This window comes from Oncorhynchus kisutch, linkage group LG6, assembly GCF_002021735.2.
Source record: "Oncorhynchus kisutch isolate 150728-3 linkage group LG6, Okis_V2, whole genome shotgun sequence".
NCBI lineage: Eukaryota > Metazoa > Chordata > Actinopteri > Salmoniformes > Salmonidae > Oncorhynchus > Oncorhynchus kisutch.
The window spans coordinates 39,740,002-39,812,090 of NC_034179.2; the positions used below are offsets into that span (position 1 = coordinate 39,740,002).

At 43.3% G+C, this 72,089-nt stretch overlaps 3 protein-coding genes and 1 long non-coding RNA gene across 4 annotated transcripts; 3 read left to right on the forward strand and 1 right to left on the reverse strand.

The window, feature by feature from the left end:
- Positions 1–12,758: 12,758 nt before the first annotated feature.
- Positions 12,759–14,202, forward strand: LOC116374399 (uncharacterized). The gene is made up of 3 exons (XR_004210314.1): positions 12,759–12,980; positions 13,731–13,990; positions 14,125–14,202. It is a non-coding gene; the product is annotated as an uncharacterized LOC116374399 (long non-coding RNA).
- A 7,758-nt stretch (positions 14,203–21,960) lies between these two features.
- Positions 21,961–25,051, forward strand: LOC116374317 (uncharacterized). Its single transcript, XM_031825944.1, has 9 exons — positions 21,961–22,448; positions 23,075–23,136; positions 23,214–23,288; positions 23,421–23,459; positions 23,571–23,645; positions 23,954–24,058; positions 24,147–24,278; positions 24,461–24,748; positions 24,905–25,051. Exons 2-9 carry the CDS (start codon positions 23,083–23,085, stop codon positions 25,049–25,051), a joined length of 915 nt encoding a protein of 304 aa, XP_031681804.1. The 5' UTR covers positions 21,961–22,448; positions 23,075–23,082.
- A 1,670-nt stretch (positions 25,052–26,721) lies between these two features.
- mks1 (MKS transition zone complex subunit 1) lies at positions 26,722–33,517 on the forward strand. Its single transcript, XM_020484582.2, has 18 exons — positions 26,722–27,072; positions 27,282–27,403; positions 27,536–27,591; positions 27,695–27,850; positions 28,022–28,119; positions 28,284–28,412; positions 28,531–28,635; positions 28,765–28,873; positions 29,116–29,172; positions 29,369–29,411; positions 29,516–29,578; positions 29,777–29,847; positions 29,937–30,006; positions 31,657–31,764; positions 31,871–32,004; positions 32,104–32,186; positions 32,409–32,506; positions 32,638–33,517. Exons 1-18 carry the CDS (start codon positions 26,996–26,998, stop codon positions 32,739–32,741), a joined length of 1,683 nt encoding a protein of 560 aa, XP_020340171.2. The 5' UTR covers positions 26,722–26,995; the 3' UTR covers positions 32,742–33,517.
- Positions 33,518–60,431: 26,914 nt separating this feature from the next.
- Positions 60,432–63,336, reverse strand: LOC109892841 (frizzled-9-like). Its single transcript, XM_020485649.2, has one exon. The coding sequence runs from the start codon at positions 62,728–62,730 to the stop codon at positions 60,976–60,978; it is 1,755 nt and encodes a 584-aa protein (XP_020341238.1). The 5' UTR covers positions 62,731–63,336; the 3' UTR covers positions 60,432–60,975.
- Between the last annotated feature and the right edge of the window lie 8,753 nt (positions 63,337–72,089).

The window sequence follows — 72,089 nt, forward strand, 5'->3', positions numbered from 1 at the left end:
TACATAAGCGATAAACAACCAGTCTTTGTTGCTGTCAGTTGCTTCATCGAACTGTAAGGCAAAACGTTTGTCTTTGAGTTTATCTACCAGCTGTTCTTTAAGATCGTTAGCAATGTCATTTATACGTCTGGCGACAGTGTCATTGGACAGAGGGATAGTTTTTATTTTTGCAGCACTTGCGTCATCCAGCATGACAGAGACCATGTCTAATGCTGCAGGCAGTATCAGCTCCTCTGCTATGGAGTGTTTTTTTTTGCACTGTGCAATTTGGTATGCCACCTTATATGATGCTAACAGTGCTCACTGGTTTACTGAAGTAGCATTCACAAAGCGGGACGATTGTTGGCAATATTCGGCACGTTTTCGCTGAAAAAACTCAAGCGGCTTGATTGGGGTGTAATGTCTTTAAGTGACGCCTTCATTTATTTGGCTTCATGCTGTCCGCTGCCAACATTTTTATACACAGTAAACATACCGGTCTTTCCTCGTCTCCCACTGTAGTCACAGTGAAGCCAAGCGCTACATACGCTTCGTCTTAGCTTTCGGGAGACTTACGTTTGTCTCATTATCTCCGTCTCTCTCCGCCTTTCTTTTCATCCCTGTTAAATATTTTTCCATAGTGTCTCTTAAGGGTTTGTTATCTGCACTTCATATCTCCTGCTCTGTACTGTGTGCTCTTGTTCGGTGCAAAAAAACCATACTCCCTGCGGCAAAAAAAAGCATGTTCCCCGGGATCACACGCGCCCCCCCTGGCATTGCTCCGAGCCCCCCCAGGGGGGCGCGCCCCACTACTCGAGAAGGACTGCCGTAGGCAAACAAATATATTGTTGTAAATTCAGGCGGTCGCCCCAAAACAGGTTTTGGACCTGGGTCCATCAACTGTCAAGCCAACACCTTAAGTGCTACTCCAATATGTCCAAATCTCTCGATGTGTTCACTCGGTGTTGGATTAAAGTTGCTCCAGAATGTGAGTCAGCTGAGATCTCCTTCCTTGGGGAGAGCATGCCGCCACACTTCTTTATAGCAAGTCTCTCACGTGTACACACATCTTTGATGGCTTCACAGGCACTATCCCACTTCTGATACCAGTGTAACAAACTTGGGGGTAGCTCCAACTGGGACTCGAACCCCAGTCCAGCGACTAGCAAGCCAACACCTTTATTCATTACACCAAGAGATCAGAAGGTGGTAAGTGTTGGGTTAAGCTTGCTACAATATATACGTATATAGGGTAATGTGTGATCTGGGTGAGGCAGCATTGCCACTTAGTGCTCCCAACACAGCAAAACACAATCTTTACCTTCTTAACCTTAACTAACCTAAAGTCAAATACATTTAGACAAACCACCATGTGAGCAGCAAGTTTAGGGTTAATGGAGTGAGGTGGGTGATGGGTAGGACCACCAGTATGAACTATATGTCTATACATGGATGGATGCTCTTCATCAACACCATCTTTTCTGTGAAACTAGATATCAGCAATCAATCAACAAGACTAATGAAATGGGTCAAATGAAGACATTAGAACTGCTAAAGGTAATATATTATATTCTGAAACCAATTTCTTACTGGTATATTTTGAACATGAACTGTCAATCCTGAGAGCGACGCTCTCTCTCCTCCCCTTCTCCCCAACTCTCTTTCTTTGCATGTGCTGGCGAAGTTTCCCCTAGATACAGATCTAGGATCAGCTTCCCCTCCCCAAACCTAACAAGGACCATTAGCGGGGGGAATTCAAATCTGATCCAAAGCCAGGGTCTATTTGGGGAACTTGTATTAGCTCTGTTGTAGCATTTTGTTAGCTAGCTAGCGAGCCATTTTTCCTGGCTATACTGGTTAATTAGCCAGCTAGCTGCTAAAGGTTGCTGGAGTAGACATTAATACATTTCGGAATGGATTATTATTGCATTGCTTATCTTTGCTATGATGTCTTAGATGTTCTCATATGGAAGAATGTTGTGTTGTGCATAATGTTAAATAACTCCATAGGAGTAATGTTAAACTAGCTACTGGTAGCTACCTACATTGTAATACAAATGTTGTCCTAGCTCGGTTGCTTTCCTGTGACATCTGAGTTATTTGCGCAAGTCACAATGTGAGACATTTTGTTTAGAGGTGGGTGATTGTATTTTGAAATGGCAGCTGTCGTGGAATTATCAGAATATGTTGGTAACATTTGTATGATGTTTAATATTCATCAAATGTGTGTAAGTTACTTCCCATCAGAATGGTATTTTTGTGTAATTCTGATGTGAGGTTGCAGTTATCTGTTCTATGTCAAAACTAAGTTGCCTGGGCCGATGAAAGGGGAGAGGTCAAAGTGTCATCATGTGTAAACATATCTTTTACTCCTTACCTTTCCCAGTGGGGAAAGGAGGGGTTGCAGTGTCTGGAATCATTCTATGCTCCCTCTTTGTTGACCTGTAGGGTCAGTCTCCTATCTGTGAGTTTGTCCAGGAGGTTGTATTTTGAGTTGGTTGTATATAAATGACAATTTGATATATGCCTGTTGATATCGAGGATTTGGTTTATGGTTCTGAGGTTTGGGAAAGGAGACAAAAGCTGAACGATGAATTATGTCTGTGCGGTCTGACTATGGGTGTCTTTGCTATTAAAGGAACTCAGTTGCATTGTAAGGGGACTCTCAGAGAATTCACTGGGGAGACACTGAATTTATCTGAGAGTCACAGGATTGTGATAGAGCTCATATAATTAAAGATGGAGTTTTATAACTAACTCTGACGTGTGTGTGTGTGTGGTTTGCTCCCATGATTTGGTAAATAGAGGAAATTTCCACGACACAGCTAGGGAAAGGCATTTGGAATATTTCACTATTCAAACATATGGATATCTGGATGGTCCAATGACATTTTTTTTTTTGTGAAAACATGTTTTATTTGCTGCAGGACTGGCAGAGGCAGTGCGGTGCTAGAAGGGAAGATTTGATTTGGAGAGACAGTTGTTGCTGTCATACTATACATTTATTAATGAATTATTTTAAAATTGTAATCTAAAAGCAGGAATCTCTCGTGCCAAGGTATGTAGCCAACCGTCAACCACCTCCTCATTTCCTGCATTTTAAAGTTGCAATCGGCAGTTGCAAAATCCATTTTTGAACCTGCAATTGAAAGATATATACCCATTGATTCTTGAAGAATATAACTTATAAATGCCTCATGAGCTTAGTTCAACAGTTGTACCCCATCAGAACTCAGCATATAAGCTTGTTTTACTTCAATGTGGGTTAACAAAGTACATGTAAACAAACACTCTATAGCCTCAAAACATGGTTAAACATGGATCAATCCACTAATGGGAGGGAAATGTAGCCTCAAAATGAGCTGTTATTGGCAGAGAGATTTCAAACTCTTTCTAATTGGTCTATTAACTTAGACCACCTGGTGATGTCACCAAGCAAGCCAAAACTCCACCAATACCTGCTGATTTAGAATGTCTTATGTAGATTGTATTTTCAATCAGCAACTATCAGGAAGTTACACTGATAACATTTTTTCATAGTTTCATCAGCTGTTGTACAAATATGATACAAAACACCAGCTGAGTGACACCGGCTGCATCTGTGAGTATGAACCTGACAGCAAAAGCTTGAGTGACAGGTGTTCAGAACTCACACAGCCTGGTAATTCTGTGACGGTAGACACCGGCTGCTTTCGTAAGCAAGGGAACATCCGCAGTCTACCGTCAAACTTACCAGGCTGAGTGAGTTCTGAACAAAAATGTAATGTTGTTGCTTGTTAATATGTGGATTTGTTGTTACTCTTATGTATGTTCCATCCTTTTGTGTTTTTCAGGCAAGCCTGGGAAAGACCTAAGAAAACGTACTAAAGAGTCAAGACAGACACCAGAAAGAGGCCCAAGAAGACTTGGACGCAGGAACAGAGGACAGCGAGGGATGTTCAGAATCACTCAGTCCGGTAAGTTGGTGAGGGTACACTTCGAGACTGCTTACCTGACACGGAGGAAGTCTTTTCTTTTTATCTCCTCTCCCTTACCTTCCCTATGCCCCCCTCCCCTATTGTGTTGGACCGTCATGTGTTTTAATCTTTTCTTTGTTTGCGATTAGGTTTGGAGAATGACTTCTCAACCCAAGACTAAGAGCAGCTGTGAGAAACCTCAGTTTGGAAGCATTTGGGAAAATGTAAAGTGCTAAAGAAGGTTCCCGGCAAAGAGGATTGACTGTTATAGGTCAGAGCCAGCTCTCACAAACAGAACATGGAAAGACATGAAAACCTGGTGCACAACAAAATGCAAACAGAAAAGGCTCTCCGTAGCCGGTAAAAGGCTAGCATGCCACGAAGATGAAGTTCACACAGGTGAATGGGAGAGTTGTAAAAGACAAAAAGCTTTTTAGACATAGCTCCAAAATGCAGGTGCTAGTTGAGCTCGTGAGCTAGTTCTGCTCTTTTTTTTTTTTTTTGTGGTGGAAAACTTGTCGAGCATAATACGTCAACCCTGTTACCAATAGATAAAGGGGCTAGACATTTTTTTGCAATTTCATTTTTTGTCTGAAATTCAAAAGCTTCCATTCCCCTTGTCACAAGGAATTTATGCATGATTTAATATGAAACCCTGCCTCCCGAGTGGTGCAGTGGTCTTAGGCACTAGCTTAGTTGCTAGTTGCTAGCTGTGCCGCTATAGGTCCTGGTTCGAGTCCAGGCTCTGTCGCAGCCGGCTGCGACCCGGAGACCCATCGGTTGGCGCACAATTGTCCCAGCATCGTCCTGGTTAGGGGAGGGTTTGTCTGGCAGGGATGTCCTTGTCCCATTGCGCTCTAGCAACTCCTGTGGCGGGCCGGGCGCATGCATGCTGACACGGTCGCCAGGTGTACGGTGTTTCCTCCGACACATTGGTGTGGCTGGCTTCCGGGTTAAGAGGGCATTGTGTCAGGAAGCAGTGCAGCTTGTCAGGGTTGTGTTTCGTGGAGAACGCATGACTCTCTACCTTCGCCTCTCCCGAGTCCGTAGGGAGTTGCAGCAATGAGACAAGACTGTAACTACCAATTGGATACCACAAAAATTGGGGAGCTAAAGGGATTACAAGAAAAATATTAACAAAAAAATATAATATGAAACCCTGTTATGGTCAGCCTTTACTTAATAGGCACTTATTGTAGTCGTTTTTTAAATTTAATCTCTTGAGATGGGAAACCGTTTTCTATTTTCATTTTTATTCATTTGAATATGGTCTTTATAACAGAAGATACAATTAGGTGAACTTTTAGTTATGAATATAAACTGGCAATATTCTAGTGGCCAATCTTCGTTGCAATAGGCCCATGAAATAATATCAGCTTTTATGATGCTGGTAAAGATAGTCCCTTTACAGACTGCCCTTAACTGCGCAGTGTAGCCTATAGGTTATACACTGAGTGTACAAAATAATAAGGACACCTTCCTAATATCTAGTTAGCCCCCCACCCCATTTTGTCCTCAGAACAGCCTCAATTTATCGGGGTATGGATTCTACAAGGTGTTGAATGCGTTCCACAGGGATGCAGGCCCATGTTGAAGCCAATGCTTACCATAGTTGCCAAGTTGGCTGGATGTCCTTTGGTTGGTGGAACGGAACATGAGCGTGAAAAACCCATCAGTGTTGCAGTTCTTGACACAAACCGGTGTGCCTGGCACCTACTACCATACTCCGTTCAAAGACACTTAAATCTTTTGTCTTGCCTGTTCACCCTCTGAATGGCACACCTACACTATCCATGTCTCAATTGTCTCCAGGCTTAAAAATCATTCTTTAACCTGTCCTGTCCCCTTCATCTACAAGTGACATCAATAAGGGATCACAGACTTCTTTTCCTCTTTCTTTTCCTCCTTACTTTCTCCAACATTTTCCATCTGTTGTATCTTACTGGCCTTCTCTTGCTTCACTACTTTTTTTGCTTTGCCCTTTGTCTTTTTGACCTTCCCTTCCTGAATTCTTTGGACAAGGAGATAAAGTAATGTAAGTTTATGGGTTCTCTTCTCTTGATCTGCAAAATCTAGAGCTATGCGATACTGTAGAAGGACATATACCCTTCTTGTATTTCCTCCCACCTGTGGGGCCACTACTGCCATTTCCTGGAGCCGCTTCCTGCCGGTCTGGCTCAGGTTGGTGATGGGGGCCAGGTGAGGCATGTGGCGGTATTGGAAGTTCTCTGTAGCGGACGGCGTGATAATGACAGAGCTGAGAGGAGTCCGAGGCCTTGGGACATTCTCTGGGGAGGGAGGGGCCACAGCAGAGGGCAGGGCCTGTAGGGCTTCAGCAAGGGTCAAGGGTGCTGAGGTCACAAGAGCAGAGAGGCTAGTCTTGCCAGACACAGGACCAGAGACCTTCCCTGGGCTTTGTAGGACCAGAAAGTAAAGTAAAATATCAGGAAAAGGCTATGTTAAAAACAATCTGTAGATATACTTTATAACTACTCTATACACATTGCAGATACATGACTACACTCAATAAGTTGGAGTAACTTACAAAGCTCTGGACATTGTTCTTTTTTTATGACTTGAGGAGCCTGTTCTCGACTATACTGGTCTGCATTTCTGCCATGCTGTCTATAATTTCAGCCATCTCTCCAGTACATTTCTTGAATGCCACTTTCAACCTCCACGTCATTCAGCCAACTGTCCAGGTCTACTGCCTTAAGATCACCTTCACTGCAGTTTCTCTTCATCACTTGGATCAGTGCCCTCACCTGCTCGCCCATCCTCTTGACCTCCCTAGCCACGTCTTCATCCCTCAGTCTCTCCTTCCTCCTCCCCATTCACTTCGCAATTCATCCTCTACAGCATCCCTCATTCTTCTTCTGCCTCTTGGTTGATGTGCTGACTGTCATTGTGCGTCTTCAGACCTTCCTCCAGGTTGAGTTCTATTGAGGTCAGGTTCTCTTTGATCCTCCTCAGACTCTCCTCGTTGGTGTTGGTCCACTGTGTCTTCTTGTCCAGCTGCTGCCTGCAGGGCCGGACAGTGGGGACCACCTCCATCTGGTGTGACACCTTCTTCAGGGCACTCACAGAGGCAGGGGGGAGGATGTTGGGCTTGGCCACAATAATCTCAACAGATATAGGGTCAAACCACTGAGATGTGACACGCACTCACACAAATTTAAAAGATGCCTACCAGTCGATGGTCCTTCAGTGGTCCTTGTGGTTCCTTTGGAGGCTCTGGACTGTCCTCAGTAGAGGCGTCATTGCCATCATCAAGCTGTGTGTCAGAGAGCTAGCTGGTCATAGTCCATTCTCCACATTCAGTGAAAGAGTTACTCAAAAATGTGCGTGTGTAAGTGGGGAAGAGGAGATAGACAGGTCATCATCCTCGTCCATTTCCCTCACTTCAAACTTGTCACTTTTCCATCCTCAACTTTCAGCGGTGGTGTCCTCTTTTCATGATCCTCATCATCACACTGTGTATCAGAGTCAACATGTCAGAGACCATTCTCCTAACAGTGATGTCACTCAACAGACATGTACGGTAGGGTACAACTCTTCTACCTCCGATTCACAGTCAGTGAAGGAGTAGATGGAAAAGTCATCAGAAATGGAGGATGAGATCACGTCATTATATTTTCTCTCTATCAGCCGAGTCACCCTTCCAGACTGAGGAGACAGAGAAAGGCATGTACTCATGGCAGCTATAGAATACACTGGCATTGACCCTCAAGGAAATGTAGAATATGTAGGCAATCCAACATGGTTGTACAAGTAGTGAGTAATACATGGGTAACTGAAAACTGGCATAACATTAGGGGTGGAGCTAAAGACCTTCCATAGTATAGGATTCTCGAATGGATGATTGTCAATTCAACCAAGCCAACCAAAATGGCCATATGAATCAAGGCAGTTAACCTACAAAAATAATGGCAAATGCAGCTGAGGTGAAGTGCAGGGTGAGGATGGTTTGAAACAGGCTCCTAGGGGCAGGGCTGAAGTTACATAATACATAATACATCGCAAGAGAAAGGCTTGTTTGGAGTCTAACTAGTGGTATTGTCTTCTCACTGGTTGTAGCTAGCTGAATAATGAAAGTGATGTACATATTTCCTACTGACTGAGTAATGGTTGTATCGATGGTTGGTTGGATGTTTTTTTTTTTACATAGATAGGCTAACAGGATATCAATAGAAAGAAACCATTCCTTGCCCCCCCCCAAATAATTTTGCACTTTGAGTAACAAGCACTAAGGGACCACAATGGAATTCGTTGATTTTATTGCGTTGTCCCTGACACGTTTTATTTTATTAAACAGTTGTTGTTGTTTTTACTAAACTGTCAAATATATCTATCTCACTTTCTATCTAACTCAAATGGGCCGTTGAGAACTCTGATCATCACATTTCAGGCACAAGCCAGCAGGTGGCAGTGTCTTTAAATGCAGCACTGCCTTAGTGCACTTCATGATCTGCGCATCAAATTACTTTGGTTGTGAACGTGATTAATAAAAATGCGGAAATCCATTACATTTGCTTTGGTTTAGCAATCTATCTACCCTGTCTTAGTTAAAGTGTTGTGCAATATTGGAGGACAGGTGTCGTAACGGACATTTTTGTATTGTGCTTGATTATCCACTGGTATTAGTTTGACATATGTACTGAGCATCAAAATTCTGTTTTGAAAGATGTGGAAGAATTTGGGGTGAGCTGTTGTAACTTCTCAAGTGATATGTTCTGTGTTGGACTATGATGTTATGCGTTTCATAGACTACTGGTATGTCTGCATCCTAACACAAGGCCATTGTGTTCCGGAACTATTGATTTATAGTAAACACTGTTGTGTGAATACAATATGATTGTATTATCACCTCCCACTATATAAGGGACATGTAACTATTTCATCCTTGCTGTGAAATTAGAGATGGCTCTCCTCTGCAGCTGCTTGTATTAAATATGTTTATTACATTGTTAAATATAGGATTATCACCACAGCAAGCAAAGTACTTTAAGGTCAGGGCCCTCCGCAAGTCCCACAAAATCATTTTAGACCCAAGCCACCACATGTACCCAGGCTTTGAACTACTCCCCACTGGGCACAGGTATAGGGCACCCCTCAGCAAGAAAAACAGAACTAGACAATCATTTGTGCCAGGTGTGATATCCCTCCTAAATAGCTCGGGCTGATGTTCCTATCGAATCAGTAAGGCCAGCAGGCTAGTCATTTTTTAAATGTTTTATTGGTATGTAACTGTTATGAAAGTTGTATTGTAAATGTTGTTTTGTATTTAAACGCCACTTTAAACGTGTACATGACACTGCAACAACATTTCCCCATGGGGACAATAAAGTCAGTAAGTAAACCCTGCCTTAATCTTGGAATAGAATTTTCCACAACTGTGGTTCAGAGGTTCAAGAGTTTTACTCCTGAGTTGAGGCTAACGAGTGGCATTGATCCTGTTATTATCATGTAATTTGTTTTGTTTATTGTCAATACATGTCTCAGGTTATCAAAGGATGCCTTCAGTCTTGGAACTACAGTTTTTGGCAATGGGCATGGTAAGTTAGCAAGGAGGGGCTGAGTGACACAAGCTCATCACATACCCCTTCCACCACAAGACAGTGACCCAGATACTCCTCAGCATCTGGCTTCTGGTGCTCCTCTGGTGAGATTGAGAAGAGTGTGGGCACTGTTTGGTTCCTCCTCATGTTTCAGCTGCTCTCGATCAGCACAGGGGTGTTGTACACAATTCTGGGGCTGGTAGTGTTTGGTGCATCTGCCCAGAATCAAGTGGAGGGGTTAGTTCCTGTGTCCCTCTCCCTTATGGGTATGGCCACAGTGCACTCACTTATGATTAAGAGCTTCCTTTTTGGGGTCAGTGTACCCATGTTAGCCCTGCCCTGGCTGTTTCTGCTCATAACATTTTTGGTCCCACACACTGTCTTACTCTGCAAGGTCATCATCACAGGGCAGGATCTGTATCCTTACTCCAAATAACTGATGCACTCTGCAGTCGCCAGTTTCCTCCCAACACATTGGTGCGGCTGGCTTCTGTGTGAAGAAGCAGTGTGGCTTGGCAGGGTTGTGTTTCGGAGGACGCATGGCTCTCGACCATTGGCTTTTCCATGTCCGTAGAGGAGTTGCAGCGATGGGACAAACTGTAACTACCAATTGGATGTCACAAAAAAATGTTTATAAGCACCAAAACATTTTTATAATAAATTGGTCGTTGTGCACAGTAAAGAGAAGCCATAAATTACTCCCTAGTCTAAGTATAGCAAATCAATAATTATTATTTATTTACAATTGCATGTCTTCAAGTTATAATGTTTATATACAAATAGCTATTTTGCATAAACAACTGGATCAAGTGGTAAGAGTCATGTAACAGGTCATGATGGAACACGTTATTCAATATCAGTAATGCAAGAGAAAAAGTTCAAAGGCACACAAATGAAAACATGAACCCTGCCATATCACTACAATAGTTTAGGGGTTTCTCTATTAAAAGAAACTGCTGAACATCACCCTTATATCATCCATTTCATACAGTTAATGTTCAGCAGAACCTCAAGTTGAAGTAAATATTTTGTATCGGACCACCAACCAACAGCATAGAAAGACACCTCGATAAAATACTTACTGAGTGGCATAGTAGTAGGTGCCAGGTGCATCGGGTTCATTGTGTCAAGAACTGCAACGCTACTGGGTTTTTAGCGCTCAACAGTTTCCCGTGTGTATCAAGAATGGTCCACCACCCAAAGGACATCCAGACACCTTGACTACTGTGGGAAGCATTGGAGACAACATGGGCCAGCATCTCTGTGGAACGCTTTCAACACCTTGTAGAGTCCATACCTGACGAATTGAGGCTGTTATTAATATTGGGGAGGTGTTCCTAATGTTTTGTATACTACACACCAGAGGTAGTGATTGTCAGAACACACATACAGTGGGGCAAAAAAGTATTTAGTCAGCCACCAATTGTGCAAGTTCTCCCACTTAAAAAGATGAGAGACCTGTAATTTTCATCATAGGTACCCTTCAACTATGACACAATATGAGAAAAAAAATCCAGAAAACCACAATGTAGGATTTTTTATTAATTTATTTGCAAATTATGGTGGAAAATAAGTATTTGGTCACCTACAAACAAGCAAGATTTCTGGCTCTCACAGACCTGTAACTTCTTCTTTAAGAGGCTCCTCTGTCCTCCACTTGTTACCTGTTTTAATGGCACCTGTTTGAACTTGTTATCAGTATAAAAGACACCTGTCCACAACCTCAAACAGTCACATTCCAAACTCCACTATGGCCAAGACCAAAGAGCTGTCAAAGGACACCAGAAACAAAATTGTAGACCTGCACCAGGCTGGGAAGACTGAATCTGCAATAGGTAAGCAGCTTGGTTTGAAGAAATCCACTGTGGGAGCAATTATTAGGAAATGGAAGACATACAAGACTGATAATCTCCCTCGATCTGGGGCTCCACGCAAGATCTCACCCCGTGGGGTCAAAATGATCACAAGAACGGTGAGCAAAAATCCCAGAACCACACGGGGGGACCTAGTGAATGACCTGCAGAGAGCTGGGACCAAAGTAACAAAGCCTACCATCAGCAAGGACATTGAAGATGAAACGTGGCTGGGTCTTTCAGCATGACAATGATCCCCAACACACCGACTGGGAAACAAACTAATTTCAAGGTCCTGGAGTGGCCTAGCCAGTCTCCAGATCTCAACCCCATATAAAATCTTTGGAGGGAGTTGATAGTCTGTGTTGCCCAGCAACAGCCCCAAAACATCACTGCTCTAGAGGAGATCTGCATGGAGGAATGGGCCAAAATACCAGCAACAGTGTGTGAAAACCTTGTGAAGACTTACAGAAAACGTTTGACCTCTGTCATTGCCAACAAAGGGTATATAACAAAGTATTGAGATAAACTTTTGTTAATGACCAAATACTTATTTTCCACCATAATTTGCAAATAAATTCATTAAAAATCCTACAATGTGATTTTCTGGATTTTTTTCTCATATTGTCTGTCATAGGTGAAGTGTATATTTGATGAAAATTACAGGCCTCTCTCATCTTTTTAAGTGGGAGAACTTGCACAATTGGTGGCTGACTAAATACTTTTTTGCCCCACTGTATCTGATCTAAAAACAATAACACAAACATTAGTTATGCATTCTGCAATGAGAAAAGCCGTGTTTAATTTGTTCTTTACTGTTTACCGCCAATCATTGTGAGCTGTGGGCAGGTCATCTCTGCTATTCCCATAGAGACACAACAGATAGATCAATCTGTTGATTCATATGGCCATTTTGGTTGGCTTGGTTGAATTGACAATCATCCATTCAAGATGCTAAAGAATCATATACTATGGAAGGTCCTTGAGAGTAAATGCCAGTGTATTCTATGGCTGCCATGAGTACATGCCTTTCTGTCTCCTCAGTCTGGAAGGGTGACTCGGCTGATAGAGAAAATATGATGAGGTGAACTCGTCCTCCTATTCTGATGACTTTTCCATCTACTCCTTCACTGACTGTGAATCTGAGATAAAAGAGTTGTACCCCACCGTACATGTCTTTCTTGAGTGACATCACTGTGAGGAGGATGGTCTCTGACAAGTTGACTGATATACAGTGTAATGATGAGGATCATGTAAGGAGGACACCACCGCTGAAAGTTAAGGATGAGGAGGATATAAAAGATGACAAAGCTTGAAGTGAGTTATATGGTAGAAGACGACGATCTGTCTCCACTCCTACGATGAGTCAGACTTCCTGGTTAGTTCTGCATATTGCATGGGGCATTGGAAATGATACAGACAATTATATTGATAGATCTCAAAATGTATCTGCAATATTAAAGCAGATCTCTCCCCCACACACACGTTTTTGAATAACTCTTGCTGAATGTGGAGAATGGACTATGACCAGCTAGCTCTCTGACACACAGCTTGATGATGGCAATGACGCCTCTACTGAGGACAGTCCAGAGCCTCCAAAGGAACCACAAGGACCAGTGAAGGACCATCGACTGGTAGGCATCTTTTAAATGTGTGTGTGTGTGTCACATCTCAATGGTTTGACCCTATGTCTGTAGAGATTATTGTGGCCAAGGCCAACCTCCTCCTCCCTGCCTCTGTGAGTTCACTGAATAAGGTGTCATGCCAGATTGAGGTGGTCCCCACTGTCCGGCCCTGCGGACAGCAGCTGGACAAGAAGACACAGTGGACCAACACCAACGAGGAGAGTCTGAGGAGGATCAAAGAGAACCTGACCTCAATAGAATTCAACCTGGAGGAAGGTCTGAAGATGCACAATGATGGTCAGGACATCAATCAAGAGGCAGAAGAAGAATGAGGGATGCTGTAGAGGATGGATTGCAAAGTGGATGGGGAGGAGGAAGGAGAGACTGAGGGACAAAGACATGGCTACGGAGGTCAAGAGGATGGGTGAGAAGGTGAGGGCACTGATCCAAGTGATGAAGAGAAATGCAGTGAAGGTGATCTTAAGGCAGTAGACCTGGGCAGTTGGCTGAATGACTTGGAGGTTGAAAGTGGCATTCAAGAAATGCACTGGAGAGATGGCTGAAATTATAGACAGCATGGCAGAAATACAGACCAGTATAGTCGAGAACAGGCTCCTCAAGTCTGAAGAAAATAACCATGTCCAGAGCTTTGTAAGTTACTCCTACTTATTGAGTGTAGTCATGTATCTACAATGTGTTTAATGTGTTTGTTTTTAACATAGCACTTTCTTGATATTTGACTTGTTTCTGGTCCTACAGAGCCCAGGGAAGGTCTCTGGTCCTGTGTCTGGCAAGACAGGCTGGCCTCTCTCCTCTTGTGACCTCAGCACCCCGGACCCTGGCTGAAGCCCTACGGGCCCTGCCCTCTGCTGTGGCCCCTCCCTCCCCAGATAATGTCCCGAGGCCTCTGACTCCTCTCAGCCCAGTCATTATCACTCCGTCCTCTACAGAGAACTTCCCATACCGCCGCAGCCCTCGGCTGGCCCCCATAACCAACCTGAGTGTAACCGCCCCCACAGGTGAGAGGAAATACAAGAAGGGTATATTTCCCGGAAGTCCTTCTCTAGTATAGTATAGCTCTAGGTATAGTAGCTCAAGAGAAGAGAGAACCCATAAACTTACATTACTTTATCTCCTTGTCCAAAATATTCAGGAAGGGAAGGTCAATAAGAAAAAGAAGTGCAAGGCCAAAAAAGAATTGAAGCAAAAGAAGGCCGGTAAGATGCAACGGATGGAAAATGTTGGAGGAAGTAAGGAGGAGGACAAGAAGAGTCTGAGGAAATAGAGGGAGAAGTGGAACATAACCAGGGAATACGAGACTAGAAAAGTATAGATATAGAATGAGGTAGTAGAGAAAGTGCAGCTATCTGAGGTGCCTTAATACTATTATTAACTGGTTACCAACGTAATTAGAGCAGTAAAAATAATGTTTTGTCATACCCATAGTATATTGTTGTAAACACACACACAAATGTAATTTCAGAGACAGGAACTATGATTAGCAAACACTTAAATTGGTCTCGTTCTTATATTTTGAGACATGCATCATTCTTAAAAAAAAAAAAAGATATTGGTCCCCATACTGCCTAGCCAGGTGGCTTGTGATAATGAGTTGGATTTACATAGTGCTTAGAAGCGCTTTCACATTCTTAGGCTTGGAAATATAGCCAGGAGAAGCAGGGTCAACACCTCTACTCATGCCATAAGTGCCATGACATATTTAGTAACCACAGAGAGATAAGACCTCTGTCTCCACAGTCTCATCCAAAGGACAGCACCAACCTTAGGGCAGTGTCACTGGTATTGGGGTCTTAGGTCTCATTTGGACAAAGGGAAGAGAAGAGGCCCTTTACTGGTCTCCTTGCAATATCTGGTCTCCCACACAGAGATGGAAACCTACACCTGTTTAGACCCTGGAGGATATGGCTTCAGATGAAAGACAGCAGAGAGATGCAGAACGTAAAAGCTTCAAACACATTGATATGCAAATTCAGGACCATTGTACTCTTAATTAAGTGGAGCATGCATCTGGTCTGAAGCATGTCAAAAGAGTAGAAATGAACTGGGACTGGAGGAATACATCACATGTAAACTAAATTATCATGTATCTAATTTAGATACACTCATCTGTACTTTTTTGTTTGAAATGTGACTTTCCAATAAAGCTTTTTAAATTCCAATTATTTGTGTCAGACAGATTTGTCTTAATGAATTACATCAGGGGTTCTTGAACTTTTTACAGCAAGGGAATATTATTGTACTGACATTATCTAAATGTTATCAGTGGGAGGTGTTTAATCTGCTGTTCTGGACTATATCCCACGGTAGGTGGTGGTAGAGCACCAATAAATAGTTGGATTTTTCACCAGAAACCCAAGAAGGCAGGCAGAGACTTTTGTTACCATGCAACGAGGAGATACTTGTGAAAAGTACTAGTTCCAGAATTGGCTGCTGTATACATAGCGTGGGTGTGTGTATGTTGCTGGTATCTGTACTGTGTTGGTATCTACTGTACTGATGGCGCAAAAGCCATGACATGGAGACCTAGTGGAGTGGTAATGCGCATTCAAGCAGTTGCTCCCGATGCCATTTCGGTACACTGCAGCATCCACCGAGAGGCTCTTGCTGCCAAAGGAATGCCTGACAGCTGAAAGACATTTTGGACACTACTGGGCAAATGGTTTACTTTGTTAAAGCAAGGCCCCTGATCTCTCGTGTATTATCTGCACTATGCAATGATATGGGCAGCGACCATGTAACGTTTGTACAACAAACAGAAGTGCGCTGGTTATCAAGGGGGAAAGTCTTGACACATTTTTGTAGGATTGAGAGATGAGCTTAAAGTTTTCTTTACTGACCATCATTTTCACTTGTCTGACCGCTTGCATGATGATGAGTTTCTCACACAAGTGGCCTATCTAGGTGATGTTTTTTCTCTCCTGAATGATCTGAATCTAAGATTACAGGGACACTCCGTAACAATTTTGAGGGTGCGGGACAAAATTGAGGCTATGATTAAGAAGTTGGCGCTCTTCTCTGTCAGCATTACAAGGACAACACACAGGTATTTCCATCATTGTATGATTTTTTTGCGTGCAAATGAACTCCAGCTTACGGACAATGTCAAATGTGATATAGCGAAGCACCTGAGTGAGTTGGGTGAGCAATTAAGCAGGTACTTTCCCGAAACGAATGACACAAACAACTGGATCCCTTTCATGCCCTGCCTCCAGTCCACTTACCTTTATCTGAACAAGAGAAATTGCAACAATCGCTTCTGTGAAAATTGAATTTAATCAGAAGCCATTGCCAGATTTCTGTTTTATAGGTTTATATGTATATGTAAAGTTTTATATGTAAGATAGCTAAATATAGAGCAAAATTATTGATAATTAATATATTCTTATTTGTGCCCTGGTCCTATAAGAGCTCATTGTCACTTTCCACGAGCCGAGTTGTGACAAACTCACACTCGTTCTTATGTTTAATAAATGTATCATATAGTGTGTGTGTGGCAGGCTTACAGTGATGGCAAAAAACAACATTTGAGAGTGCGCTGACCCTGATGCTAGAGGGGGTACGTAGCTGGAGGTTGAATATTTGAATGGGTACGGGACTATAAAAAGTTTGGGAACCACTGCCCTAGATGTTAACCTATTTCATTTGGGTGAGGGGTTATTATGGGGGAAAAAATGATTCTCTATTTTGGAATAAACCGATAGATTTTTGTTATAAAATAAAGAGTGCAGCCAGTCCTTTGTTGTTTCCCATCAGATTAGAAAAGTTGGAGATAATATACATTAAATGTTACACATTGTTTTTGTAGACCCACTCCAATTTGCATACTGCCCAAACAGATCCACAGGGGATGCAATCTCTATTGCACTCCACACTGCCCTTTCCCACCTGTACAACACGCTGATCCTCAACACTGGAGCCCCTCAGGGGTGTGTGCTCAGTCCCCTCCTGTACTCCCTGTTCACCCACGACTGCTTGGCCATGCACGACTCCAACACCATCATTAAGATTGCAGACTATACAACAGTGGTAGGCAAAATCACCGACAACGACGAGACAGCCTATAGGGAGGGTTCAGAGACCTGGACGTGTGGTGCCAGAATATCAACCTATCCCTCAACGTAACCAAGACTAAGGAGATGATTGTGGACTACAGGAAAAGGAGGATCAAGCACGCCCCCATTCTCATCAATGGGGCTGTAGTGGAGGTTCTACAGCTGCAACATCGAGAGCGTTTCATCACTGCCTGGTACGGCAACTGCTCGGCCTCCAACCGCAAGGCACTACAGAGGGTTGTGCGTACGGCCCAGTACATCACTGGGGTTAAGCTGCCTGCCATCCAGGATCTCTACACCAGGCGGTGTCAGAGGAAGGCCCTAAAAATTGTTAGAGACCCCAGCCACTCCAGTCATAGATGGTTCTCTCTACTACCACATGGCAAGCGGTACCTGAGTGCCAAGTCTTGGACCAAAAGGCTTCTCAACAGTTTTTTCCCCAAACCATAAGACTCCCGAATCAAATGGCTACCCCGACAATTTGCAATGTGTACCCCCCCCCCCCCCCCCACCGCTCTTTTATGCTGCTGCTACTCTCTGTTTATCATATATGGATAGTCACTTTAACCATACCTTCATGTACATACTATCTCAATTAGCCTGACTAACCGGTGCCCCCTCACATTGGCTACCCCGACTATCTGCATTGTGTCCCGCCACCCACCACCCACCAACCCCTCTTTTACGCTACTGCTACTCTCTGTTTATCATATATGCATAGTCACTTTAACCATACCTTCATGTACATACTACCTCAATCAGCCCGACTAACCGGTGCCTGTATATAGCCTTGCTACTGTTATTTTTCACTGTCTTTTTACTGTTGTTTTTATTTCTTTACTAATCTACTGTTCACCTAATACCTTTTTTTTACTTAAAAATTGCACTGTTGTTTAGAGCCTGTAAGTACGCATTTCACTGGGTCTACACCTGTTGTATTCCACGTACCTGACAAATAAACTTTGATATGATTTGTAAGTGAAAGTAGGCAAAAACAGAGGTGATTATGATATGAAATATTGCATCAGGACATCTATCATGCTGTGAAGATCCTTCTTGTATATGAACTCATTTCAAATGTAAGGTATTGAAAGCATTCTATTTTTGCTGTCTGTAAATGTATTTACAAAATTCAACATGGCTGCCTATTCAGATGCTCTAGGAAGGTTGCGTAAATACAGAGAGAAGAGTTCAATTAGAGTAAAATATCCATACTTGTAGCACATTCATATTGTACCATGTATTGTTCAATTCGTACATTTAAATTGCAGTAACTATTCAGTCATTGTGCTTTGTTTTTCATCGGTTCATTAAAGAATAGGTCTTTGATTAAGTCATGGTAAACTGTAAAAATGGTGTTCCTTTGACTTTTTCTCTTGCATTTCTCATATCGAATAACGTGTTCCATCATGACCTGTTACATGACTATTACCACTTGATCCAGTTGTTTATGCAAAATAGCTATTTGTATATAAACAGTATAACTTGTACACATGCATTTGTAAAGAAATAATAATCATTGATTTGCTATACTTAGTCTTGGTTGTAATTTATGGCTTCTCTTTACTGTGCAAAACGACCAATTTATTATTTATATATTTTTTGTACTTTTATCTTTTTTTTATCCCCCAATTTTCATGATATTCAATTGGTAGTTGCAGTGTTGTCCCATCTCTGCAACTCCCCTATGGACTCGGGAGAAGCGAAGGTCAAGAGCCATGCATCCTCCGAAACAGGACCCTGCTAAGCTGCACTGCTTCTTGACACACTGCTCGCTTAACCCGGAAGCCGCACCAATGTGTTGGAGGAAACACCGTGCAGCTGGTGACCAAAGTCAGCGGGGCCATCTGTGCGCCGCCTCATGGGACTCCTGGTCACGGCCGGCTCGAACCCAGGTTTGTAGTGACACCTCAAGTACTGCGATGCAGTGCCTTAGACCGCTGCGCCACTTGGGAGGCCCAACTACCTTATTTTCTAAAGATGACATCATAATCTGCCCTTGTAGCCCACACTCTTGATAACCTCAACCACTGCTCCCTGCTCCAGAATTTACAATAATGTTGAATTATACATTGCCCAACAAACTGCATGTAATGGATCTAATTTACTGGCTAGTGGATGCTATTTCATTTCATTGCTGTAAGTAGTTAAGGAAAGATTGCCTGATTTATAAAGGTTGTATAAATCAAGAGTGCCAAGAGATTTGTCTACCGTATGTGTAGAACAACACAAAGTACAAGCCAAAAGGAGTGGTCTTTCATTCAACTGACAATCAAAAACTTCTTGCATTGATTTGACCCTGAACATTCAGAGTTTGATTGACTCTTCAAACCAAAATCATCAGTGAAGAAACCGTGTACCTTTTAAGCACTACCTCAAACCCCATGTCCAAGTATATTACATTTCAACGTATAACAAATGAGAGGTCTCTGTCATTCAACGAGTTGTCTATGTTATCAATCTGTCAATGAAGACACCGGTGCCCCTGGGTGAACCATCACAGACTCGGGCATGTTTGCTGTGAAACTCTGGGGGGCACTGACAGACAGACTGGAGACAATGTTGAGAATGTAGATGTTGAGCCACTGGAGCCCAGGGACTGCTGGTTTGAGAGGCAGATGTCTGCCAATGACTGTGTCCGTGACTATGTCCATGGCCCAGCCTTCAAATGTCTTTGGTGTGGTCTCGGTAGCCTGTAGGTTGGAGGAAACTGGAGCGTAGGCTTGGACTGGGTAGGAATGATTCTGGAACCAATGAGAATGTGGAGAGTTTACAGAGAGCTTATCTAACTAAACAGTGATTCTCTATCTAATCATGGGGGACCACTAGGTGCCTATTGTACAGTATTCAATTACAGCTGAGGATCATCTATTGAAACTGCTCATTATATTGTAGTACATCATGTACTCTGGCTTACACCCAGCAATCATGTTAATTTAATGACCTCTCGTCTTGGAGGATAAATGATGCATCTAGTGCTTTCTCAGTACTCAGGGTGGGTGGACCGTCTTCCTTCTCTATTGATGTAGGGTCATACAGGACATCAATGTTCAGGGGCACAACTTTAATTGGGACAGGGAGACATACCCCCATGAGGACGCAGTTGGGTTGGCTGTTGAGACTATTTATCTGACTGGATGGGGGAAAAAACACTTCTAAAACCAAAGTTTTATTTTTTAAATATTTTTTATTTATTTCACCTTTATTTTACCAGGTAGGCTAGTTGAGAACAAGTTCTCATTTGCAACTGCGACCTGGCCAAGATAAAGCATAGCAGTGTGAGCAGACAACACAGAGTTACACATGGAGTAAACAATTAACAAGTCAATAACACAGTAGAAAACAAAGGGGGAGTCTATATACAATGTGTGCAAAAGGCATGAGGAGGTAGGCGAATAATTACAATTTTGCAGATTAACACTGGAGTGATAAATGATCAGATGGTCATGTACAGGTAGAGATATTGGTGTGCAAAAGAGCAGAAAAAGTTGTCCCTGAGCAGCCTGAAAGGCATCTTCTTATCCAGGACTGATGCTCTAGCATCAGACATGTCTAGAAGTGGGTGCCAGCCCCTTCCGTATGTTTCACCAGAGCAAGATAAGGAGAATGTGTGACACAGTGATGGTAGATTTTCCTAACAAAACATCCCGTTATGTTCAGCATGAGGACTCAACACACATTTCAAGCATATTCGTTCTGACCTTAATTCCTTTGTTTTTGTCTTCGTTTTAGTATGGTCAGGGCATGAGTTGGGGTGGGTAGACTATGTTTGTTTTTCTATATTGGTTTTTGAGTTTGGACTGGTATAGTTCTCAATCAGAGGCAGGTGTCGTTAGTTGTCTCTAATTGAGAATCATACTTAGGTAGCCTTTTTCCACCTGTGTTTCGTGGGTGTTTATTTTCTGTTTTGTGTGTCATCACTAGACAGGACTGTTTCGTTTGTTCGTTCTTCCTAGTTGTTATTTTGTTTAGTGTTCAGTTTTGATTATATTAAAAATCATGAACACTTACCACGCTGCACCTTGGTCCTCACCTTCTTCCACCGATGACGGCCGTTACAATATTATTTATTTTTATTTAACCTTTATTTAACTAGGCAAGTCAATTAAGAACAAATTCTTATTTACAATGATGGCCAAACCCGGACAGAGCTGGGCCAATTGTGCACGGCCCTATGGGATTCCCAATAACGGCCAGATGTGATACATTCTGGATTCGAACCAGGGACTGTAGACTGAGATGCACATAAAGATATCACCACTTAACTACACTATTAAGCCCACTTAAAGCTGTGACATACTGCAGTGTATCACAGTTATTTTCAACCACAATAAGGTTGGAGTAAGGATAGAGATCCCCCCTGCTATGATGGGGTTGCAGAGGAAGAGAGTGTGGGACCAAAAGTGTTACTATGACCAGAAACAGCCAGGCCAGGGCTAACATGGGTGATTATGAAAACAGTACCAGCCCCACGATTGTGTACAACACCCCTGTGTTGATAGAGAGCAGCTGAAACATGAGGAGGAACCAAACAGTGCCCACAGTCTTCTCAATCCCACCACAGAGGAGCACCAGAACCCCAATGCTGAGGAGTATCTGGGTCTCTGTCTGATGGTGGAAGGAGTATGTGATGAGCTTGTGTACCGCAAAGGAAGAGGAGAGGATTAAACGGAAATTATCGGGTTGACAGACATCAGCGGCATTGATGTGTTGTGCTCTAGCTTGCTGCTGTATCCTAATGGCACCATAAATTACGTCATTAACGTTAGCTACACGTTGTAGAAAGCTAGATAACGTAAAAAAAAAAGGAAAAAAAAAAAGAAGCTAGATAACGTTACAACAGTCCCTTTCAAAGTAGCTAGCTAGCAACCGAGCATGATTCTTGAGTCATTCAACCCCTCCTTGCTAAGGTACCATGCCCATTGGCAAAAACTGTAGTTCCAAGACTTTAGACATCTTCTGATAAACCGAAATATGTAGTGACAGTAAACAAAACTGATGATACTATAATGACAGCAACAATGTCACTTGTTAGCCTGAACTCAGGAGTAAAACTCTTGAACCTTTGAACCACATCTTTCTAAACAATTCGGGTGATCATGTTGATGCTCAGTACAAACTTGTCAAACTACTAGAGGATAATCAAGCACAATACAAAATGTCAGTAACGACACTTTTCCTCCAATATTGCACAACACTTTAGCCAAGATTTGAGAAGTTAGCTTGCTAAACCAAAACAAATGTACTGAACTTCCGCATTTGGATTAATCACTTTCACAACCACAAAGATACTGTTGCGCAGATCATGAAGTGCGTTAAAGGCAGTGCTGCATTTAAAGACACTTCCTTCCACCTGCTGGCTTGTGCCTGAAATGTGATGACCAAGGAGTCCTCAACAGCTCATGTGAGTTAGATAGAAAGTTAGATATATTTGATTGGACAATTTAATAAAATAATAAAACCCGTTTATTAAATAAAACGTGTCAGGCCAGGGACAACACAATAAAGTATAAGGCTTCCATTGTGGTCCCTTAATGTTACTCAAAGTAAAACAATAATACAACAAAATATTTGGCAAGGAATGGTTTCTTCCTATTGATATCATGTTGGTCTATCTATGTAAAACGTCCAACCAACCATCGATACAACCATTACTCAGTCAGTAAGATATAATAAGCACATCACGTTCGTTATTGAGCTACAACCAGTGAAAAGATGATACCACCAGTCCGGCTCCAAACAAGCGTTTTTCTTGTGACGTATTAAGCGCAGTCATAAAGCTGTGACCCAAAATGACGTAACCATGCATTAATTCACTACATAAACGGTGTTCAGATTTGATTTAATCTGTACAATAATTTTCTTCACTCAGGTTGTTGCAGGTAATCTTTGGCCTTTTGGGGCACCTCCTTCCCAACATATATATACATATATAGGGAATAGGGTGCCATTTGGGATGCCATCTTTGTGTGTGTGTCTGTGTGTCAGGATGTGTTTTGTGTCAATTAATTGATGAAATGTTTCCCTCAGAAAGAAAGATGGATCGTAATGATGAGAGAATCAAAAGAGCTTTAAGACGCCGTCCTTATGTGGTAAATATCAAATATGTATTTGTTTTGTCCTGTTTTTGTTATATTATCACATTTTAAATTGAGTGGTGTGTTGACAGTTGAAACCAGTGAGGGTGAACACCCCTGATTCCGTGTTGTGGCCAACCGGCAAGGTGCACAGAAGGCCACAGCCTGTAAGTCATATCTGACCTGAAACAAAAACACATACACATTAGTTATGCATTCTGCATGTACAATCTGCAGTTCTCAGAATTAAAGCAAATGCAGATATCCCTATCTAACCTCATTGAATGCTGTCTTGACAGTCTACTTCAGTGCAGACCCCTCAGATCCACAAAAGGCCTGTAAGTCACATTCAAATTCAACCACCTAACAGTCCTTATATTATTTATTGATACACAATTCAAGGCCAAAATGAGAAAAGCAGTGTTGAATTCATTCTTTACTGTCAACAGCCAATCATTGTGAGCTATGGGCAGGACCAGACATCTGGGGATGGATGGAGCATCAATCCAGAGCCTCTCAGCCAGGTCATCTCTGCTGTTCCCATAGAGACACAACAGTTAGATCAATCTGTTGATTCATATGGCCATTTTGGTTGGCTTGGTTGAATTGACAATTATCCATTCAAGATGCTAAAGAATCCTGTACTATGGAAGATCTTTAGCCCCACCCCTAATGTTATGGGAGTTGCATTTATTGCATTTTCAGTTACCCATGTATTACTCACTACTTGTACAACCATGTTGGATTGCCTACATATTCTACATTTCCTTGAGGGTCAATGCCAGTGTATTCTATGGCTGCCATGAGTACATGCCTTTCTCTATCTCCTCAGTCTGGAAGGGTGACTCGGCTGATAGAGAGAAAATATGATGACGTGATCTCATCCTCCAGTTCTGATGACTTTTCCATCTACTCCTTCACTGACTGTGAATCTGAGGTAAAAGAGTTGTACCCTACCATCCATGTCTTTGTTGAGTGACATCACTGGGAGGAGGATGGTCTGACTAGTTGACTCTGATACACAGTGTGATGATGAGGATCATGAAAGGAGGACACCACCGCTGAAAGTTGAGAATGGAAAGGTGACAAAGCTTGATGTGAGGGATATGGACGAGGATGATCTGTCTCTCCACTCCTTCGATGAGTCAGACTTCCTGGTAAGTTCTGCATATTAAATATTTTTATATAAATACATGGGGGATTGGAAATGATGCAGACAATTACTTATTGAGGGTAGTCATGTATCTGCAATGTGTATAGAGTAGTTATAAAGTATTTCTACAGATTGTGTTGAACATAGCACTTTCCTGATATGTTACTTTACTTTCTGGTCCTACAGAGCCCAGGGAAGGTCTCAGGTCCTGTATCTGTCAAGAATGGCCTCTCTCCTCTTGTGACCTCAGCACACCGGACCCTGGCTGAAGCCCTACGGGCCCTGCCCTCTGCTGTAGGCTCTCCCTACCCAGTAAATGTTCCAAGGCATCGGACTCCTCTCAACCCTGTCATTATCGCTCCGCCCCGAACAGAGAACTTCCCATACCGCCACAGCCCTCGCCTGGCTCCCATCACCAACCTGAGCGAGACCGGCAGGAAGCTGCTCCAGGAAATGGCTGGAGTGGCCCCACAGGTGAGAGGAAATACAAGAAGGGAATATTGGCCGTAAGTCCTTCTATAGTATAGCATAAGTCCTTCTCTAGTATAGTATAGCTCTAGGTATAGTAGCTCAAGAGAAGGGAAAACCCATAAGCTTACATTACTTTATCTCCTTGTCCAAAATATTCAGGAAGGGAAGGTCAATAAGAAAAAGAAGGGCAAGGCCAAAAAAGAATTGAAGCCAGAGAAGGCCAGTAAGACGCAACAGATGGGAAATGTTGGAGAAAGTAAGGAGGAGGGCAAGAAAGAGGAAAAGAAGAGTCTGAGGAAGAGGTGAGGAAATAGAGGAGGGAGAAGTGGAACATCACCAGGGAATACTAGACTAGAGAATTAGAGAAATAGAATGAGGTAGCAGAGAAAGAGCAGCTATCTGATGTGTAAGTGCAAACTTAAGCAATAAGGCACAAGAAGGTGTGATGTATGGCCAATATACTGTATCACGGCTAAGGGCTGTTCTTAAGCACGACGCAACACGGAGTGCCTGGATACAGCCCTTAGCCGTGGTATATTGGCCTAAACCACAAACCCCGAGGTGCCTTATTGCTATTATTAACTGGTTACCAAAGTAATTAGCAGTAAAAATAAATATTTTGTCATACCCGTGGTATACGGTCTGTTATAAACTGGGTGGTTCGAGCCCTGAATTCTGATTGGCTGACAGCTGTGGTATATCAGACCGTATACCACAGGTATGCCAAAGTATTTAATTTTACTGCTCTAAATACGTTGTTAACCAGTTCATAATAGCAATAATAAACCTTGGGGGTTTGTGGTATATGGTCAATATACCACGGTTAAGGGCTGTATCCAGGCACTCTGTGTTGTGTTGTGTATAAGAACAGCCCTTAGCTGTGGTATATTGGCCATATACCACACCCCCTCGTGCCTTTTTGCTTAAACATACCACATCTTTCAGCCAATCAGCTTTCAGGGATCGAACCACCCAGTTTATAATACTATTTATTCTCCTGTGGTTTTTGATTGACAGGTTTCTTCAGTGGCTGCTGTCCAAACTGAGATGTTCAAAGAAATAATGGCCAACTATTACTTCTACCCCACACACACACTCAAACACACACACACACACATATTTTGAGTATTGGTTATTCCTACAACACACACAAATGTAATTTCAGAGACAGGAACTATGATTAGCAAAATACATATATTGGTCTCATTCTTATATTTTGAGACATGCAGCATTATTAAAAAAATCTAAAAAAAAGCCTATGATAATGAGTTGGATTTACATGCTTAGGCTTGGAAATATAGCCAGGAGAAGCAGGGTCAACACCTCTACTCATGTCATAAGTGCCATGACATATTTAGTAACCACAGAGAGATAAGACCTCTGTCTCCACAGTCTCATCCAAAGGACAGCACCAACCTTAGGGCAGTGTCACTGGTATTGGGGTCTTAGGTCTCATTTGGACAAAGGGAAGAGAAGAGGCCCTTTACTGGTCTCCTTGCAATATCTGGTCTCCCACACAGAGATGGAAACCTACACCTGTTTAGACCCTGGAGGATATGGCTTCAGATGAAAGACAGCAGAGAGATGCAGGACCATTGTACACTGAAGTGGAGCATGCATCTGGTCTGAAGCATGTCAAAAGAGTAGAAATGAACTGGGACTGGAGGACTGCATCACATTTAAACTAAATTAGCATGTATCTGATGTAGCTACACTCATCTGTACTTGAATTGTGCTGTTTGAAATGTGAATATCCAATAAAGCTTTTTAAATTCCAATTATTTGTGTCAGACAGATTTTTGTCTTAATTAATTACATCAGGGGTTCTTAAACTTTTTACATCAAGGGAATATTATTATACTGATATTATCTTACCTGTTATCAGTGGGGTGGGGGGTGGGGGGGTGGGGGGTTATTCTCCCGCTCTGGACTGTATCCCACGGTAGGTGGCGGTAGTGAACCAATAAATTGTTGTATTTTCGCCAGAAACCCAACCAGGCTGGCAGACAGTTGTTACCATGCAACGAGCAGACGCTAGTGAAAAGTACTCGCTACAAAATTGGCTAGCTAGTAAATTGCCTGCTGCAAACCATCTTTCTTCGAGATACATAGCGCGCGTGTGTATGTTGCTAGTTAAGCTAACGTTAGCTTCCTATTTAGCTAAGAATAATATTTATTAAGCCACCAACTGCAGCATAGCTAGCTAACCTAGCTAGCAAGCATCAATACATACGTTTCCAACGTAACAACATGGCAGATGGCTGGAGCACCGACACGGGAGAAGCTGTCTATCGTTCCCGGGATGCTGTCAAAAACCTTAAAATGAAGTAAGTTGCAGTGGGCGTTTGTATGGCTTTTAGTCCTTGCATTGCCATACAAGCAAGACACTGTCGTTAGCTAACGTTAGCTCTCAAAGCAGATGATGATAAACACCCAGTATATTGCTTAACCTGATCCCTGAGTTTGCCATGAAAACATGGCATTTAGCTAGCTAGAATCCTGTTTACTTTGTTTATATTTACAATGGTGTTTACAGGATCCGTATTCAGAGAGTCACCTCCACAGCAGCCCTCTCCCAACACCTTCAGCAGCAGGTTTGGACTCAACAGGAGAGGGGAGGCATTGAGCTGGACACCCTCAACTCACAGTCTCAATCAGGTATTAACACTGTTTTGAAACAGAAAGATGATGATGTGAAAAATAAAGATGATGTTAGATGCTTCTTAGATGAGTAGATGTTATTTTCGTGGTGGCTAGATATGGACCACAACATCTTGGATTTGTTTTCAGCCGGAGATGATGATGAGGAGTTAGTGGTAGGCTGGCAGGAGAAGCTGTTCAGTCAGGTAGGTCCTCTACCAGTGTCCTTATAACAAATAAGACTTTACTGTTTAGGATAGTTTGATGTTGCATGGTAAGGTGTGTGTGTGTGTATGTGTGTGTGTGCAGTATGAAGTGGATTTGTTCCAGAGTGAGTCAGTATGCCAGACTCCACTGGAGAGACAATACCACACAGAGATCATGGCTCAGGAGCGGACCAGGGGCAGACGGAACCGCAGGATTTTTACCTACACCGATTTTGACCGCTTCACCAATTGGGAAGGGGTGAGTTTCTACTGATTCTCCATTTCATTAATGTTTTTCAAAACAATCCATCCTGGACAGATGTAATTCCTCAAGAGGAGTGGGTTGTCCAGTATTGTAGTAGCATTTACCTAATTTCTGTCCCAAAGAAACGTAATTGTTTTAAAGCTGTTTTTGATATACTCACTACAGCATTCCCAGAGTATGGTGACGCAGGTCAAGTCCAACCCTACTTTCCTGGCAGAAAGGATGGCCAATGTCAGACACAGACGACAGGACAGACGCCCAGTGTAGGTCCCTGTTACTCACCAAAGTTTATTATTATTAGTGAATGAAATTGAACCAACATTGAAGCATGATGTGCTGCTTTGAAGACAAACAGTGTACCGGTATGTTCACATTACACCATACCCTTGTATGCAAAATGTGTTTGTGGTATTCTGTTGGTCTGCAGTGACAGCACCATCCCCAAGTCCAGGCTGATTACCTGGGAGCCCTCGGAGGACTTTGTGAAGACCAGCCACGTGGTCAACACACCTGTACAGACCATGCACATCATGGGGGACCTGGGACCACCGGGGAAGTGAGTAGCACAAGGGGAAAAACCACTATGTAGCCTATACACTTATTACACTGCTTTGTATGTAATAACTTTCCAATTCAGGCATTGAAAAGTGGCATTTTATTATTGTATTTCTCAGACTTGGCCAAAAGGAGAAGGAATGCTTGTTGTGCACGATAAGAGCAGATGGAAATGGAGTGGTTACCATCAAACCAGACTTCAACAAAGCCAAGGAGCCCTACAGGCAAGTGACCCGCACCCGCTGATGTCAAAATGTTTTACCGCTAGCTCAAGTAAGGGTCACTGACTTGGTAGCAGAATACATACAGTACAAGCCATTGACTGTGTTATGATGCTGTGTGTTTGTGCCCAGAGTTGAGACGGAGGGGGAGAAGAGGGAGGTGTGGCGTCTAACCCTGGAGAACGTGTCAGAAGGCATCAGACCAGAGGAGAAGGAACGGGAACAGCGCATGTATAAAGACGTGAGTGACTGAGTGTGTAGTGTTATTCACTGTTGGTGCACTGTAATAATACTTGTATTATAGTTAATCCCAAAATCAAAACTTGGAAGATGTTTTTGTATCCCAAAGTGGCCTAATGTCAGATTTGTCCTTATGCATGTAAGTGATGTACATACAGTACACTGATGAAATATTATTATAGTCTTTCAGGCAGGTTAGTCTTTTCTATGACAATGACCTCTCCTCTCTTTTCCTCCTTTCAGCTTTATGTACGTCATAAAGACTACCTCAACAGCTTGGTTGGCCAGGACTTTGAAATGGTATGTATGTAGTCTGTGACAGATCCTTAACACAAGTTGTTTAATCAGCAAAGGTCACCTGGGGTATTAGCTCAGTATTTGGTCATTCAATTACGCACTAATGCTCAGAAACCCATACATTTCAGGTGTTTTGGTGAAACGCCAAGTCAATGTATGAAATGATGGGATGGATTAAGTCTGTGTTTGTGTCCTTCAGCCACCCCCTGGAATTCTGCGTCTGTTGGTGAATGGAGAAATAGGTCAGTAATGGGAGAGACAGTTATAATATGACTTTTCAATATACTGTATTTTAAAATAGGCACTTCCTTAGGTCTCCTGTAGTGACAATTTCTCTGCTCTCCAGACTCAGCCAAAGGCTTTGAATATGACAACTTATACGTCCACTTTTTCCTGGAGCTGCCCCACAGTGAGTCAAAATAAACGGTCAACTTTATAGAGAAAAATATCCCACTTCTTACACATATTGTCAATATACTGTATGTCTTTTACATCATTTAACTTTGTAGGCTCTATATACAACTAAATTCCTGTCTCTTTAGAGAATATAGCTGGTTGTTTTTAACAAGTTGTTTTCAACTAACCCTACCTTCCCTGTGCTGCCTAGATTGGTCCACTCTGCCATTCCACTCTCTCTCTGGCGTGACTCAGACATGTCGCACAAAGACCATAGGAAAGGTGGGGACATGCTTCAGGTCTTCACATTAATCTATGTTCTTATTAGAGACATAGGCAAATATCTGAACATGCTTTTATTATGCTTGCAGGACGACGTGGCTTTCTTCAGCTACCCATTCAGCTTTGAGTCATTTTTCAGGAGAGAGGATGAGACAGAGGGTGAATTTGCATTGTAATTCCCTCTTTCCACATTTTGTTACGTTTCACACAATCTACACACAATACCCCATAATGACAAAGTGAAAACCGATCCTATTCATATCCTTTGCTATGAGACTCGAAATTGAGCTCAGTTGCATCCTGTTTCCATTGATCGTCCTTGAGATGCTTCTACAACTTGATTGGAGTCCACCTGTGGTATATTCAATTGATTGGACATGATTTGGAAAGACACACTCCTGTCTATATAAGGTCCCACAATTGGCAGTGCATGTCAGAGCAAAAACCAAGCCATAAGGTCGAAGGAATTGTCCGTAGAGCTCAGACACAGGATTGTGTCGAGGCACAGATCTGGGGAGGGTACCAAAACATTTCTGCAGCATTGAAGGTCCCCAAAAACACAGTGGCATCCATCATTGTTAAATGGAAGAAGTTTGTAACCCCCAAAACTCTTCCTAGAGCCGGCCACCCGGCCAAACTGAGCAATCGGGGACGAAGAGCCTTGGTCAGAGAGGTGACCAAGAACCCTATGGTCACTCTGACAGAGCTCCAGAGTTCCTCTGTAGAGATGGGAGAAACTTCCAGAAAGACAACCATCTCTGCAGCACTCCCCCAATCGGGCCTTTATGGTAGAGAGGCCAGACGGAAGCCACTCTTCAATAAAAGGCACATGACAGCCCGCTTGGAGTTTGCACCTAAAGGACTCTAAGAGCATGAGAAACAAGATCCTCTGGTCTGATGAAACCAAGATTCAACTCTTTGGCCTGAATGCCAAGCGTCACGCCTGGAGGACACCAGGCACCGCTCATCACCTGGCCAAGCGTGGTGGTGGCAGCATCATGCTGTGGGGCTGTTTTTCAGCGGCAGGGACTGGGAGACTAATCAGGCTTGAGGGAAAGATGAACGGAGCAAAGTACAGAGAGATCCTTGATGCAAACCTGCTCCAGAGTGCTCAGGACCTCAGACTGGGCAAAGGTTAACTTTCCAACAGGACAACGACCCTAAGCACACAGCCAAGACAACGCAGGAGTGGCTTTGGGACAAGTTTCTGAATGTCCTTGAGTGGCCCAGCCAAAGCCTGGACTTGAACCTGATCGAACATCTCTGGATTGACTTGAAAATAGCTGTGCAGCAACGCTCCGCATCCAACCTGACAGAGCTTGAGAGGATCTGCAGAGAAGAATGGGAGAAACTCTCCAAATACAGGTGTGCCAAGCTTGTAGCGTCATACCCAAAAAGACTTGGCTGTAATTGCTGCCAAAGGTGTTTAAACAAAGTACTGAGTAAAGGGTCTGAATAGTTATGTAAATTTTATATTTATTTTTTATTTATTTAGAAACATTTCTAAAGCCCTGTTTTTACTTTTTCATTATGGGGTATTATGTGTTGATTGATGAGGGGGGGAAACTATTTAATCCATTTTAGAATAAGGCTGTAACGTAACAAAATGTGGAAAAGGTGAAGGGGTCTGAATACTTTACAAATGCACTATTATATTGTATTTGTATCAAAATAAATATTTAGTTTATATTGTATTCCTAAACATAATTATTGTATTTGTACCAGGCGTTTTCAGGGCTCCATGCATTTTATCACAACATTTCTTCATATGGCATTTCTTTCATTTTCCTGCTAATTATTTTGTCATAGAATCCCTCCCCCAATGGCCAGTTCTGTACTTCAAAGTCCTCTCCCTGGACTTCTGGCAGCGCTACAGAAATGAAGGCTATGGCTACCTGGTCATTCCTTCCACCCCTGGTAAGATGTATATAGAGCATGGTGCTGTTCAATGACAGTCAGAATTGTTTTCTGAAAGTAGCGTAAATGATGATCTACTCTGGCTGTGTGTGTCTGTATCCCATAGGGAAGCATACAATAACATGTCATACGTGGAGACCGCTCCAGACAGGAACAGTGTCAGAACTGAGACGCTTCTTCATTGGTGGATCCCCTGAGCTGGAGGACTACAGTTACGTCAGAGTCCCAGGAACCTTCAAGGTACAAAGAAAATACTGCAATTCTCTGAATAAAGTCCTGAAAACACCGACTTCGAAGAGAAGTATTTAAATACAAGTCTAGCTAACACTGTCTGTGTAGGGAGAGCGGCTGAGTCGCTTTGGCTTCCGCACACAGACCACAGGCAGCGTCACCTTCAACCTCCATTGTATCCAGCACGCCAGGTGAGTCTGGTTTAAGTCAAGACTTTCTGTTGGTTGCACAGATGAAAATACCGCATTGAATATTTACAGATTATTTATGAGGGGTCTACAGTATTATGTTCTTTTAGAATGGGGTAAAGCAGCAGAATGAAAAAGGTTCAGACTTCTAGAGATCTGGATTCTTTCCATTTGGGCCATATTTTCTCTGTTTGTTTGACATCACTCTGCTTGTCTTTTGTGAAGGGCATTTGTTGATGCCAGCACCCTGAAGAAGAGGAGGCAGAGTGTTCTGGACCAGCTGGGAGGCTTCAGTCAGCAAGGTTCTGTCTATAATGTCCTGGGTAAGGAATGTAATGTCCAAATACAAATCATTGAGAAAGAATAACAAAATGTCAAGATGCTGGTACACAATATGCTGAGTGAAAGAAAATAAGTAGTCTGGTAAACAATCGATTTGTGCTCTAATTGGCAGAGGCATTCCAGAGGGCCAGGAGACGGATGCAGGAGGCCAGAGAGAGTCTTCCCAGAGACCTCATAAACACTACAGCCCAACAAAACTCTGAGTCCACTGCATAGACACGTACATGGTTTACATACAGTAGGCAGCACAGCATTCACCTGTAAGAAAATGCTGAGAAAATTCAATCTCCCTGTTCAACAGCCGTCTGTTTATGTTCTGTAATTATTACTATGCATGTACACCTGTATAGACTGAATATATCAAACATTCGGAACACCTTGGACCACCCCCCTTTTTTACTGAGACAGCCTAAATTCGTCGGGGCATGGACTCTATAAGGTGGTGAAAGCATTTCACAGGGATGCTGGCCCATGTTGACTCCAATGCTTCCCACAGTTGTGTCAAAATGGCTGATTTCATTTGGGTGGTGGACCATTCTTGATACACACGGGAAACTGTTAAGCGTGAAAAACCCAGCAGCGTTGCAGTTCTTGACACAAACCAGTGCGCCTGACACTACCATACACCGTTCAAAGGCACTTAAATGTTTTTGTCTTGCCCATTCACAATCTGAACGGCACACAAATACGATCCATGTCTCAATTATCTCCAGGCTTAAAACTTCTTCTTTAACCTGTCCCCTCCCCTTCATCTACACAGATTTGAAGTGGATTTAAAAGTAACATCAATAAGGGATCCTAGCGTTCACCTGGTCAGTCTATGTCATGGAAAGAGTAGGTGTTCTTAATGTTTTGTATACTAATTTTATATGTGCTTCTGATACAGTATTTTAAGAGCGACTTTATAGCGCGGTGTCAGATGATAAAGTATTTTCCATGTTTTGTTATCATAGTTTGTCAATTGATTTTATAATAAAACTGAGATATACCTATTTTAGATTCACATCTTTAAAAAGTAAAATGTCTGAGGCTTTCTATACCTTCTTTTCCCATGTTTTATATGAAACATTACTCTGCTATCATTTAGTCAAATACATGTTTACCTTTGGGAGAAATGAGATGAGCACAGGTCTACCTAGTAAAGTCTAGGTTGTATCAAGCCTGTACTGGCATAAGATGAGACTCGTCACTCTTCTCCTCTCTCTTCTTTTCACCCTATGGTGTGTGCAGCTCACTGCTGAGTGTGTCTCAATCCCATGTGTAGCAAAGTGTCCGAGAGGAGTGAGGGTGCCAGGAAACTGTCAGTGCTGGCGCTCCCCTCTGCCCGTCTGGACATCTGCTGCACCTGTCTCAGTCACCAGCCCTGCTGGCACCGCCACAGAGTGGCCTGGCGCTGGCCATGGTGTGAACATGGTCTGTCTCCCTCTCCTAAGTAAACTTTATACATTACAAACATCTATAGTTGGTTGTCCTGATGGAGCAATATAATGCAGGCAGTGAAGTGTATATATGTATATATTACCAGTCAAAAGTTTGGACACACCTACTTATTTAAGGGTTTTTCTTTATTTTTTACTATTTTCTACATTGTAGAATAGTGAAGACATCAAAACTATGAAATAACACATATGGAATCATTTAGTAACCAAAACAGTGTTAAACAAATCAAAATATATTTGAGATGTGAGATTCTTCAAAGTAGCCACCCTTTGCCTTGATGACAGCTTTGCACACTCTTGGCATTCTCCCAACCAGCTTCATGAGGTAGTCACCTGGAATGCATTTCAATTAACAGGTGTGAATTTGTGGAATTTCTTTCCTTAATGCGTTTAAGCCAATCAGTTGTTGTGACATGGTAGGAGTGGTATACAGAAGATAGCCCTATTTGGTAAAAGACCAAGTCCATATTATGGCAAGAACAGCTCAAATAACCAAAGACAAACGACAGACCATCATTACTTTAAGACATGAACTTTTAAAGTTTCTTCACAAGTGCAGTCGCAAAAACCATCAATCACTGTGAGGAAACTGGCTTTCATGTGGATCGCCACAGGAAAGGAAGACCCAGAGTTACGTCTGCTGCGGAGGACAAGTTCATTAGAGTTACCAGCCTCAGAAATTGCAGCCCAAATAAATGCTTCACTGAGTTTAAGTAACAGACGCATCTCAACATCAACTGTTCAGAGGAGATTGCATGATTCAGACCTTCGTGGTTGAATTGCTACAAATAAACCGATACTAAAGGACACCAATAAGAAGAAGACTTGCTTGGGCCAAGAAACATGAACAATGGACATTCGACCGGTAGAAATCTGTCCTTGGTCTGATGAGTCCAAATTTGAGATTTTTTGTTCTAACCGCTGTGTCATTGTGAGACGCAGAGTAGGTGAACACATGCTCTCCGCATGTGTAGTTCCCACCGTGAAGCATGGAGGAGGAGATGTGATTGTGTGGGGGAGCTTTTTTGTTTTTTTCTCATTCTGTTTTTTTTAATGCTCAGAATTAGCTTAAAACTGCATCAAAACCTCAGGAAAGGCGGCAGGGTATTCATGCATTTCTTTCCATCGATTCAAATCCATAAAAAAAAATCTAAACTCATTGACGCATGGCCTTTTCTGAATCCAGTCACTGTTAATGAACAGGGTCAGCATAGTTGTCGCTGCTTTGCTTAGCTTTTGATGCATTGAGCCGATTTCATATTATGCGTATGCGTATTGCATAAATGTCTGGGCACATTTGGGCGAGTCTACATCATTTGTCACTCGCATCCCTTCAACTGAACAAAGCTAGCTAGTAAAGATAACCTGACAAATAAACACTACTATACTGCACCTCTAAAATTTTCCAAGTTGGAATAATGAAACGGACGCGCCATTTGGAGGGTTCGAAGAGTGGCTCCTCAAATGTAATTACATTTATGACGAGACTGAGGCAGCATACAAGACGTGACTTTATTCATGACAGGCAAGGCAACCAGCATCTCCCTCACTGCTAGCTGTAGGGCATGCGAACAGTGAGTACTGGACTGTCCACTTGTCTGAAACCATCATTAACAATTAATACTTACCCTGACTTTTACACATCTTGGTAATTTGACTTTTGCTTTGTGGCCTATGGAGAATGGAGCTTCTCCTGCCACTCAGTGCGGGCCTGAACCTTGGCTTCAACAAGATAGTTGCAACTAACTACAGTACACTATAACCATTGTATGTGCGTGGCTGCCCTGCTGTGTGCATGCAGAATAAAATAATGGACATGGGGGTCCTGCCCTGTCTTCTACAACACTCACACAGAGGTTCAGCAGACGAATGGACTTAATTTACAAGGTAGGCCTAAATGCATTTTTCTTTACAATTTGCAGGTTAAGCTTTTGTTGAATCATGAGAAGGATAGACAACATCCCTTTGAATGCATTTGATTTATCAAGATATAATTAATTTTTGATGGGCCACTTTTTACGTTTTGAACTGCATTATCAGGCAAATTTCGTAAGAACCTTATTTATTATATGTGTGCAATAATATTTCACATAATAATGTGTGTGTGTGAGTGAGTAATCACCCCGGTTATGCCCTGGACACCTGCCCAGTGTTTAACGACCCAGAGGTCAGAATCAGTGCCACCTATCAGTTGTAACTGTGGATGCTACATTGTTCTATGGCTGAGCTGAGCAGTGTGTCATTTTGTCGGATGATATGAAATATCCCGCCATCAGAGGCTATTGCTCGTGTTTCTTGGCTACATTGGTATTTACATTTGGTGAAAATTGTTTGTTAATAGCCTATGTCACTCTGGTTGTTCGATCTTCTGTATCTGTTGTATGGTGAATGTGGCTTCGTCAAGGTTTATTTGTGAGTATATCTGGCTTTGATAATAGTCTGTGCTTATGGGGCGGCAGGGTAGCCTAGTGGTTAGAGCGTTGGACTAGTAACCGGAAGGTTGTGAGTTCAAACCCCCGAGCTGACAAGGTACAAATCTGTCGTTCTGCCCCTGAACAGGCAGTTAACCCACTGTTCCCAGGCCGTCATTGAAAATAAGAATGTGTTCTTAACTGACTTGCCTGGTTAAATAAAGGTACAATAAAAAAAAGGTTTTTGGTTTTGTTCAGTATAAATATTGAATGGCAACTACTATAGTTATGAAGTTGAACCTCTCTCTTTCCCTGCTAGACTTCTCCATAACAATATTCTGTTGAGGCCTCTGGGGTGTCTTGTGTGACTGATGTAACCAATGAGCAGAGATTATAAAGTGACCGTTCCAACGGGGTTGAGGGGATTATTACTTTCCTGCACCTATGTTCTCAGCTAAGCGATGTGTATATGTGTGTTTGTTTTCTACGGCGCTAATGTAACAAGAGGGTGTGTGGGGGTCGGTGGGGACTCTAGAGAGCTGACAGGCAGACTGATGTAGACCAATCCACTTTGTCTGCTATCCAGGTGTACTGCTAGGCTAGTTACTGACACCAATCTGACCCCTTTCACACAAGTCCTACTACTGCACCAACGCTCCCTCACAATAGTCCAGTTCATGTAACAGTATTGGCCTCTTAGTCATGTAAAGCTTGGATTGGCTCTCAAAAACATTGAGGGGTGGGGTGATTATTTAGAATAATCTAAATCCCCCCCTTTTCCCAAAGAACAACCTCAATCCGTCTTAGCCGATGTTGACTCAGATGCTACCAAAGGTGTGTCTAGATGGCTGGATGTCCTTTGGGTGGTGGACCATTCTTGATACACACAGAAAACTGTTGAGCGTTAACCCAGCTGCGTTGCAGTTCTTGACACAAACCGGTGCACCTGGCACCTACTACCATACCCTGTTAAGTTAAATATTTTGTCTTGCCAATTCACCTTCTGAATGGCACACATACACAATCCATGTCTCAATTGTCTCAAGCATTAAACATCCTTCTTTAACTGGTCTCCCCTTCATCGACACTCATTTGAAGTGGATTTAACAAGTGACTTCAATAAGGGATCATGGCTTTCACCTAGATTCACCTGGACAGTCTGTCATGGAAAGTGCAGGTGTCCTTAATGTTTTGTTCACTCAGTGTATGTTCAGACTAACAATAGATTTACTGCTCACCAGTGGTGTAAAGTACTTTAAAGTATTTTTACTTAAGTAGTTTTGTTGGGTATCCTGTATTTTACTATTTATATTTTTTACTTCACTACATTCCTAAACAAAAATATTATTTTTACTCCATACATTTTCCCTGACACTCAAAAGTGCTCGTTACATTTTTTTAACAGGACAGAAAATGGTACAATTCACACTTTTTAAAGAACATTCCTGGTCATCCCTACTGCCTCTGATCTGGCAGACTCACTAAACACAAATGTTCAATTGTAAATTGTGTTTGTGTGTGCCCCTGGCTATCCGTAAATAAAAAAATAACATTGTGCCGTCTGGTTTGCTTAATATAAGGACTTTCAAAAGATTCATACTTTTACTTTTGATACTTAACCAAATACTTTTAGACTTTCACTCTAGTATTTTACTGGATGACTTCCACTTTTACTTGAGTAATTTTCTATTAAGGTATCTTTACTTTTACTCAAGTATGACAATTGGGTACTTTTTCCAACACTGCTGCTCACTAAGTTCACTGCTACCTCCAGCAGTATTATTTTATTTCCTGACCAGTCATGTGAAAAGTCTGGGTTTTGGAGAATATCTTTTGCAATAAAACTCAGCTTTGCTAAACCATTGGAACTATTAATTTCAAATCAATTCTGTATGGACCTCGCTTTATTCACGGGGCATTGTCACAGGAAAGCGCCTTCCCCAAACTGTTGCCACAAAGTTGGAAGCACAGAATCGTCTAGAATGTCATTGCATGCTGTAGCGTTAAGATTTCCCTCCACTGGAATAAGGGGCCTAGTCCAAACCATTTTAAGAACACCCCCAAACCATTATTCCTCTTCCACCAAACTTTACAGTTGGCACTATGCATTCGTGCAGGTAGCGTTCTCCTGGCATCCGCCAGGCAAAGGTCGAGAGCCATGCATCCCCTCGAAAAAATGACCCTGCCAAGCCGCACTGCTTCTTGACACACTGCACGCTTAACCCGGAAGCCAGCCGCACCAATGTATCTGAGGAAATACCGTACAACTGGCGACCAAAGTCAGCGTGCATGTGCCCGGCCCGCCAAGAGTCGCTAGAGCGCAATGGGACAAGGACATCCTGGCCGGCCAAACCCTCCCCTAACCCGGACAATGCTGGGACAATTGTGCATGGGTCTTGCTGTTAGCTTCGACATAGCCAGGGATCAAACCCAGGTCTCTAGTGACACCTCAAGCACTGCAATATAGTGCCTTAGACCGCTGCACCACTTGAGAGATCCCAAGAATAGTTATTGTCCTGACGTTGCTTCTAGAGGCAGTTTGGAATTCAGCAGTGAGTGTTGCAACCAAGGACACTTCTTCACTCAGTGGTCCTGTTCTGTGAGCTTTTGTGCCCTACCACTTCACGGCTGAGCCGTTGTTGCTCCTAGACATTTCCATATCACAATAACAGCACTTACAGTTGACCGGGAAACCTCTAGCAGGGCAGAAATTTGACGAACTGACTTTGACGAACTGAGCTCTTAAGTAAGGCCATTCTACTGCCAATGTTTGTCTATGGAGATTGCATGGTGGTGTGCTTGATTTTACACACCTGTCAGCAATGGGTATGGCTGAAATAGCCGAATCCACAAATGTGCAGGGGTGTCCACATACTTTTGTGTATATATATAGTGTACTCAAGGACTTGAGATGAATGTCACACTTCATTCTCAGACAAGCATGCTATCAGAAGATGAACAGTATCATGATGTCATGTTCTGTCGTTTTTTTTCTTTCATATATCATTTAACAGCATTGAATGGTGTACTGGTGCCCACTCTGCCTCTGAAATGCATGGCACTTGCCATATGCTTGCATCAGTTGTAACACTGAGAACAGTTTGCTACAGCAGCTACATTCTGTAAATTGGTGTCGCTTTGTTGTTCTCCTAAAGCCACAGCGGGAGCCAGGTGTAAACCGATCGTAGTTCCCGGGACAAATTCATATCCGAGGGTACTAAAAGTGGCACAAAAACTATTTACCATCCCATCAGAGACAATGTAGTGCTTGTGTCATGATATTTGGCATGGATTTAATGGTTGTGGCTTGGAGAGTGCTAAATAAAAACTTACCCTATTGGAGGTATGTAGTCCAAAAGCAAAAGAAGCCAGACAGTGCCTGCCTGTCTCCCTCTTTTTCAACAGGTGTGGAGGCGCTTTTATCAGTCCATTGACTCTCACGCAGACCCTCTCGTTGACAGATCTACCCCCAACCCCACCCCCACCACCTCTCAACATGCATACACACACAAACACACTCCATCTCTGGGGTCAGCCTGTCAGATGTGCCAGGCATCTTCATTAGAGTCTCTGCTGAACTTTGTCTCCTGATTACCGGCTGACCCATGGGCCCACGGGGAAGAGACGACCCAGCCCTGGCTCCTCTGGCTGAGGGTCAGGCGACTGACAACACAGAAATCAATATCATGTTTTTATATGTTCTGCAAAACACTATATAGCTGGTAGGCACAAAAGTAACACCTACCAGGAAGAGAGGTGGAAACTTGGTCATAAGCAATATATCATGCCTACTCAATATTCAGATTGTCATTTCCATATTCAAGAATTTAATGTTTTGAATGAGATACGAGGGTTCGGAGTAGAGGAGCGCAAAATTGAACGAATTCTGTACAACTTCAGCGCGCGTTTACTGTGAACACTGAGGCTGTACCCGCTTTAAGTTACAGTTTTAACAGTGGCCAAGTAGGCTACTGTGACTATTTGATCATAATGGGGGCTTACCAGCATTTCTTTGCTGTGTTTGTTGACAATCTCCCTCTAGTTATGGTTTTAAATGTTTTGAGATCTTACAGTATCAACTTTGCTCTCGCTTTCTTTTACGCCTGCTACGTTACTGCAGACAAGGTAATCGGAGCCATCCGATTGGCCAGCGGTAAACCTATGGTGCACTTGATTTGCTCTATGGGCCCGCCGGGAAGAAACATAAAATGGTTCAAAATGGCAATAGTTCACCTACCGCTGAATTTGTATTTGATTTAACCATTATTTAGATCAGTTGAGAACAAATTCGTATTCACAATGTTGGCCTAGCCCGGCCAAACCCTGTGGGACTCGCAAACACAGCCGGTTGGGATACAGCCTGGAATTGAACCATAGTCTGTAGTGACACCTCTGTCATTGAGATGCAGTGCCTTAGGAGCCACTGATGTGTTTTTATTTTTTTAAATTGAGCATTTATTTAACTAGGCAAGTCAGGTAAGAACAAATTCTTATTTACAGTGATGGCCTACCCCGGCCAAATCCTAACCTGGTCGACGCTGGGCCAATTGTGCGCCACCCTATGGGACTCCCAATCACGACCGGTTGTGATACAGCCTGGAATCGAACCAGGGTCTGTAGTGACGCCTCTAGCACTGAGATGCAGTGCCTTAGACCGCTGTGCCACTCGGGAGCCCCAATTGGGTGCACCTACCGTCAACTTGTATCGAAGTGGTGTTTTCAGGGAGTCCCCAGAGGAGACATTTCCCAGCAATGACAGATGGGATTGTGGGAAGACTTTATTTTACAGCAACTCACTGGAGCTCTGCCCAGTCAACCGAGCTGTGGCTACTGCTGTCTTTCAAGAATGTGACAAGACTAACACATACGTCAATCCTCTCTTGTTCTTAATTTGAGTGGCATGAAAATGAAGCACGTTGACGTTTGTCATGTATTTTGCTCTGGAGGCAGAACTGTGCGATTTCTGCTAGACGGGCCAGCTGCAGAGTCAAACATTTCAAAATTGTAAAAATGAATGAGAACAAAAATGTTATTTTTGGTCTTAATTGAAGGTTATGGGTAGCAGGTTAGGTTTCAAATGAGATCAAATGACCACTGCAGAGCTTCCTCCAGAACAAGATTCATGACGGAAAACACTAACCAGGGAAAATGAATAGAAGTAGATTTTATTAATCGTTTGTGGAACTGCAGATCAAGAGCATGGAAAACCATGAGAATACAATTGCCAGAGCATTATTCTAACTCGACAAACTTTTTCAACACGCCATTAATGATCAGCTTTTAATGTCTCTACAATTCAGCTGTGCTGCTCTTTACAGCCAGGTGTAATACATGCATGAAGATGGTCAATGATCAATCTCCTCTCTGTAGATATGCTGATCAGTGCTCGCCTACCAGTAGATGTCACTCTTGGTTTGGAGAAATTTATACTGTAGAACGTAGGTTGTGTATGGATTTATGGGCATAGACTGCCTTTTAAAATAATCTATATCCAAGCGAATTATCCATTGATTGAAAATCATTATTTGCATGGGTTATTAGAAAAAACAATTAATTTCAAAAATCAACCCAAAAATGTAATTATGACTACAAAGGATATTTTCGGACTATTTAGATAATCAAATGGCCAAAACAATAGTCAAAAAGTATGTCACCAACTCACAATCATAGAAAGATAAGCCCTGTGTTTGCAATTAATGTTTGGTGAAAGTGAAACTTCTCAGTCAAATGTGACTTTCTACGTAAATGGGCCTCAATGAGCAGCAGTGTAAGCCGAGGGAAAACAGACACCAGAGGTGTGTGTGTAATCACCCCATCTACGTCCTGGACACCTGCCCAGTGTTTAACGACCCAGAGGTCAAGGTCAGCTAGAACACAACCTCCACTTAATTAGTCCCCTCTCTGCAAAGAGCCAGCTGGCACCACTTCCATGCACGCACACACACACACACATAGACACGCGCACACACAGTCCTCTCTCGCCAGCTGCCATGTGGGGCCCCCTCCTCCTATCCACTGCAGAAAGTATTCTATGGTTATCTTCATGGATAACACATTTTCACCATAGTGAAAATATTTTGTTTCATTCTGATTATGGCTTTACAGTAGAAGAGGTATTGTTAACACAGCCACTTAAAAACATCCAAAGAAGTCTCTTTCAAAAGCACAAAACTTTCAATCTGACACTGTGAGGAAGGCTGCTTATAGTCACATCCGGAGATTTATTGAAATTCAACTCAATTAGCAAAAATGGCATGCAATTATTTGGGTTCAATAAAGAACACTTCAGTATTTTTTTATTGATCATGGTGACCACATTCTTATCATATGAAACTTACAATTGTACCTCTCCATGCCAAAATGCACCTACAGTATCTATATCACATACAATCAGGTAGTGCATTAGTCCCCTGTTTTGCCACCCTCCCTATCAGTAACCCCAGTCTTCCTGTCTGTATGTCTACTTCCACAGTTCTAGTGCCCCCTCTCCCCCAGCCGTTAGAAGTGTCGGCATCCCAAACATCCCCCTCTGCTTATCAGTGGAACTTGCGGTCATCGAATGACTTCAACCAGGCCTCATCACCCCCAGAGAGCCGGTGCTATAGCTAAATAACAGTGGAGCTGGCCCTGGAACATTCACACGAATAGACAGGCACAGGCTGACAAAGACAGAGCGGTTATGCATGTGTTATGTGTTCAGTATGTATAACGTTCTGTTGCAATATTTTCTTACTGGGAATGACGAGTGTGTAAATATGTATGGCTTTATTATTGATGTGGGGGTGATAGTGGGGCTATGTTGGGAGAGATAACGACAGCTTTTTCTGACAAGAGTTCTTGGAGGCTGAGAGTGTTTCGGGGGCTTGGCGTCAGGCATGTAAGTGTGTGTGTGTGTTACATTAGTGTCAGTGCTGGTGCCTCACTCCTCTCACATTCTGTGTGTGTCCGTCAGGTATATGTGCATGTGTGTTACATTAGTGTTAGGGCTGGTGCCTACCTCCTCTCTCTCAGTGACACCTCAGGGCCCCTGCCTTTATCTGGGCCCCCAAGGCCAGCCTTGATCCATGCTTTGTAAAACACTGGCTCACTCCATGCGACCCTGAGAGGGACTTAATGCTATTTTTGACAACACACACTATTGAGTCCCAGAGGCCTACAAGCCTACTAATGTGTGTGATGGTGTTAGTGGGGCTGTATGTCTGCCAACATGGGGGGATTAGATTAGTGGCGGCCCACTGCCAGGTAATGCCCTCATCCCATTGCCTGACTCCCCCCCCCCCCCGACACATCCCGCTCTATGGCTCTGTCTGAGAGGGCGCTAACTGGTTGCCATGCCTGAAACATCATCCCTTCCTCCCCAGTGTGTATCTTCGCTATTTGTCTCTTAGGTCACCTATGTTGTCCACATGCCAAAAGCCCCCTCCAGACATCTCCCAGGTCAACTTGTCACATGAAAATAGAGATAGGAGTTGTCAGTCAATCACATGGTGTGAGTGTGATGTGTGTGTGTGTGCTGTATGTGGGAAACTGTGTGGGAAGGAGTTTTGATATTCTAACGATGTAGCCCGTATAACAAACCTAATCTGCAGATCAAATCAAAGCAAATCAGCAAGCCAAAAATGATGCATGTCGCTAAAGGTAGAAACTGATGTCTATAAACTGAAACATCTGTTTCTCCCCTGCTGCAAAATAAAATATTCAAATCAAATGGACAAAAAATTACCATTGTCTTTATTTGTGCATAACTGTTGTTACATTTGCTATAGGTAACCATACGAACTTTGATTTAATGTTTCACAGTTTCATACATAAGAGTTTGTCATACAAGATGAACTGTTCATAAGTGAACTTGATATGACACGTCTTCACAATATAACATATAAACAGTACTGGCAACATGGCAGCCCACATCACATTTAACATTTCAGTCATTTAGCAGATGCTCTTATCCAGAGCAACTTACAGTTAGTGCATTCATCTTAAGATATCTAGGTGGGACAACCACATATCACAGGCATAGAAAGTATCATTTTCCTCAATAACGTAGCTATTAGGAGAGTCAGAGCTAGAAGGGGGGGGGGTCAAGTGCAAGTGCTCGTTAAAAAAAAAAGTGTGTGGGGGGGGGGGGGGATCACATACCCTCTATTTGTCTCCTGTTCTGATTTACTTCACTTCAAAAGCCGTTTCTCCTGTCCTGTGGGCTGGGGAATGGCCAAACGGCCACAAGGTGACGCTATTATTAATTTGACGTTGTTCGCCATCTTACGTCCGAATTTAATGTGGCCAGTCGACAATACACTTGTGTCCCGTTATCGTCAACACAGCCCGAATGGAAGATGTTTTATGTACGAGTCGACCATGGGAGACGGGAGTGTATTACCGGCTGGGCTGACTGCGTCGACACCTAAAGGCATTAAGACATCCGGACTAACTACGCCCTCTTGGGGTCTCGGTAATAGCAGATAGTAGAGCAGCTGTCTGAGTGAGGGGCCATGTGGTGAGGAAGAAGGCAGAGTGAGACAGACAGAGCTTTCCCTTCCTGGTGACAACTGGGCCTGTCTGCTGAACAAGGCTGCTCTGTGAGAGATGGCACTGCCAGAAATGCCACCCACCCACCCTGGCCCCCAACCCCCCTCCAGGCAATGTCCTACAGCGACTGGCAGGGAACAGTCTACCTACTACGATATGGCCAGCTGATTAAATGTTAAACTGGTTTTGGGGTCCCCTGGGATGTGCTGAACCCATTCCAACCCCATTAGCTCCCCACGCTCTAGTCCCAAACAGCTGGTCCGAGCATTCCCGGCTATTCCCCGGGGATGCCTAGAATCTGTTGCTGAGGTAGAGCCATGGGCTGCTGGGGCTTCTTACTCAGCACCCCTCAGCTGGCTGGGACAGTGTTGTGGCCTATCTCACCACCGCCACTTCGTGCGCTAGTTGCCTCCTGACTCTGGAGAGAACAGCATCAGCCTCCTGATTCCAGATTGCTTTATCACAATGGGACTGGCAATCGTCACAGTCTACTACTGGCACTACTTCCATGCACACACACTGGTATTGGGGCCCCCCCACCATGGACAGATTTGTAGGTCTGTTTGTGTGTGTGTTTTGCTGAAAATCTTGAAGGTTACAACAATGATAGTTGCTCTTATCTTATCTAACATCATGCATAAGTGTTATAAATGGGATAGTAAAGAGGCAGTGCATCTCAAAGGTTTTTTGACATGTACTTCTCAAGAGGAGTTGTGAGACGAATGTCAAAACACACATCAAAAAGGTCACACAAGGTCAAACAGGAGGCTGGTCCCATTATGTGTGTGCAGAGTTCACTGAACACCCCACGCAAAGTAGGCCTCTGCTCTATCTCTCACACACACATACACACACACGCCATCCATTGTGGTGGATGAAGAGCAAAAAAGCTCCCACAGTGACTGTAGAAGGCAAAAGAACATCCCCTGAGAAAGGCAGTTGAATGACTGCTCTCTAAACAAACATGAATTCTGTTCTGTTGTCCTATTGATGATATGTGATGATGTAGCAGGTTAACATGATTTTAAACCATGCCGAAAGTGCAGTACCCAGAACTTGATTTCCATGTTATCAACTTCGAGGACCACATTACAAATTTGGGATGGCCAAGTTTTAGAGGGGTTATTAAAACAGTTTCCTCCAAGCTATAAGTTGCCACTAAAATTGATATGGCTCACACAACTGTGGTCCAACAGCACCTCAGAGTATCAACCTAACATATCAATCAAGGCTTCATAAAGAGGTGATATTAAGACCTCAGGGCCTCCTCTGCCTCGACTTGGGGATTAATAGTTGCTTTAACAGTGACAGCTGACGGGGGGTTCATGACAGAGAAACAAAAAAGACATGGCCGCCTTAACCCCCCCAGCCCCGTCCCCTTAATCCAGCTCTGTTTCCCGCTGACAGATGCGATAACGTGAAACTGCAGGCCCCGGCTCTGGCGCCAACCCGTTTTATTGCCCGCGGGGTGTGCTTGTAATCTCCTTGGGGTCGGTGGCGGGGAGTGTGTGTTGAGGCAAGCGGCCGGGGGTCGGGCTACCACCACAAACCTCTTGACTGGTCCCCAAGGCCCCAGGGCCGCGCCTGCTGGGGCCCAACACATGCTCACACGTAATAAACAGTGAGGAACTCACATTAGCATTAGCATATGTTCTAAACTTACACTGCATGGCACTTCCAATGAGAAGAGGATGTGATAGTTGCTGGGTGCAGGTCTTTCGCAAAATTCCCATTCTAGACATATTTTTTTCTTGAGCCAACTTCATTAGCACAGAAACCAAAATCAGACAAGAGATGTGAGATGTTCACCTCCCAGCCTAGAGCAATGTCCCCCTCTTCCCTCAGCCGCCACCATCCGCAGTGGTGCTAAATGAGCAGAATGCCAGAGGCGAGACTGGTGCCCTCCAAGGCTCTGTGTTCCGCTGCCAAGAGACGTGCCATTTGCTCCCATCCTCACTGTAGGACAGAGGGGACCTCTGCGAGGGCCCGCCTTGTGTGCCAACTCTGGGGAAACTCAACTCTTAGTAGCCCTCGCCACAGTAGCGTGCGAGCGGGATTATGGGTAATGCAATAAAGCAGAGGGGGCTCAAGTGGAAACATTGTACTCTCTCCCACATTGTAAAGCTGAAGTTGTTGTGTGGAACTGATACAGGGTGGGGGGCAGAGGGTGAGGGTGGAGAGGTGGTGTGTGTATTGACATTGAGATGGATGTTTTGTGTAGAAATGCGAGCGGGGATGCTTAGGGGTCTAGGGGGCCTACTGCGGTTGGATCATAGGCTGGAAAGAGTGCAAGCATGCAGGTTGAAGGTCAAATAGCAGCGGAGAGGGACATCTCGTATTAACTGAGTCTGGTCTATGGTCACCGACGGCATCAACAAACTGATACCTGACTTAATGAGGTCATCCGGTCAATTGTAAAACAACAGGCCTGTGAGCAGGGAACGCTACATTGACTGCAAAGTTACAAGCAGTTTGGCCAAAGAACTAATTTTAGAGTACGAAAAGTGTACGATAGCTTACCAAATAACTTCAACGACGGCAGTTTCAGACTGAAGTATGTAGCGAACATTGAGCAGCCTTGAGAATTCAGTTTGAGTCGTCAGGGAAGTTTAGATTCAAGCTCAGCTCATATTAAACCCTGGTGTTTATCATTATCAAAGATTCTTGCTGACACTTGACCACCTCAGTTTTCCTAATGCTTTGGCTTAAATAATTCCGGATTGTCAGCCATAACTAACAGCCGGTAAGTCCTGATAAACACTAGTTATAAACTGATTGCAGAACAGTATAAAGCGCCTGAAAGCAGCTTTGCAGAATATGCTGAGACCATGTATGCCTAATTAAGCTGGTAAAACACTAAATATTGCTGCCCAGGTCGGGTACGTGCTGTATCTTTTCCTTGTCCCACTTTTCCCAATAACTCAGCATTCTTGTTGAGCCAGGCTGGACTGGAGGGGAAACCACATCCTCTTGGCTGGTCTCTTCCTGGAGCCAACACCTGGGAGGGAGTCCTATCGCCTCTCCCCCTTTGTCCCTCCAACGACCCGCACGGCTGCCAGCCAGGCTTGGACTAGACTGGTTACATACTTTTCCCTTCTGCTATTTGTGCAAATACAAAAGAACAGTAAATGTATTAATTTACTGTAAAACATATTGTACAGTATGCACACATAAACACAGTCGCACATACCCTTGTAGGCACATGAACACATTCACTGTCTTAGTCAGACATACTTACTCAATGATTAGAGCACACTCATACAAAAGCTTGTGTCAACTTACATACGTGCACGTTTACAGTATGTATGATTAACTAGACTAGAAGTGGGTTTGCCGTTGTAATGGGATTGGAAAAGCCGCATCACACCGTACCCTCTCATTTGAGGCAAAACAAGCCTCAGAGGGCAGGACACCAAATGTGCCTCAGGCCAAAAGAGAGAATGAGACTATTCCTGACGGATTTCTCTGACAAACTACTAATCCCAACCAACAACGTCTCTCGCATAACATTGAGGTGACTGTTGGGCTTTCAGTACGATTCGATAGCAGGAAACGAAGGGGGGGAAAGTTCCCTCGCCGAAGTCACATCATAACACCCCACCGCCTTCAATCAACTCACTGTTGCAGTTTATAGAAAAGAAAACATGCTATGTCAGTGGAGGTAAATGGAAGGCAGGTTTTTCCGGGAGGTGTGAGTCCGTAACTATGCAACAGAGAACCTCGATGGCGATGGAAATCTTAATGGGAAACAGTCTGAGAGGGAGCAACTCGCAGTCAAACAGATCCATATAGGCTCCTTTGAGTGGCGGGCAGAGCGTCAGGCCTGGTAATGCAGCGCAGATGGGAGAGAGGCATTGTAAGATTAGCTCCTGGGCTGAGCGAACGGCCTTCACAGGCCAGCCAGAGCGAGCAGGAGAAGCCACAAATGTTGGCGCACACCCCAGGTTTGGGATTGTTTGGGTTCCAGACAATGTGATTGGCTCTCGTGTCTGATATGGTCTGGTTGCGGTTTGTTTCTGCTGTACAGACTGTATGTCAGACAGGTATGGATGTACGTGATGTGCAGACATGGTGAGGTGGTCGTCTATTTATGGGAACTGATATTGGGTCTGGGAGAATGAGACCAGCACTGAATTCTTCCAGTTAAACTTTATGCTTCCTGATGGGCCATTTTGGTGCCTGTGAGGACTGGACAGTATATGAATACTTTAATGTGCGACTCCAGAGACTTTTTAAACAAATAAGTATAAAAGTGAGATGGCATGAAGTTATCCAAAGTCAGATGCTGATTATAGCACACCTGTCTGTGACCATACTGATTCATGTGAACTGAAAACGACATTTGAATAAAGAAAAGTCACTTAGTTTTGTTTTGATTGCTAAGTCTTTAATTGACAGTACGCTGTCACACGGTCTGGTTGAACAAATCCAGGTCGATAACACAGCACCATAAAGACTGATTTTAGGGGTTTCAGATCCACACAAAGTTAAGATGCTGAGCTTGTCCATAGAACGTTTCTCAATGTCTTGGAGAAGCAGAATGACAGACCACAGATGTCATGTGGGTTTGGCCAGTGTCGGAGCTGCTGTCTCCACAAGCTGCGTTGTAATAGTGACGAGTGGACCGCGGTGAGCCAAGGGGTTGGGCAAGGAAAACAATAGCCACATTCTATCACCCAAGGTGCTCCAGATGGAGAGAAGCGAGTGCTAGAAGGAAAAGAAACGCAAACAAAAACAAGGGAGAGTTTTTCACACCATCAGCATCTCTGGTGTGGCCCCTTATATTAAGGCCCCGGGGTTCTCGTTTTCTGCCCACGACTCTACCCTCCGCTGCGGGGAAACAAAAACCTCTTTCTCACTCCCAGTCTCAGCCAGGCGGCGTCAATTTCATTCCGTCTTTTCATTTTCATCCCGTGTTTTCTCTGCCTGAGCATTATTGGTTTTATATTGACACAGTGTTTGTAGAGAAAACGGAGGTGTATGTTACAATACACAAACGCACGTTTAACTTCGGATTATGCACTAAAGTAAAATACTTGACTGGAATGTGCAAAAGCCTGTTCGTCAGACATCTTGATTCTGTTCCAATTTTTATGCATTTGGAAATGTTTAATGGAATGCTCTATTAAGGGCTCTATTCAATGTATTCCCCCTGTAACCTCCCTCCTTTCCCACAGTATCACAAGGGCAGGAAGCAAGAAACACAGGTCTGGATCTAATTAAACAGCCATAAAATGTGTTCTAAACTTTGTACAACAAATGATTGACTGAGAAAATACTACTACTTTAGTTTTGACTGTGGTCCCTATAAAGTACAGGGAACTTAAATAGGCAGTACCACTGCTCGCCCCAGCGCCTTTGTTATTGTTTTTGTTTTGTTGATGAAATTGGATGAAAGGAGCGTCTGGCAGCATGAAAAAAATACTAATAATCGTAATACATATGCTGGTGTTATATCACGTGTGCAATGATGTCAAAGGGGAAAAACTGTGTCAGTTGATTGTAGTAACGTCTAAGTTGTTGTAATATCCCAAACAGACGTGGCAGTTTTACCAAGTACCAATTCCAGCTTAAATGCACATTATTAACTGTTTTAGAAATGGTACTTGATAGTTTCGCTTACTTTTGTAAGGAAAATTGCATATTTTTCCCACAAACCAATTAGCTCGCTAGTTATAGAAAGGTTAACTGGCATCTCGCTGGAATTTACCCTCACTCAACATTACACTGACTATGACCACTTTCACACTCAAGGACCTATTTTTCAGCCAGCACCCTGAAACTGTTACATAACAAAATATAGATAATGACTACACCTCAACATCATCCACAATTTAATCACCTGCCCCATTACTCTCTAACTGTGGAAAATCTCACCGCGGCGAACTCTCGCAAAATGGCTTCCGCTCTAACGTTCAGACACCATAATTTCCCTTACGTGCCTCTTCCTGGAACCGATGCCAGCCAACCAGTTGTCTGGCCAAGCGGTGGGCAGTTAAAACCACACAGGACATTGTTAGCACTTTAAACAATCATACCTCAGACTCATCATCTGGCCTGGCGCTCGAGGGGATGCCACGCTGGGTGCCAGCGGAACCGGTCCCACTTTTGCGTGAGCAGGGCTAATGGGCTACATATGGACAATGGGCTACATGTGGCCTAGCAGGATTGTTTTTTTGTTTACTACAACACCGGTGGGTCTGGACTCACTAATAAGAGTAACACTGACACAACCCCCCCATGGGAAGTCGTGTTTACGAGGTTCTGTGTTTTTGTGTACACAGGCCCAGACATAACACACACAATAATATGGTCTCTAATGAGGTTGGAGATTTCCATGCTGTTATTAGGGTCTAATAATATATTGACACAGGACCTTATTTGGCTCCTGTCTAAAGTGGATGGGAAAGACCCATCTGAGGCTCACGGTTAGGTTATCAACTGCTGATAGGTTTCTGATAATTTCTTCTGTATTCTGATACTTCAGCTCCAAATGGACAACAGCTCCTGTAAATTGTAACCCTTTTTTTTTTTACAAAGGTTGTGTATGCATTTCTGGGTGTGGTGTGTTGTGTGTACCAGAGCCAGATTCGTACGTGTAATAATCAGTGGCCTGTTGTCTGGCCTTTATAACATGTCACCCCTGCATTGACATGCCCAGTAATTAAAGAGTGAAGTGGGGGCAGGGGCCAGACCTGGCAGCTTCAAGGTTTTCACTCCCCGTGTGGACCTCTTTCTCACTCTCCCGCTTTCTCCCTCTCAGTACAAAGCCCACTCTGTGCTACCCATCTCAGGACAGGCAAGAGCAATGGCCCTTTCTTAAGGGCAGCCGATGTCTCTGGGTTTTGAGGGTTGCCTAAATTATACATGCCTCTCAACCACTGTCAACTTATCAGCGCAGCCCAATGTTTGTCTCGGCCCCTACATGATCTGAAATTGGTCTTAATTTGCACAAACAACATCCCAGTGGCAGCTGCCACAAGCACAAATTACCTTTCTAAGAGGAGCAAGCCCACTGGACACAACCTTGGATATATCTGAACTCTATGGCAATTATATATGACATCCTCCTACGTCACTCAACAGGTACAGAACTAACTTGTATGGTATCTAATGGATCTACAGCCATCATTCCTAGACTTGGAGGGTCAGTGGCAGCAGGCTTTCTTGTCTAACAGACTCTCAACTGATCACTTCATGTCAGTGATCAGTCCACTCATTAGGTCTATGCCTACACAGTGTCCATTGTACATAGCCCTGTACTATAGTACAGTATACTACCTGTACTATACATTGCACAACTAGTTGGTGAAATCCAACTCTCCCTAAATCTAAAACATATCTTACAATGAGAATGTCATTTTGCACACCAAGAGGGGAGAATGCAAAGAGGGGCACGAATACAATAACTGTCTATTAATACTTAGGCCAACTCAGCAATGCAAGTGAGTCAAAAAAGACTGTTTGGGGCCGACCCAAAACAAACTCAGTGAGAATTCAGTCTTTATTCCAAATACGTTTCAGTTGGTTGATTCCTTAAATACTGTATGTGTGCTCCTTGGTTAGCCTGAATAAATTCTGTTTGTTTTATTTGGTCCGACTTCAGGGAGGACAAACAGAAAAATGGATACGAGGGTGTTATCTAGGGCTGTTGAAGGACAACAGTGTTTGCTCACAGGGTCGCCTATTTCAAAGGCTAAACATAGAAAGTGATAATGATACACTACAGGAAGAGAAAACTCCATACATAAAAGCAGACATTGATATCAAATCCAATTTTATTTGACACATGCGGCGAACACAACAGGTGTAGGCCTTACTGTGAAATGCTTACTTACAAGCCATTTACCAACAAGGCAGTTCAAGAAATAGAGTGAAGAAAATATTTACTAAATAAACTACATTTAACAAATAAATACAAATTATAATCTAAAATTAACACAAGAAATGTACATTAACGAGGATATATACAGATTTGCCCCAAGCATAACACTGTGTATTCAGGGCAAAAAGTAAAATGCTTAGCCACATTTTTTGCAGTATTACTTTAGTGCCTTGTTGCAAACTGGATGCATGTTTTGGAATATTTTGATTCTGTACAGTCTTCCTTATTTTAACTCAGTTAATTAGATGAGTATATTGGAGTAACTTCAATGTTGCTGATCATCCTCTGTTTTCTCCTATCACAGCCATTAAACTCTGTAACTGTTTTAAAGTCACCATTGGCGTCATGGTGAAATCCCTGAGCGGTTTCCTTCCTTTCCAGCAACTGAGTTAGAAAGGATGCCTGTATCTTTGTAGTGACTGGGTGTTTTGATATACCTCCAATTGTAATTAATAACTTTACCGTGCTCAAAGGGATGTTCAATGTTTTTAATCCATCTACCAATACAGTTGAAGTCGGTAGTTTACAAACACCTTAGCCAAATACATTTAAACTAAGTTTCTCACAATTCCTGACATTTAATCCAAGTAAAAAATTCCCTGTCTTAGGTCAGTTAGGATCACCACTTTATTTTAAGAATGTGAAATGTCAGAATAATAGTAGAGAGAATGATTTTCCACCAATTGTTTACAGACAGATTGTTTCACTTATAATTCACTGTATCACAATTCCAGTGGGTCAGAAGTTTACATACACTAAGTTGACTGTGCCTTTTAAACAGCTTGGAAAATTCCAGAAAATTATGTCATGGCTTTAGAAGCTTCTGATAGGCTAATTGACATAATTTGAGTCAATTGGAGATGTACCTGTTGATGTATTTCAAGGCCTACCTTCCAACTCAGTGCCTCTTTGCTTGACATCATGGGAAAATCATGGGAAAATCAACTGTACATGTACAGGTCCAATGACTCCACCTGTAGTGTGAGTGTGTGGGTGTATGTGATACAATCAATGTCAATCTGATCCACCTTCTGCTGGAGACAAAACACTTCAAACAGCAGGTAAAAATAAAACAAAGTCAAAATGTACACTGAACAAAAATATGAAGGCAACATGCAACAGTTTCAAAGATTTTACTGAGTGACAGTTCATATAAGAAAATCAGTCAATTGAAATACATTCATTAGACCCTAATCTATGGATTTCACATGACTGAGAATATAGATATGCATCTGTTGGTCACAGATACCTTGAAAAAAGGTTTGGCGTGGATCAGAAAACCAGTCAGTATCTAGTGTGACCACCATTTGCCTCATGCAGCGCGACACACCTTCGCATGGAGTTGATCAGGCTGTTTATTGTGGCCTGTGGAATGTTGTCCCACTCCTCTTCAATGTCTATGCGAAGTTGCTGGATATTGGCAGGAACTGGAACATGCTGTCGTACACGTCGATCCAGAGCATCCCAAACATGCTCAATTGGTGATATGTCTGGTGAATATGCAGGCCATGGGAAAACTGGGACATTTTCAGCTTCCAGGAATTATTTACAGATCCTTGCGACTTGAGGCCGTGCATTATCATGCTGAAACATGAGGCGATGTTGGAGGATGAATGGCAGGACAATGGGCCTCAGGATCTCATCACGGTATCTTTGTGCATTCAAATTGCCATTGATAAAATGCAATTGTGTTTGTTGTCCAGGATCAGGGCTGCAGTAGGTATCTCAGATAAGGGGGAGTGAGCCCTAAGAGGATTTTATAAATAAGCATCAACCAGTGGGTCTTGCGACAGGTATACAGAGATGACCAGTTTACAGAGGAGTATAGAGTGCAGTGATGTGTCCTATAAGGAGCATTGGTGGCAAATCTGATGGCCAAATGGTAAAGAACATCTAGCCGCTTAAGAGCACCATTACCTGCCGATCTATAAATTACAACTCCGTAATCTAGCATGCGTAGGATGTCATCTGAATCAGGGTTTGGCAGCTGGGAGTGAAAGAGGAGCGATTACGATAGAGGAAACCAAGTCTAGATTTAACCTTAGCCTGCAGCTTTGATATGTGCTGAGAGAAGGACAGTGTACCATCTAGCCATACTCCCAAGTACTTGTATGAGGTGACTACCTCAAGCTCTAAACTCTCAGATATAGTAATCACACCGGTGGGGAAAAAGGCATTCTTCTTACCAAACCACATGACCTTTGTTTTGGACGTGTTCAGATAAAGGTTAAGGGCAGAGAAAGCTTGTTGGACAATAAGAAAGCTTTGTTGTAGAGCGTTTAACACAACATCCGGGGAGGGGCAAGCTGAGTACAAGACCGTATCATCTGCATATAAATGGATGACAGCGCTTCCTATTGCCTGAGCTATGTTGTTGGTGTAAATTGAGAAGAGTGTGGTGCCTAGGATCAGAGAGTGTGGTGCCTTGGGGTCTCCCTTAGTGACAGGCAGTGGCTGAGACAGCAGATGTTCTGACTATACACTGTACTCTTTGAGAAAGGTAGAAAGCAAACCAGGCCAAAGACCCCTCAGAGACATCAATACTCCTTAGCCGGCCCACAAGAATGGAATGGTCTACCGTATCAAACGCTTTCTCCAAGTCAATAAAAATAGCAGCACAACATTGGTTAGAATTAAGGGCAATGGTGGCATCATTTCAGACTTTTAAGGTTGCAGTGACACATACATAACCTGAGCGGAAACCAGATTGCATACCAGAGAGAATACTATAGACATTAAGAAAACCATGCAGTTGAATATTGACAGGTTTTTCCAACACTTTTGATTGACAGGACAAATTATAAATTGGCCTATAACAGTTAGGATCAGCTTGATCTCCCCCTTTAAATGAAGGACGCACCGTGGCTGCCTTCCAAGCAATGGGAACCTCCCCAGAGAGGAGAGACAGGTTAAAAAAGTCAGAGATAGGCTTGGCAATGATAGGGGCTGCAAGGGTCTAAACCATCTGACCCAGATAGATTTTTGGGGGCCAGGTTTAAGGAGCTCCTTTAGCACCTAGGACTTACTGACTGCCCGCAGGGAGAAACTTTGTAGCGGGTCAGGGTGAAAAAGAGGGAGGAGCATCGGGGCTAGTCGCATTAGAAGGGGTGGGAGATGAGGAAATGTTGGATGGGCAAGGAGGCATGGCGGAGTCAAATAGGAATCCTGACTTAATGAAGTGGTGATTAAAGAACTCAGCCATGTGCTCCTTGTCAGTAACAACCACATCAACATTAAGAGACATGGCAGCTGTGAGAAGGAGGGTTTATTCTCCAGGTCTTTAACCATATTCCAGAACTTCTTGGGGTTAGACCTACAGAGAGAGAACTGCTCCTTAAAGTAACTAACTTTGGCCTTCCAGATAGCCTGAGTGCACTTATTTCTCATTTGCATGAACGAGAGCCAGTCAGCCTGAGTATGCATGTGCCAAGCCTTTCGCCAAATGGAATTCTTGAGGTGGAGTAACTCTGCCAGATCACGGTCGAACCAGGGGCTGAACCTGTTTTTAATTCTTATTTTCTTTATGGGGCGTGTTTGTTAACAATACCACTGAAAATATTGAGGTCCAAGAGTCTTTGACAGAGGGGATCAAGCTGATTCTATACCAATTTACAGAGGCCAGGTCATGAAGGAAGGATTGCTCATTAGAGGTTTTTAGCAAGTGTCTAGGACAAATTAGTACAGGTCGCTTCACTGAGCAGCCATTGCAAACACAGTGATAACTAAGGCCATTACAGAAAACACCAGACTGATACATATCAGGATTATTTGTTAGGATAACATCAAGCAAAGTAGCCTTTTCTGGGTGTTTGGAGTCATACCTTGTGGGATTGGTAATAATCTGAGAAAGATGTAGGGAGTCCCATTGCTTTAGGACTTGGTCAGGTGGTTTAAGCATGTTATAACCAGTAAGGTTAACATCAGTGTTCAAAACACTCTTTCTTCACCACGTCTCAGTAATGACCAACACATCTGGATTGGAGCTGTTAACCCACACTTTCAATTTAATAAGCTTCTAGTGTTAACGTGCAGAAAACCCAGGCTTTTACAAGAGCAGGAATCAGTGAAGCAGATATCAGAGTACAAGTCAGAATTGGGGCTAGCTACAGTAGATGGGCCAGGGTGTACAGGCACATGTCCAGATATCATCAGCAGTAATACAATCAGGGCAGGGCAGAGGACAGGGAGAGCTCTGGAGTGTTGATTTTTTATGACATTTGAATGTGCATCAAATGGCAACAACATCATATTGTACAGCAATTTCATCAGGTAACATGAATACAAAGCCGGCAAGAGGTGGTTAGAATAGGATGGGAAAGTCTGTGTAACCATTAGAGAGTCAGAGTCCAGAGTGTGGGAACAAACATAGTCTGGTGTGGGAACAAATATAGTCTGTCCCACGGTCGGGTAAACAAGCATGTTCATAGTCAACAAAGCATGGGGTAGTCATGAGGCAAATAGCATAATGCACAAGAAAAAAATATAATGACTTGGGGCTAGCCATTGTAAGTTCAGAGTCACCTGCCCCAACAGTGCATGTGTCCTGGGGCGAGCGAAAGCTCGGGACAGAGGGGGGAGTGTGGTGGGGGTACCTGTACCAGACAGGGGGAGACAGGCCAGGGCAGCCGATGAACAGATCGCCAGGTGGAATCCAAGCAGCAGTGCAGCAGGCACAGGAGTAGGTTGAACAACCACTTGGGAGAAGCTTTTTTTGGGAGGCAGATTCCTTGTAGAAAATCCCCAGCTAGCTAATGTAGCTATCAAGTCTCTGTCCACCGTTTTTTTTTCACGTGAAAAAGGAGGTCGTTAGCGAGCTATAACCCTTCAGTTTCGGCCAATGGTCCTTTACGACGTCCAAACAAAGTTGTTCTTTGACTGTTGTATTTTGGAGATTGCGAGGAGGATATCTTCTGAAAATGATCATGCTGGATAATCAGCCACACCTGTCAGGTGGATGGATTATCTTGGCAAAGGAAAAATGCTTACTATCAGGGATGTAAACAAATTTGTGCACAAAATTTGAGAGAAATAAGCTTTTTGTGCGTATGGATAATTTCTGGGATCTTTAATTTCAGCTCATGAAACATGGGACCAACACTTTACATGTTGCGTTTATTTTGTTGGTCAGTGTAAATGAGGATTAGATACCCCAGTGAAATAAACGCAGAAGTCTGACATCAAATACTCTGTGGCATTAGAGTATAAAAGACAGACAGTTGTTGGCCTGAATGGAGCCTCGACGAGAATCAAGCTTCCCTAAGGCATGACAATGATGTGATTTTGGACGTATGGCAACGTGAGACTATCCCGAATGTGATATCTTGTAACAATAAGGGGTGGCATAGGAAATCAGAATGTCGAAGCCACAGCAACGATCTTAATACACTAACAAAATGAATGATGAAGGTGGTAACTGTTTTGTTTGAAAGGTGGGTTACAATGATTGAGTAATCACTCCGTAGAGGAACTATAGTCTATGCTTCACTACACCACTCACCTAATCTAAGTTTAAAGAGATGTTCAATGTTACAGCATACTTCAAAAACCTGAGTCTTGGTGCATTGTGTGTTGGCATATACAAGTAACACAAGGGGTGCTCAGCTCAGCAGGTGGGACATGGCCAAGCCAGTGGCACAGAAGGCTCAGGGGGACACATTTTGGGGGGGGGACCCTTTCGGGAGGGGCTGCTGCTTTTCAATAGACTCATTTCCACATCAAAACCAGCATAGGAAAGGGATACTGCTTGGGGGTGAGGGGTAATGAGGAGCTCTTTTTACCTCCCTTTCTCTATTCTTCTGGTGGGTTTTTTTAAGAGGGGGGAGAAGCTTTAATTATCTCCTTTAATCAAATGTATGAGCTAACATAGCCTTTTCCTTTCAGAGTGCACACAATTACACAGATACTCTATATTGTCCGCTCTCCTACAATGCCATTAGGAATCTCTATTACAGTGGTGTCTCCCAAAGGGTTTCTGGCTTTGTGAATGATTTGGCTAAGATATGCCTAAAACGTAGTGAATGTGGCACATTTCAGTATTTTTGATTGGTTGAATAAAGACTGCTGTTAAGAACCACCCACATTTGACTTGACAAATCCTCGGAAAGAGCCATTCCACATTCATGGTCTGAGAATTTGACTTTATGTCTGGGGAGGTGGTTTAAACATTACCAAATGCCATTTCTCAAATGACTTATTGAACATTTGAAAGACTCCACATAGAGTATGTGAATTACAATGTCATTGTTCATTCTTTTTGTCAATTTGCAGTGAATTTGAATCACATGAATTTTTACATAATTCAGATCTTTTGCTTTCCCCTTTTATTTCAAATAAAATAAAATACTTAAAAACCAGTTTACCATCTTACCAGGACCAGGGGGCTTTAGCAAGGGTATTTATCAGTTGCAATGGCTGATACAGAGCAGACTGTTATTGTTATGAGAACCAAGTGTTTATGCATGTCGCCCATGTATAAACTTGAAAGCTGGCGCGCATTAATTGTGCTTTATTGTGACTGGTACATGTGGTTTACGCACCACAGTGGGGTCCCAGCGCGCAGCTCCAAGACAAACAGAGCTTTTTATGGAGAAATGTAACAGTGGTTTCAGCTCCAGGGGGAGATGTGCTGCCAAGCTATGGACAATGTCTGCACAGGCAGGATGCAGGCACCAGCAACTTGGAAGAGAGGATATAAAAAGTGAAGCATAGGCTGGTGGGCAGGACCGGCCCAAAATCTCAGCATTGTCAAAGGTCTAATATGAAATGGTATAACATAGGTCTACAACACAGTAGCAAAAATATGATAGACCTATTCAAATGGGATAAAGTCATGTAGGCTTTAGCTTTGGAGAGACTGAACTTATGAAAAGCCTGACATTTTGATTGCCTGTGTTATATTTGGGAAACACAGATACATTTTTTTCTTAAAGGCAGTGTCATGACTTATTATTAAAACTCTGTCTCTTTCTCTCACCATGGAATGCTGTCACCCCATGTAAGTTATTATTGCTGGAGCTGATGTTTCAATGGAAAACAGAAAGTTCAGCATAGCTTCACAAACATGGGCAGTCAGAGAGGCCTGGAGGCCCTGACCGTTTTCCACCTCAACTAAGGCTGCAGTTTAGAAAAATATTAACACTTTTGTCAACCAACCAGAAAGTTGGCGCGAGGCTCAACTGCGTGGAACAAGCAGCTTTTTGTTTGCAGTTTACTCAAGCAGTTTGAATTCCTCAAATGTGACAGAACACTGATGCAATGCGAGGACAGAGTTATACGTGAAAGGGCATATACAAACAGCTGATGTCACTTGGGAAAATATGACTAGATTTGCCAGTGAGAGCTTTATACTGTAGGTGGGTCCACAAGGTAATCAGTCTAATGAATAAGAAACCAAAATGAATACTTTTAAAAATGTCGCCGATACTAATGATGTCCATTTAATTTATACAATATATTCTTGCATCAAGTTAATGACGACTGTCAATTTGAAGAGGCGCTGTAGCAAAATGTTTCAGACACAAATGAATATTTTCTTAAACCAAAAAATAGTTCAGATGTATTTGCTTTGCTTATGTTAATAACCACTACACTTAATTTGACATGTATTGTAAAGTAATCAATAGAGTAAAGTCATCAGTGAAAATATATAAATATGTTTTATTAATGTCCATTGTTTTGAAAAATATGCATTTGCAAAGGCACTTATACATCTCAACAGGCCCTATATTCATAACTCATAACTCTTTAGTACATGTGCTTTTATATACAATATACAAAACCTTAGGAAACACCATGAAGAACTTGCAATTAAATACACAACACAATAAATACATTTACAGGGAGAGAACACTAAACCAAATGTTGATACATCCATGCAAGTTCTATTTTGCATTCATGTTCAGTTGGTTAACCAGAAACAGCCAACTAACTCTATGGCATACAATACAAGAAATGTTTCCTTTGGAAGCATATCTGATTCTGCATGTGCACCGAACTGTGTGGTTTAACTGAAAGCAATGTGGATCATCTGTTACCAAAACGAAAGCACAACCACTGTTACGTTCAGGTATTGCTACTAATCGAGCATTAGATGCAAACCAACCTGAGCTTTTCAAATGATCATATAACAAAATAGCATCCTTTGGTATTGTCAATGCAAGACACTGTGAGAAGTGTCACTTGAAATGTTAGACGTGTGTGGGGCTCTCTAGGTAAGAGTCTGTTTTGGCCATGTGGAGCACCACGGCTGGGGACTTGTAGTGACAGTGGGAGGTGCTGCAGCTGACGCTGCTACAAGGCTTCCTGCTAGTCCGCACCGACAGCTTCCTGTTGCACAGGCCCTGCCAGGTCTGCAGGGTCTTGGAACTCCAAACCCACACACCGCTGGTGATGCCCACCACCAGAGACATGAAGATCTTCAGCATGAACACTGCCACAGTGGGCACCGACTCCTCCAGGGAGCAGTCCTCATGCCGGCGCCCGGGGAACGACACACACTTGTTCTCCAGCGCCTGGAACTTCCAGTACCCCATGTTGAGCCTCTCGTAGAAGTAGCAGATGATGACGCAGGTGGCGGGCACCGTGTACAGGATGGAGAACACACCGATCTTCACCATGAGTTTCTCCAGCTTCTCTGTGTTGGTGCCGCCCGTCTTCATTATCTTCCGGATGTGGAAGAGCGCCACGAAGCCCGTGAGGATGAAAGAGGTGCCAATGACCAGGTAGCAGGACAGAGGGATGAGCACGAAGCCGGTCAGTGCATTAACGTCCATGCTGCCCACATAACACAGCCCCGTCAGCTCGTCCCCTGCCACCTTCCTCATAGTTAGGATGACGATGGTCTTCATGGCTGGGATGCCCCAGGCGGCCATGTGGAAATAGCTGCTGTGGGCCTCGATGGCCTCGTGGCCCCACTTCTTGCCAGCGGCCAGGAACCAGGTGAGTGTGAGGATGACCCACCAGATAGATGAAGCCATACCAAAGTAGTAGAGGATGAGGAAGACGATGGTGCAGCCCGTAGACTCCAGCCCCTCCTGGATGATGTAGAGCTCGCCATTCTCACGGTCGCAGGCTATGTTCTCGGCCCCGGCCACCGAGCGGATGACGAAGGCCACCGAGTAGACGTTGTAACACATGGAGAGGAAGATGATGGGCCGCTCCGGGTACTGAAAGCGCTGCGGGTCCAGCAGGAAGGTGAGGACAGTGAAGGCGGTGGAGATGAAGCAGAGTGTGGACCACACCGCCATCCAGATGAAGGCAAAGTCCTTGTCCTGCCGCGACCAGAACACGTCCACCACCGAGGAGCAGCGCGGGGCACACGACTGGCTCTTCTCCACATACTGGAACTTCTCTGGGTTCTCGCAGGAGCCCAGGCTGTTGCCCGAGCGCCCGCTGGTACCCGGGCCGGGCTGCCTGGGTCTGGGGGGCACCGGTAGCATGCCCTCCCCCTTCTTGGTCTCCTGCTTGGTGTCATTCTCAGGCGCCTCCATGCACAGCGAGTTGGGGTTGTTTTTAGTGGGCAGCTTGGAGCAGTCCAGTGAGTCAGGCCAGCCGAAGCTGAATTTCTCCATGATGGGAGAGCACTTCTGCCTGGCCTGCTCACACATTGGTCGGCAGGCAGGGATGGTGGTGGACACTTTGTCAGTGCACATGGGGACGTAGAGGGAGCAGAGGAAAAAGCGCAGGTGCACGTCACAGCCGTATTCCACTAGAGGGGCAAACTCATTCAGTTTGATGCTGGCCTCTGCTTGGCTTTCGTATTTCATGAAGTTGGGCATTCTTGTCATATTGTAGCCAATGCCCTGGCACATGGGAATGGTGATGGGTTCACATTTAGCAGGTCTGCCCCTCTCTATATCATATGCTCCGATATCCAAACTGGATGCAGCAATAACAAGTTGGCACCAGAGTAAAATGGCAATCCTCAAATGAAAAATATACATGTTGATATCAGGAAAGTTAATATATCACAAACTACTTATTGTTTTAGAATAGAAAAGTAAAATAGAAAGGAACAGTGATTGTAACAATTCCAGACTGATGAGATGGTGCCCAAAATGTGTCCATTTCCCCACTGTCAATTCTGATGAAGCATATGTTAGTTCCAAGGTGAGTTCATTTAATACCCGACCATATGGCTCTCCTATGGTCAAAATTGCACACCTTCGCAAAACGTCTTGTTTTCCCTGAAAACAGTATCTGAATTAGTTCCAAATCCAGTCGGATATGTTAAAGCACGATACGCTTCACATGTTTAGCAAAGTGACGGCAACATGCTGTGAACGTTCGAATGGTAAACAATTAGTCTCTATATCATCGATATCACGCATATTAAAATCTCAAGCCAGGCAGTTGCGTTGAACCGTAATAAAGTCCTTATTTTCCGAAATTATTTTAAGTTGATATGCTGTTCAAAATCACATTTTAGTAGGCTCCTGTTTGTAACCACACCAGTGCACCACACGCGGGGATACTGGGTCGTTTAAAAATACTCAAGCCGTCCAGCTCTGTCTGTCTTCTTCTCCCTCCATCGCTTGAGTGCATTAACATTCTCTGTGCTCTGCTCTCTGCCTCTTCAATAAAGGGGCGGGAGTTGGATGACGAACTTGCTTCGCCCCGCCTTAACTCATTCTCAAATGTATTTTTCTTACAGAGGTAAAATGTATTTATACTGGATATTCTGTTCTCTAGTCAATAGCTATTAAACCAAGCATGCCAACCATGACTGTGAAGATGATATATTTTGAATCAGGGGAGGATGGAGAACAATCCACACTTTTGTTTGTCAAGTCACATAGTATTAGATTTTTAAAAAATTGAACCTTTATTTAACTAAGCAAGTCAGTTAACTTAAGAACAAATTATTATTTACAATGACGGCCTAACTCGGGCCAAACCCGGACGACACTTGCCCAATTGTGCGCCGCCCTATGGGACTTACAACCACAGAGGGATGTGATACAGCCTGGAATCGAACCAGGGACTGTAGTGATGCCTCTTGCACTAAGATGCAGTGCCTTAGACCGCTGCACATTTCATTTGAGAAAGTAAGATATGAGATGGCAATAAAGCACAAAATGTTTACATATTCATACAAAAGAGCTCTTATGCTAAAGTTAGGTTAACTAAAGGCATTAAGGAATGACTAGTGGAAGCCAGACTCTTCTCGGTCTTCTACTTATATTTATTTATTTGACCTTTATTTAACTAGGCAAGTCATTTAAGAACAAATTATTTTTACAATGACGGCCTACCCCGGCCAAACACGGATGATGCTGGGCCAATTGTGCGCCGCCCTATGTGACTCCCAAACATGGCCGGATGTGATACAGCCTGTCTGCAATGCACCATGGATAGATGCTGTGTGGATAGTGACCACTAGATGGGAACAATAGCCTATCAGGCCTTCCATAATACTGTCACTGCTCAGTAATTGAGTTACACACCATGTAAAATTAGTGTTATATTGGATATTCGGACGGATATTAGTTCCTTTCGGCTCAATAGCTATTGTACCAAGCATGCCATGACAGTGAAAATTGTATATTCTGAATCAGGGTGGATGGAGAACAATCCATGGTGTTTTTTGTTTCTTGAAATATAATCAAATGTTGTTGTCAGTCAGAACTCCCTCATGTCTTTTCCTCCCTGAGGCTTACAGCAAGGGCAGACTGGGATAAAAATTAGTCCCTGGCATTTTAGCCACACCAGCCCACATCACCTCACGCATGCGCTGTTACCCATCCTAGTGGTGAATGAAAGAACACACATACATACATATATATATATATATATATATATTAGACAAAGAAGAAAATCACTGAATAAATGCCTTATAGATGACCATTGGCTTATACATACAGTTGAAGTCGTAAGTTTACATACACCTTAGCCAAATACATTTAAACTCAGTTTTTCACAATAAGTATTCAGACCGCTTGACTTTTTCCATATTTTGTTACGTTACAGCCTTATTTTTAAATGTATTAAATCTACACACAATACCTTATAACGACAAAGCAAAAATAGTTTTTTAGAAATGTTAGCAAAAAATAATCATATTTACATAAGTATTCAGACCCTTTACTCAGTACTTTGTTGAAGCACCTTTGGCAGCGATAACAGCCTCGAGGCTTCTTGGGTTTGACATTACAAGCTTGGCACACAAGTTTCTCCCATTCTCCTTTGCAGATCCTCAAAAGCTCTGTCAGGCTGGATGGGGAGCGTCGCTGCACCGCTATTTTCAGGTCTCTGCAGAGATGTTCGATGGGGTTCATGTCTGGGCTCTGGCTGTGCCACTCAAGGACCTTCAGAGACTTGTCCCAAAGCCACTTCTCCGTTGTCTTGGCTGTGTGCTTAGGGTCGTTGCCCTGTTGGAAGGTGAACCTTTGCCCAGTCTGAGGTCCTGAGGACTCTGGAGCAGGTTTTCATCGAGGATCTCTCTGTACTTTGCTCCGTTCATCTTTTCCTCCTTCCTGACTAGTCTCCCAGTCCCTGCCTCTGAAAATCCTCCCCACAGCATGATGCTGCCACCACCATGCTTCACCGTAGGGATGGTGCCAGATTTCCTCCAGACGTGACGCTTGGCATTCAGGCCAAATAGTTTAATCTTTGTTTCATCAGACCAGAGAATCTTGTTTCTCATGGTCTGAGAGTCCTTTAGGCAAACTCCAAGTGGGTTGCCATGTGCCTTTTACTGAGGTGTGGCTTCTGTCTGGAATGATGGAGGCCACTATCTTCTTGTGGACCTTCAATGATGCAGAATTGTTTTGGTACTCTTCCCCAGATCTGTGCCTCAACACATTCCTGTCTCGGAGCACTGCGGGGAATTCCTTCGACCTCATAGCTTGGTTTTTGCTCTGACATGTACTGTCAATTATGGGACCTTATGTAAACAGATGTGTACCTTTCCAAATCATGTCCAATCAATTGAATTTACCATATGTGGACTCCAATCAAGTTGTAGAAACATCTCAAGGATAATCAATGGAAACAGGATGCACCTGAGCTCAATTTTGAGTCTCATAGTAAAGGGTCTGAATACTTATGTAAATAGCTATTAATTAATGTATTTGTTTAACCTGTTTTCACTTTGTCAATATGGGGTAGTGTGTGTAGATTGATGAGGGATTAAACTTTTTTTTTTGACCAGGCAAGCCAGTTAAGAACAAATTATTATTTACAATGACGGCCAAGGAACAGTGGGTTAACTGCCTTGTTCAGGGGCAAAACGACAATTTTTTCATCTTGTCAGCTTGGGGATTCGATCTAACAACCTTTTGGTTACTGGCCCAACACTCTAACCACTAGGCTACCTTAGTATTAACTCATCCTGCCATCCATTTTAGAATAAGGAAAAAGTAAAGGGGTCTGAAAACTTTCCAAATGCACTGTATATGTGTTAGAAAAGCTAATCTAACGACTTGTTAGGCTACATTGCAAGTAGCCTAGTGTCCCAATGTTCCCCTGAATCCCCCCCTTCCCTAATTAGCCTACTATACAGCCAAATATAAGGCCTAACTGGCAGCAGTAGGCTATATGATCTGTGTCAGTGTGCATGAGTGTCTTTCTCTGTTTTCAGATCAGCAGCTGATCTATCATTTCCCAGATGCAGACATAGCACTTGGACCAGCAGAACCATAATTTTTAACAAATAAGTTGATCAATTTCACACATTTAGTAACGTAGGCCTCAAGAGCCCTTGTTTTTGTCTCTAACTTTTCGGCACCACCTTTCTATTCTGACTGATACAAAAACAGGCCCATGGGCCCTGGGCGTGTCATTTATACACTGCTCAAAAAAATAAAGGGAACACTTAAACAACACAATGTAACTCCAAGTCAATCACACTTCTGTGCCACATCAATGCGAGATGTGGCAAGAAGGTTTGCTGTGTCTGTCAGTGTAGTGTCCAGAGCATGGAGGCGCTAACAAGAGACAGGCCAGTACATCAGGAGACGCAGAGGAGGCCGAAGGAGGGCAAAAGCCCAGTAGCAGGACCGCTACCTCCGCCTTTGTGCAAGGAGGAGCAGGAGGAGCACTGCCAGAGCCCTGCAAAATGACCTCCAGCAGGCCACAAATGTGCATGTGTCTGCCCAAACGGTCAGAAACAGACTCCATGAGGGTGGTATGAGGGCCCGACGTCCACAGGTGGGGGTTGTGCTTACAGCCCAACACCGTGCAGGACGCTTGGCATTTGCCAGAGAACACCAAGATTGGCAAATTCGCCACTGGCGCCCTGTGCTCTTCACATATGAAAGCAGGTTAACACTGAGCACATGTGACAGACGTGACAGTCTGGAGACGCCGTGGAGAACGTTCTGCTGCCTGCAACATCCTCCAGCATGACCGGTTTGGCGGTGGGTCAGTCATGGTGTGGGGTGGCATTTCTTTGGGGGGCCGCACAGCCCTCCATGTGCTCGCCAGAGGTAGCCTGACTGCCATTAGGTACCGAGATGAGATCCTCAGACCCCTTGTGAGACCATATGCTGGTGCGGTTGGCCCTGGGTTCCTCCTAATGCAAGACAATGCTAGACCTCATGTGGCTGGAGTGTGTCAGCAGTTCCTGCAAGAGGAAGGCATTGATGCTATGGACTGGCCCGCCCGTTCCCCAGACCTGAATCCAATTGAGCACATCTGGGACATGTCTCGCTCCATCCACCAACGCCACGTTGCACCACAGACTGTCCAGGAGTTGGCGGATGCTTTAGTCCAGGTCTGGGAGGAGATCCCTCAGGAGACCATCCGCCGCCTCACCAGGAGCATGCCCAGGTGTTGTAGGGAGGTCATACAGGCATGTGGAGGCCACACACACTACGGAGCCTCATTTTGACTTGTTTTAAGGACATTACATCAAAGTTGGATCAGCCTGTAGTGTGGTTTTCCACTTTAATTTTGAGTGTGACTCCAAATCCAGACCTCCATGGGTTGATAAATTTGATTTCAATTGATAATTTTTGTGTGATTTTGTTGTCAGCACCTTCAACTATGTAAAGAAATAAGTATTTAATAAGAATATTTCATTCATTCAGATCTAGGATGTGTTATTTTAGTGTTCCATTTATTTTTTTGAGCAGTGTATATATATATATATTTTTTTACAGATTATTAATTTAAATTTCGACGAGCCCGCCACAATAAAAGATAATTCGGGCCTTTTAATCCAGTTGGATAAACACTCCAAACAGCCTACACGATGCTCGGATGCGACCGCATGGTCCTGAAGCATACCGTTGCCTCATTTTGTATCACATTCCAATGGCAAAACTGGTGGGGTCAAAAATTCTGTTTCAGAATGTGGGGGTGACATGTCCCCAGTGAAAGTTGCGCCCCTGTGAAACCTTTCCCTCTATCTCCGGGCCTAGGCCTAAACGAGGCCGGGTACCTCTATTAGGCTAACCCATATTGATTCCCTTCTTTGCCAAACTGTGGGTCGGAGGGGTGACGAAAGCGGCACCTGCTTCCCAGAGCCCATCCCCCAGCTCCATTGTCATGCTAAGTAGGCTTGCATAGGAGAGTGCACTCTGAGTGCCAGAGCGAGACTCCCCAAAAACTGCCCGGTTCCAGAAGGCCCTTAGGGAAGGAAGCAGGCCCACTTGTCACGTTCCCACAGACTACGGGGTCATGTTCCCCACTCACTCGCTTCTTGTTTTTTCCCCCAAAATGGGATTCTTTTTGGCGGCTGTTTTTGTTTTGGCTGAGAGTTGTTTAAGCAGCGCTTTCAACGTCCTCCGCAAATCTCCTTCAGCCATCCATGAAAGGTGCTATTCTTTGCGGTCGATGAATGAGTAGAAAATAAAGGGAAACCGCAGCTACAAGGGCAATCAGTCAATGATACAATTGCAGGCATCAGGATGGGGAAGAGCTTTTCCACGAACTTCACCATTAGCTAACTTATTTAAACTAACAGGCTGCTGCACTGACACAAAGGGAGTGTGTGTGTGTTTCAGAGGACTAATCTACCATGCTAGTCAGAGGCAGATAATGATTACGTAGTTTAAGATATGCTTGGGTTATATATGCAGAGAACGCAAAATAAATGTTTGATGTGATGCTAGAGCCAGACACTATGTATTCATCTCTGATCCATACTTATCCAATTACAAAACCTAATCATTTTCTACAGTAATGTTGGCCCGCTCACTCAATGCTCCGATTTACATACTTTAATATTATGGGTATATTTTTCAGTTTTGGAGCAGTAAAATATCCTGTTCTAAGACATACAGAAATATCGATGTGGTATAGTCAAAATCAAATCCAATTTTATTGGTCACATACACATGGTTAGCAGATGTTAATGCAAGTGTCGCGAAATGCTTGTGCTTCTTGTTCCAACAGTGCAGTAATATCTAACAATTCCCCAGCAACTACCTAATACACACACATCTAAAGGGGTGAATGAGAATATGTACATATAAATAAATATATGTATGAGCGATGGCCGAGCGGCAAAGGCAAGGTGCAATAGATGGTATAAAATACAGTATATACATGTGATATGAGTAATGTAAGATATGTAAACGTTATTAAAGTGGCTTTATTTAAAATGGCATTGTTTAAAGTGACTAGTGATCCATTTATTAAAGTGTCCAGTGATTGGGTCTCAATGTGGGCAGCAGCCTCTGAGTAAGTGATCGCTGTTAAACAGTCTGATGGCCTTGAGATAGAAGCTGTTTTTCAATCTCTCCGTCCCAGCTTTGATGCACCTGTACTGACCTTGTCTTCTGGATGATAGCGGTGTGAACAGGCAGTGGCTCGGTGGTTGTTGCCCTTGATGATCTTTTTGGCCTTCCTGTGACATCGGGTGCTGTAGGTGTCATGGGGGGCAGGTAGTTTTACCCCGGTGATGCGTTGTGCAGACCGCACCACCCTCTGGAGAGCCTTGCGGATGAGGGCAGTGCAGTTACCATACCTGTGATAACCTGTGATACAGCCCGACAGGATGGTCTCAATTGCGCATCTGTAAAAGTTTGTCAGGGTTTCGTGATTACTGCTATCATTCTTATGGTGAAGTGTTACAATTGGTATGTTTGCCTATATGATTGTGGTTGAGTTAAGAAATATGACACACATAATCCATACATAAGTGAGGATTCTTTATTTTTATAATGTCCAAATGCAATGTTACATGAAATGCTTAATTTATACTGATCAAAAATATAAACGCAACATGCAACCATTTCAAAGATTTGACTGAGTTAGAGTTCCTATAAGGAAATCAGTCAATTGAAACAAAGTCATTAGGCCATAATCTATGGATTTCACATGACTGGAAATACAGATATGCATCTGTTGGTCAGAAAACCAATCAGTATCTTTTGTGACTGACCACTATTTGCCTCATGCAGCGCGACACACCTCCTTTGCATAGAGTTGATCAGGCTGTTGATTGTGGCCTGTGGAATATTGTCCCACTCCTCTTCAATGGCTGTGCGAAGTTGCTGGATATTGGCGGGAACTGGAACATGCTGTCATACACGTTGATCCAGAGCATCCCAAACATGCTCAATTGGTGACATGTCTTGTGAGTATGCAGGCCAAGGAAGCACTGGGACATTTGCCGCTTCCAGGAATTGTGTACAGATCCTTGCAACATGGGGCCGTGCATTATCATGCTGAAACATGAGGTTATGGTGGTGGATGAATGGCATGACAATGGGCCCAAGTATCTTGTCATGGTATCTCTGTGCATTCAAATTGACATCGATGAAATTATTAGCTTATGCCTGCCCATACCATGACCCCACTTCCACCATGGGGCACTCTGTTCATAACGTTGACATCAGCAAACCACTCGCCCACACAACGCCATCTGCAGTTGTGATGATGCCAGTTGGACGTACTGCCAAATTCTCTAAAATTATGTTGGTGGTTTATGGTAGATAAATTAACCTTAAATTATCTGGCAACAGCTCTGGTGGACATTCCTGCAGTCAGCATACCAATTGCACGCTCCCTCAAAACATGAAACATCTGTGGCATTGTGTTGTTTGACAAAACTGCACATTTTAGAGTGACCTTTTATTGCCCCCAGCACAAGGTGCACTTATGTAATGACAATGCTGTTTAATCAGCTTCGTCATAGGCCACACCTGTCAGATGGATGGAATATCTTGGCAAAGGAAAAATGCTCACTAGCATGGACATAACACATTTGAACACAAACTTAGAGCGAAATAAGCTTTTTGTGCATATGGAACATTTCTGGGATTTTTTTTATTTCAGCTCATGAAACATGGGACCAACACTTTACATGTTGCATTTATATTTTTGTTCAGTGCAAATGAAATAATTCCTACATCTACACTTCATAAACCCAGTGTCGGAAGAAGAAAAAAACCAGAGGAGTGGCAGTTGGCACCATAACATTTTTTTAAGGCTTGAGAAATGTGACTATCTATCTAATTGGTCAACACCCATGGTAGCCACTTGGATTTCATGGGTTAATCTCTTCACCACCCCGTTACCTATCTGCCAGCTGTCATACACTCTAACGCTAAAACACAAGTGTACTCACAAAGAACCTGCTGTCTAGTCGTACAAGACAGGTAATTGGTCAGATTCATGAGGTTGAGGGACATGAGAACAGTGTACTATTCTATACCAAAGCTTGGTGAAACAAGGCTATATTGTTGTATGAGAGATTATGGGTACATACATGAATATGAATTAAGAGTTCCAAGAGTAGCCCAGTCATTTAACTGATTTCAGTGAAATTAAACTACTTGGTTGGAGATTCTAAGCCAGCGTTGCACAATTAGCCCTGACCACATTTTGTCCAGGTTTCACAAGATTAAGTTTTCGCAGTTAATATTTTTTTAAACTAAAGCAGGGACATACGGGAAATCTTTGGCAATGGCTAATTAATCTGTTCAGAACCCCTCCTATTTAGGAAGGCCAGTCCACCCAACAGAGAACACGTTTCAACAAGGCAGTTCCCATCTTGGCTCAGAAAACTCAATACCGGTATTCTTACTTTATATTTTTACAAGGTGTCTCCAGACAGACCTGCCTTTTACAACATTTGTGGTGTCTTTCCCCTGCTCCTTGTTTTCATTAAGAGCGAGTTTGTGTAGCGTCTCGCGCAAACTCTTCGCACATAAGTCATCGATTTCCCTAATGAGTGACAGGCAACAAAAGCGTCCAATTCTTTAGCTTGCCAAAACACACCTGCCTTCTCAATCAGACTTGGTGTGGCACCACAGTGACCTGCATGGCTTTAGGGGGCAGATGGATTAGAGATAGGGTGACTCGTGAATGTGCCTATTTCAACCACAGGCCAGGACGACATGGTGCTTGT

Coding starts and splice junctions, on each gene's coding strand:
- LOC116374317 (XM_031825944.1), top strand. CDS start 23,083: ATGGATCGTAATGATGAGAGAATCAAAAGAGCTTTAAGACGCCGTCCT. Junction 24,279..24,460: donor TCGATGAGTCAGACTTCCTG/GTAAGTTCTGCA, acceptor CTGGTCCTACAG/AGCCCAGGGAAGGTCTCAGG. Junction 24,749..24,904: donor TGGCTGGAGTGGCCCCACAG/GTGAGAGGAAAT, acceptor CAAAATATTCAG/GAAGGGAAGGTCAATAAGAA.
- mks1 (XM_020484582.2), top strand. CDS start 26,996: ATGGCAGATGGCTGGAGCACCGACACGGGAGAAGCTGTCTATCGTTCC. Junction 28,120..28,283: donor CGACAGGACAGACGCCCAGT/GTAGGTCCCTGT, acceptor GTTGGTCTGCAG/TGACAGCACCATCCCCAAGT. Junction 29,412..29,515: donor GTTGGTGAATGGAGAAATAG/GTCAGTAATGGG, acceptor TCTGCTCTCCAG/ACTCAGCCAAAGGCTTTGAA.
- LOC109892841 (XM_020485649.2), bottom strand. CDS start 62,730: ATGTATATTTTTCATTTGAGGATTGCCATTTTACTCTGGTGCCAACTT.